Source organism: Vitis vinifera, chromosome 14 (genome assembly GCF_030704535.1).
Source record: "Vitis vinifera cultivar Pinot Noir 40024 chromosome 14, ASM3070453v1".
Classification (NCBI taxonomy): domain Eukaryota; kingdom Viridiplantae; phylum Streptophyta; class Magnoliopsida; order Vitales; family Vitaceae; genus Vitis; species Vitis vinifera.
This window is the reverse complement of record NC_081818.1, coordinates 310,190-373,070: the sequence shown is the minus strand read 5'-3', so window position 1 is coordinate 373,070 and position 62,881 is coordinate 310,190. Positions and strand designations below refer to the sequence as shown.

Sequence of the window (62,881 nt, the reverse complement as noted above, 5' to 3'; positions counted from 1 at the left end):
ATTGAAAGCTTTGTGGCAAGAACTTGATCATTATAAGGTGATAAAAACCAAATGTCCTGACGATGCCGTTGTTCTAAAGGATTTCATTCAACAAGATAGAGTCTGATTTTCTTGTTGGGCTTAACCCAAAATTTGATCAAGTGAGAATCCAAATTCTTGGCAAGTAGGAGGTTCCGTGCTTTAACGAGGTGGTAGAACTAATTCGAGGCGAGGAAAGCCGAATGAGTGTTATGCTTGAACCACAAACCTTGGATGAATCAACCCTAGTTGCAAAAACAGAATATTCAAAGCAAGGAAAGAATGATCTGCCTAAACACTTAGGTAGAGACAATCAGTGGAAGGAGAACAAGATTTCACCTATTATAAGAAACCAAGGCACACAAAAGAGAAGTGTTGGAAGCGGAATGGTAAGCCACCAAGTCGTGAATGGGGAAACCATGGAGGACAGTAAAGGACTCAAGCACATATGGCAGAGCAGACCAAAACTGAGGAAAATTCAGCAACAGGCGGGTTCAATAGTGAAGAAATGGAGAAGCTGAGAAACTTGTTGGGATCACTTAACAAACCTACTGGAACTTGTTCTTTGGCTCTTTCAGGTACACCTTCATTCTCTTTTTGCATAAATGCCTCACACAGGGTTTATGATGACTCTTGGATAATAGACTCCAGTGCCACAGACCATATGACCTCTAAATCTCAACTTTTCCATACCTATACCCCAAGCCCAAGTAACAAGAAAATTACAGTGGCCAATGGCTCTTTAGCTACCGTCGCAGGTTTCGGAGACATATACATCACACCTACCCTTATTATTAAAAATGTCTTCCATGTACCAAAATTGTCGGCCAACCTTGTTTCCATTAAAAAACTTACCCATGATCTTAAATGTTATGCTATTTTTTCCCTTCTTATTGTGTTTTTCAGGAACAAGGCTCGGGGAAGAGGATTGGACTTACTAAGGAAATGAGTGGTCTTTACCACCTTGAATCATCTCAGAAAACTAGTAATAATTTGTTGTTGTCTTCTCTCAATTAGTCAAATAAAGAGACCATTTGGTTGTATCACCTACATCTAGGTGATCCATCTTTTAGGGTTTTAAAGGTCATGTTTCCTTATTTGTTCCAAGGATTAGATATTTCTGAGTTTCATTACGAAACTTGTGAATTGGAAAAACATACTTGTGTATCTTTTCTTATCAACAATAAAAGTTCTTATTCTTTTTCATTTGATTCATAGTGACATATGGGGTCCTTCGACTATACCTAATGTTTATAGGGCTCGTTGGTTTGTATCCTTAATTGATGATTGCACTCGGGTTACATGGATCTTTCTTCTTAAACAAAAATTTGATGTTAGCATTGTTATACTTAATTTCCACTCAATGGTTCAAAACCAATTTGGGGTTAAAATAAAAAACTTTAGGGCAAACAAAGTTAGAGATTACTTTAACCAGATTTTGTCACCCTATTTTCAATCATAGGGCATTCTCCATGACTCATCATGTGTTAACACACCCCAACAAAATGGGGTAGTCGAGATGAAAAATAGACATTTACTCAACACAACTCAAGTCTTACTCTTTCAAGGGAATGTTCCTAAGTCCTATTGGGGGGAAGCTGTTCTTATTGCCACATACATGATAAATAGAATTCCCTCATGAGTGTTAGACAACAAAAGCCCCGTAGAGATACTTAAGAGTTTCTATCCACACTTCAGAACCTCAAATGGGCTCACTCCTGGGGTATTTGGGTGCACTGCATTTGTTCATGTCTACAGCAAACATAGAGACAAGCTAGACCCCCGAGCCATAAAATGTGTCTTTCTTGGTTACTCATTCACTCAAAAAGGATACAAGTGTTACAATCCCTTAGGTAGAAAATTTTACATCTCTGTAGATGTCACCTTCATAGAAAATAAACCTTTTTTTCCCCAAGTCCTCTTTTAAGGGGGAGATTTCAATGATGGAAGATAGTCTTTGTGAGTCTTGTGAACCTCTTGACCTTCCTCATGTCTCAGCCCATGGTGATGAAAAACTTGAGTCATCCGAGCCAATCACACCTGAGTCACCCAATTTTACCACTGAACCCGTGTCATCCCTTGTTCCATCTAGTGTCACTCGCAATTTTCCACAGTTTCCTAAGGTGTATTCAAGGGAAAAGGCCATTCCAAAACAAAAGCAGGTCCAAGAATCCAACTCAGACACTGAAAATGAAATCACGGTAAGATCAGACCCACCTTTACATACACAACCTGGTGAAACTTCCACTGACTCAACAGACAACCTAAACCTAGACCTTCCCATTGTTGTCAAAAAAGGCACCAAAGAATGCACTAACTGACCACTCTATCCACTATCACTCTATGTGTCTCTTAAGCACCTATCACCAGCCCACAAGAATTTCATTGTGAGTTTAAACACCACTATCATCCTTAACGCTATTTATGAGACAGTGACAAAAAGGGAATGAAGGGATGTTATGAGAGAGGAGATGAGTGCATTAGAAAAGAATAAAACATAGGAGATTGTTGAAAGACCAAAAGAGAAAAAATATTGTTGATTGTAAGTGGATTTTCACACTGAAATATAAGGCTAATGGATCTCTTGAGAGGCATAAAGCAAGATTGGTAGCCAAAGGATACGCTCAAACTTATGGAGTTGATTATCAGGAGACTTTTGCTCCAGTTGCAAAAATGAATACTGTAAGAATCCTGCGGTCACTAACTGCCCACTACAATTGGCAACTCCTACAGTATGATGTTAAGAATGTATTTCTTCATGGTGATTTAGATGAAAAAATTTACATGAACATCCCACCAGGATTTGAGGGAAACACAGGTAACAAGATGTGTAAGCTAAAAAAGGCCCTTTATAGACTAAAACAATCTCTTAGGGCTTGGTTTGGGAGATTTGCAAAAGTCATGAAAGAGTCTGGGTACAAACAAAGCCAAGGTGACCACACTCTCTTCATTAAGCACTCGAATAGAAGGGAAGTAACTGCTCTTTTGGTCTATGTTGACGACATCATAATGACTAGAAATGATGAGAGAGAAAAACATGAAGTGAAACGGAGATTAACAACAGAGTTTGAGATAAAGGAACTAGGGAAACTGAATTCCTCGGTATTAAGGTGGCATATTCCACACAAGGGATCTTCATCTATAAAAAGAAGTATGTGACTGATTTATTGGCAAAAACAAGGAATATTGGGTGTAAACTAGTCTCCACCCCAATAGATCCATACCACAAGTTGAGAAAAGCTAAAGAAGAACCATTGATGGATAAAAGAATGTACTAGAGGCTAGTTGGTAGGCTCATATACCTTGCTCACACTCAGCCAGACATCGCTTACTCAGTGAGCGTGATCAATCAATTCATGCATGATCTAAGAGAACCTCATCTTCAAGTTGCTGCATTACTTGAAAGGCAACCCCGAGAAAGGAATTTTGTTCAAGAAGAACAATACTCTTACTCTAGATGCATACACCAACGCTGACTATGCAGGTTTCCTAGTGGATCGAAGATTAACTACAAGATATTGTACTTTTCTTGGAGGTAATATGGTAACATGGAGAAGTAAAAAGTAGAATGTGGTAGCAAGGTCATTTGCAGAATTAGAGTTTAGGGTCATTGCTCAAGAGTTGTGTGAACTATTTTGACTGAAGATTATTCTAGATGATTTGAGAATCAAGTGGGTTGGTCCTATGAAGCTCTATTGTGACAACAAGTCAACTATCAATATTGCTCATAACCCTATACAACACGATAGGACAAAACATATTGAGATTGATAGACATTTCATCAAAGAAAAATTGGAGGAAGGAGTAGTGTGTATGTCCTATGTTCCATCAAAACATCAATTAGCTGATATCCTAACAAAAGGGTTGAACAGTTCAATGTTTTACAATCTTGTATTCAAGTTGGGAATGGAAAACATCTATTCCTCAGCTTGAGGGGGAGTGTTGAGTTGTAAATAGGTTGTAATTGAGTTGTAAATAGAATAGGAGAATTATTTTAAAATCCCTTAAATTGAGGGATTCAGTTAGATAATTTTTTTATTTAGGAATAAATTAGTTTCCTATTATGTCTCTTGTTTCCTATTTATTCTCTTGTAATTTCCTATATAAACTGTGTGTATAGTCAATCTAAAATATAGGACTTATTATTTTTCATCCCATATTTCGTGTTAATTTGTGTAACTTGCTTTTTAATTAATACTTAGATTCTCATTCATATTTCACAAATGATTATAAATTTGGAACCATTATAACCTATTGCCTTCTATTTCAATAATGAAAAACTAAACAATAAACATGAGAAAATTCAAACTTCGCAACTTATTTTTTTCATCTCACTAAATTTTGCATTTGCAACTCTTCATTCCATGACTGAGTAGGGGGAGAGGATGTCTCATCTTTATCGGAAGCTTAATATTTTGCAACTCATGAGCAAGACTAAGATCAAGATCTACTAACCAAGTTGTACTTCATACAAGTAATGCAACCAATGATAATAGAGGTTGGCTTTTATAAAAAGACGGGAGCAAGCAAGCCAGAGGAGCCTCTTCACTCATAAATACCTATATATTTCAAGTTTCAACAACAACAATCAAGTCTTTAAACAGTTCAAAAAGCTTTGATGGCTTGTGGATTTTAGTTATGGTAGCATTTGTTAGTCCATTGTCCTAGGCTTTCCAAGTCATTTTTATCTTTTGAGTTTGTTCTACTTCTAGGTTCAAAATTCTTAACTTTTAGTTTAATGCTTAGTTTCAATTCATGTTGCATCATTTTTATTTAAATTTCAATCAATTACTTAGCTGAAGATGAGAATTTATAGTTCCATGGCCATGGTTGATGTGAGTTTAGGACTCTATTTTTTTATTTTCCTTATCTAGTTGACTCTAGTCTTCCTAAGCTAAAGACTAACTTTGTTTTGCTTGAATTGACACCATGATGGAGTGAGCCATGAAGAGTAATTCTTTCTTATTGGGACCATGATTTCCCATTGCTTGAAATATTTAGAATAAAAATGTGGTGGTGGAGTAAGTTAAGGGGGAGTGAAGCCTTGTAGTAGCATGATGTAGGTCTACATGAGAATTGAGTGGTTGTTAAGAAGTGTGGTGCCTATCCATATCATGATTACATGCATGAAGACTTACCTTGTGAATATATCCTCTTTCATTCAAGCTTTGACCCAAAAGACTACGTTTTAAAAAAAATCCATAAAGTACCCCCATTTCTAAAATAATGCCCAATCTAATGTGTCTGCGCCACGTAGATTGTCACGTCATAAAACCGTAGTTGGTAACTACGGCTTTGACTATTTTTAAAAACAGTCAAAGTCGTAGTCACCAACTACGGCTATAACTTTCCTTTACCTTTTCCCCCTTTCCCGATTAGGTTTATTCATTTTTGCAGTTACCTTTATTTCCTTTAGGGTTTCGTCTCTTTAGGGTTTCATCCTTCCCATTGCATCCTTGGCTCAAATTCAAAGTTTGGAAGTCATTGGTCAGGTACGATTTATGAGTTTTTCAGTTTATCGTAAATTTTAATTTTTTTTGTAATCCATTTGGTTTTCACATTGTTGTTGTTGTTGTTATATATGTGTTTAGGTTCTATTTGGTAAAGATGTGTTTGATATTTTTTTTTTTTTTTTTATTGTGAGCTTATCAGAAAGAAAAAAAAGTTTTTTTGGTAAGAAAACAGATATGGAATGGGGGCCAGCATGAATTTTTTTTTGTTAAAGATACCAAAAATAGAGGGAACCACTGTAAAAAAAAAACTCAAAAAATGAACGAGAGGAGCGGTGATTTTTGTTATAAGAGTAGAAAAAATAGGAGTACTCCACTTTTCAAGGGTTAGATTTATCTTAAGCTAGGAGATTTTTTATTCCTCACAATTGGGCATCTTCGTGAACCTAGTGCTGAAAAAGATTTTTGTGAGGGCTTGAATTTTGGAAGACTCTTCTTCTTGCATCTGGTCCTTAGAACCTGACACCCCAATCCAACAACATGAGCTTCAAAGTAAAGTAACCATGTAAAGAATCGAACATAAATTAAGTAGTTATAGGACTTCCCACAGATGAGTTAATCATATTGCAAGGCTTCCTACAAAAGATATTTAATCTTACTATAAATTTTAGACCACTTGAAAATAAAACAGGAGAATATTTATCCTAAATAACCAAAAATAAAATTAAGAATGGATTTGTATTTTCTCTAAGTTGGGATCTACTAATGAATATTTGCGTTGAATTCAAGCTTCCTTAATAGAGAGCTAGACCTTTCCAGGTGGTTCAACACCCTAAAAAATTCACTTCCGTGTGCCATGGATGCATTAAATACTCAAATTATATATATATATATATATATATATATATATATATATATATATATATATATATATATAGATATATATATATATATATTTATTCAAACTTCAGCTACCCCTTTGGATGTGTTCTTGAAGGGTTTGGAACTCCATGCCTTGTTAAATTTGCCCTTTCTTAGTCTTATGTGGCCAAAACACCCAACCCAAGTAAAGGACATGCAAAGTTCAGATGTCTTAATCAAGCTAAGCAAGTTGCATATGATGCTCCTTTGGTACCTACATCTTCTAGTTTCATCCATTGTATTTGTATGGACATGACATGATATGAGTGTTGGTATGAGATCCTTATATGATACTCATATTTTGCTTTAAAGCAAGTCATTTGATTTTAATTTATTTATTTATATTTTCAACTTTCTTAAAAGATAAGGGTTAATTTCATTCGTTTTCTTAGAAGTTTTAGTTAAGTACACTTAATCCTTATTGGTTTAAAATTTGATCAAATATCTCCCTTATTTTTCTTATTTATTATTTTCAGTCACCTCATCTCTTATTAGAAAATAAGTATTATTTTCAGTCACCTCTCCTCTTATTTAATGAAATTTCAAATCAATGGAGATAAAGTGTATTTAGCCAAATTCTGGGGGGATGTGAGTGAAATTAACCTTAGAAGATAATTATATTAAAATTTTGATTTTGTTGGTAGTGTATTTTTATGAAAATATTTGGGAATAAGAAACAAATGATAAAGATAAAAGCAAAAAAATAAAAATAAAAACAGAGTTCTCATTAAAAATATTTTTGTTTTTTTTAATGATGTTTAATTAAATATTCTATAGTTTTTCCTTCTATTTTGTTGTATCCAAATGTTCATTATCTACTTATGAATATTTTGGTTGAATTCAAGCTTTCTTAATAGAGAGCTAGACCTTTCCAAGTGGTTCAATACCCTAAAAAATTCACTTTTGTGTGTCATGGCTGCATTAAATACTCAAATTATATATATATATATATATATATATATATATATATATATATATATATATATATATATATATATATATATATATATATATATATATATATATATATATATTCAAACTTTAGCTACCCCTTTGGATGTGTTCTTGAAGGGTTTGGAACTCCATGCCTTGTTAATTTTTCCCTCTCTTAGTCTTATGTGGCCAAAACACCCAACCCAAGTAAAAGACATGCAAAGTTCAGATGTCTTAATCAAGCTAAGCAAGTTGCATATGGTGCTCCTTTGGTACTTGCATCTTCTAGTTTCATCCATTGTATTGGTATGGACATGACATGATATGAGTGTTGGTATGAGATCCTTATATGATACTCCTATTTTGCTTTAAAGCAAGTCATTTGATTTTAATTAATTTATTTATATTTTCAACTTTCTTAAAAGATAAGGGTTAATTTCATTAGTTTTCTTAGAAGTTTTGGTTAAGTACACTTAATCCTTATTGGTTTAAAATTTGATCAAATATCTCCCTTATTTTTCTCATTTGTTATTTTCAGTCACCTCATCTCTTATTAAAAAATAAGTATTATTTTCAGTCACCTCTCCTCCTATTTAATGAAATTTCAAATCAATGGGGATAAAGTGTATTTAGCCAAATCCTAGGGGGATGTGAGTGAAATTAACCTTAAAATATAATTATATTAAAATTTTGATTTTGTTGGTAGTGTATTTTTATAAAAATATTTGGGAATAAGAAACAAAGGATAAAGATAACAGCAAAAAAATAAAAATAAAAACAGAGTTCTCATTAAAAATATTTTTATTTTTTTTTAATGATGTTTAATTAAATATTCTATAGTTTTTCCTTCTATTTTGTTGTATCCAAATGTTCATACCCATTGTTGAGATTTTTTAGTCAAAGCCCCATATCTTAAAATTTGTCAGTATAAAAGATCAAACAAAAATTTGTGTATGCTTGTTAATAGTATTTAATTAATCAATGAATTCCTCAAACTTGAGGCTTCATGACTTTAGGGGTATGGTATGGATGTTAGGTTCCCATTGTTTCTTATTCCTCACAATTGAGCATTTTCGTGAACCTAGTGATGAAAAGGATTTATGTGAAGGCGTCAATTTTGGAAGACTCTTCTTCTTGACCAGGTCCCCTCACCAAATTTTCACTTGACAAGGCGTCAACAACTCAGGTCCGTAGAAGCCTTCCCCTGACCTGGTCCCAAACCTAGAACATATAGGAGCTACCTGATATTGATTCAATATGTAAGTAATTGGATAAATTTTACATATTTCATATTATTCTTAAAAATTAATAGATTTATTTTTTAAAAAAACTAAAACATGAAATCTCACTTCATTTTGAATTTATTTGCTTAACGAAAAAATTCATAAAAATATAATTACATGCACTACCAAAGTTGTGACTCATTCTAAAATAGTTTTGGTCTAATCACTTTTTGGTATTTACTAAGCATATTTTTTAGTTCCAAATTATTTTTAAAAATTTACTCATTAATTGATCTAATGCATTATTTGAAGTTCATTTGTTTAGTATAAAAATTGATAAAAAATAAAATGAAGTCTAGAGAAGAAATAATATTCATTTTGAACTAGTTTTAGTTTGTAATTTTTAGTGGTAATTGGATTATTTCTTGAATTCTAAATTATATGTTAAAAAATAATAAACGTGTTTACAAACGTGATGGTCCACTGTTGTACAGATTGCATTGCTTCTTTGTTTCTGAAATTTAAAATGTAGCTTGGTTCACTTTCCTACTTGCCAACTATGTTAAGTGTAAAATTAATTGGTCCATTTTCAAGGACAAGCTACTTTTAGGAGTTACATATTCATTGTTTATTTTTCTCTGCTTTGTAGGGTAATTGGTTTTTCTTTATTTGTCTAGTGAAACTGTGTTTACCAAAAAAAGAGAAGAATGACATAAATGAAGAATATTATATAGGACATAAGTTTAATTTCCAATCAAATGATGAAGTTCATCAATAGAATGGTTTAATTCCATGCATATTTTTTAAGACTGAAAGTTCTGAGTAGATTTAATGTCATTACTTTTAGTGTTCAACTCTGAATATAGAACATGAGATCATGTCCACTTAACATTGGGTTTATAAGAAATTCGCCAAATATTTAATATTGATAAGATGAGATAGTTTCATTATAAGATCTATTAGAAGGTAGTTAAAGATAAATTAAGTTTAATTGTGAATAATTGATCAAAGGAATTAAGATTCATAATTTGAGATTTTAATGGATTTAAATTTAAAGTAAAATTAAATATCAGTTTAGATGAAATTTTAAGGTCTTCAACCTAACTTGATAAATTATAGATCTTATTGATTTTTTAATGTCGAAATTGATTTCTAGTGAATTCGAAATCCGAGTATTTTTTTCATTAATATATTTTGTTCTATTTTTTATTAATTTCATTTTTTCATTAATCAAATATCGACTTTTATGTGCCATCAATTTTATTAAAATTAAAATTAATATTCAATAGATTTATAAATTAAAATTAAATTTAATATTAATTTATAAATGATTTTTTCCCTATATTTAAAATTAATATTAAATAGATTTATAAAATGTTTATTTGTTTGCATTTTTAATATTCAAATAATGTTTATATATATACATATAAATGATTTTTTTTTATAATTGTGTATTTGATATTTTATTAATATATTTTTCTATTGTGGGTTACTTTTATTTGATTTTGAGTTTTTATTTTATTTTTTTACTTTTATTTTTAATCAAATATCAAGTGATTCATGAATAATAACATAATTATTTAAATTATATATTATTTAATACTTGATAATATTCAATTTTATTTTAATATATGATATTTTATTAAAAAAAATTGGTGGATTATTTTTTATTTAATTTTAAGATTATTGTAATTGTTTAACTCAAAATTTATTGATTTATAACCCACTATCTAAGTTTTAAATTAAACTTCTATAAAACATTTATCTATGATTATATTTGTATCATAGATAACTATTTAAATAAAAAATTTATTATTATTAAGTGATTTATATTTTTCCCCCTAATGTGTAAGAATGTGTTTTATTATATACTTGTGTATTCACATGTTAAAAGATTATATGCAATTTCTCTTGCTATTATTTTCATTAATTATTAAACCATTTGATATTGTATTTTTTGTAGGTAAATCATGTCTGAATCTATTGTTCTTGTGATTTGCTTTTATAAAGGAAAAATGTTGAGGACAGAAACAGATGTAAAGTATATTGGGGATGAAGCTGTAATTGTGCCTTTGGATGTACCTGTTAGTTCAACCTACGAACACTTGTTATCTATGATATACTCGAGAACTGGCATTGACAAAAAACAATTTCAATTAGTCCTCAGTTGTCGGTATCCTTTAAAAAGGGAAAATAGGTTCCAACCTTGTCCAATATGGGATGATAATAGTTTATCTCAAATGTTGAAATTAGTTAACACATTTGGAATGGACGAAATTGAATTGTATATTGAACAAGTGCCAGTACAACCACGGGTGAGAGGGCAATTATTGGGTAACTTCACACAATTATTACTCGGACAAAATGATAATGTTAAGGAATTTGAGTATAGTTGTGAACCTAGTAGTGCCCCTGTTGCAATGACTTATGATTGTAGAGCAGATGAAGATGAAGATGAAGAAGAATGTGAATCCCAAGAAGACGACGATCAAAGTGAGAGAGCAGCAGATATTCAACATGATGGCGATGTGGTGTTCGAATTTATTGATGAGGAAAACAATAATGTTAATGTTGTTTCATATTTCTTAACTCTTCACGAAGCAATGGAAGGTGAACAAGGGAGATATGTCTCTGTGGATGGGGAAGGTTGTGATATGTCAAATAACCCAGATCCTGAGGACCCAATAGAGTTTTCCCCTGTTCAATATCACTTGGCACCCTCATTGCAATTTGAAAATGTAGAAAACATTGGTAATGTCGTTTCAATGATTGGACGCCATGGGGGAACACTAATATTGGAAACTCGGGTGGAGAGTTCATGGTTGGCCAAGTTTTTAATTTAAAAGCAGATTTACAACATGCTGCGAAGTTGTACTCTATTAGTGCACATTAAGAGTACGTTGTTGTTGAGTCAACTACAAAGTTGTTAGTCTTAAGATGCAAGAAGGCTAAGCAATCTCAATATCCATGGAAACTCCATGCTATGGTTGTAAAAGGTACAACTTCATTTGCAATCAATAAATACAATGGTCCGCACAAATGTGTAAATCCTTGCTTGAATCGAGACCATCAACAATTAGATTCCAACTTGATTGTTGCTCATATCCAAGGAATGATTAAGACACAATTCACATTGTTAGTGGCTGCTATTCAAGCAAGTATTGTGGAGAAATTCGGATGCCAAATATCATACAAAAAGGCATCTAAAGCGAAGCTTAAAGCTCTTACAAACTTATTTGGTGATTTTTATAAGTCATATGCAGAGCTGCCACATTTTTTCATTGCCTTAGAGTAGGAAAATCCAAGATGTGTTGTTATTTCAAAAACATTTCCTGGTATTATGGAGAATACATGGATATTTCAACGAGTTTTTTTGGACATTTCATCCATCTATTTAAGGATTCAAGCATTGTCGGCCTGTACTCAGTATTGATGGTACATATTTGTATGAAAAGTATAAAGACACTTTAATGATTGTTATGGGTTGTGATGGAAATAATTAGTTATTCCCATTGGCTTTTGCCCTAATAGAGGGTGAGAATATTGATAGTTGGGGTTGGTTTTTGACATGTATTAGAACCAAAGTAACTCATAGGAGAGGACTTTGTGTTATATCAGATCGACATCCAGACATTATGGCTGCAATGAGCGATGTTCATCTTGGTTGGTCTGAGCCATACGCATATCATAGGGTTTGTATGCGTCATCTTGCCAGTTATTTTATGACTCGATTCAAGGATAAAATATTGAAAAATATGATGTGCAGAACAACCTTAGCAACCAAGATTGAAAAATTCAATAAACATATGAACACAATTGGGAGGATTAATGCAGCCATACAATAATGGTTGGAAGCAATCCCTTTTGAGAAATGGGCGCTCTCTCATGACGGAGGTCAAATGTATGACATCATGACTACAAACATGTCGGAGGTGTTCAATAGTGTGCTTAAAGGGGCTCGTAGTTTACCCATAACTGCTTTGGTTCAATTGACATTTTTTCGGCTAAATAGTTACTTTGTTGTGAGAAGGGAACAAAGTGCTAATCAACTTGCTTCAAATGAGGAATACACTCCATATGTCGATGCTAAGATTAAGGAAAATGTGGTTAAGGCGGGATCTCATGAGATTGTTTTATATGATCACATCTGAGGACAATTCCATGTGAAGGCTAATAAGGATACTAAGAGTAGCTCAACTCGTGGTTGAACATATCGCATCAACTTATAGGAGTATGCATGCACATGTGGAAAAACACTCATTTATGGATTCCCATGTAGCCATATTCTAGCAGCATGTTATTTTCGTTTAGTTGATTTTAGACCACTTGTTCAACACTACTACAGTACACAATCGTACTATAATTCTTGGGCATCCTTGTTCCATCCTATTTTCAATGTATATGAGTGGCCTCCTTATGATGGTCTGATTATCGTGCCTTCTGAGTCGATGAAACGTGTATAAGTGGACGACCTAAATCGAGTCATTTGCATAATGAAATGAATGTTAGAGAGGGTAAGACTTCTATTACATGTGGTTTATGCAAACAAAGTGGCCACAATCGTCATTCTTGTCAAAACAGTAATAGAATTGATTAGACTATGTGATGTATGCATGTAATTTTCTTGGATATTGTGATGTAAGCTACTTTGATACTACCTTTATGCAATTATTGGCTTTGGTTTGATTATAAATATTGATGTTATTTGCATAATCAGGTTATTTGTATTTGGAATAATGTCCATATTATAGGGGATACTTTGTCAAAATTTTGAAATTTTCTATTAAAAATGTTAACAAAATGCTCAATTGTATTTGTATCTCTATTTTTAATTTAGACTAGTATGACTTGTTTATTGGTCATAAATAAATTGATGTACTTAAATTTATAAAATTGATGTACTTAAATTTATAAAATTGATATATACTTAATATAGGGAAAACTCCATAAACTTTTAAAATTTTTCCATTAGAAATAATTTTTTTTTTAAAACAGTAAGTATTGTTTATTTATCTTCACAATTTTGTTACAGATATGGAGTATAGAGGACATAGTTCTGATCCAGATCCATTAGATACGCCTGTTTTGGTTCTACAGGATAGACACAGGTCTCATTTAGTTGACTTTGGCCAAGTATGTATATGAAAACACATAATATCTCATTAAATAATGGAAAATTTTGCAGTTTATTATATAACTGATATTTTTGTATTTTTACAGCTTACTTCAGTCTTGAATTGTCGACAACATATATCTAGGTTTATGCGGGAGTGGGAGATGGATTATTGTCTTCGACCTCATATTATTCGATCTGGATTTTATGGTGTATACCGTATTGAACACATTACACTAGATTAGGGATTGATCACTAGTCTAGTTGAGATATGGCATCCGAGACACACACATTTTACTTACCTGTTGGGGAGATGACCATTACTTTACAGGATGTTGTTGTCATATTAGGACTTCGTATTCATGAGCTTCCCATCACTGGCACATGTGACATAGATTGGTCACTGCTATGTTATGAACTTTTAGGAATGACTCCCTCTACATCTGAGATTAGAGGATCAACGATATTGACACGATGGCTATGTCACCAGTTCTCTCATCTACCGGTTGATTTAGATGATGCCACATGAGAGCGGTATGCACGAGCTTTCATATTAGGACTCATAGGTTCAACGTTATTTACAAACAAGAAGGGTACCCACATCCATATGTGTTATCTCCCATTACTTAGAGACTTGACTCAGACATCTATGTATAGTTGGGGTAGTACAGTATTAGCACACCTATATAGGGAGTTGTGTCGAGCGAGTTTGGATGGTGCCACCGATATTGCTGGATGTGTCACACTATTACAAGTATAATTAATTATTCACATTAGATTAAAATTTCTAGTTGCTTCAAGTTTATAATTTAAGTAAAATTTTAATGTTACATTTTTTTCCAGTTGTGGTTTCGGGAGAGACTCCACGTGGGTTGCCCCGATTTTGGTCGACCACCAGTCCCTCCAACAGCCTAGCATTTAGAGCATGATGTAGCCGATGATTTACCAGCTGAGCAGTTAGACCACAGATTACAAGATGAGGCATTGTTACACGAGGGTTTACCAGCTGATCCGTTAAGATGTAGGTAGAGAGTACCTTTATCATGGGCTCAAAACCCATCACGTGTGTTGACATTTTATTGAGACCAGTTAGATGCACAGACCCATGACCAGGTACATATAAGATGTAATGTGCTATTGTTAACCATATAAACCTGTACTCAGTATTAATGTCAAATGTTGATTTTAACAGGTTTTATAGGAGCCTTACATTGGAGACTTGGTTGCCCATCTTTCGGCGATATCTCTAGCAGACCAGAAGATTTGACGGACGATGTCACCTCTTATTTGCTTTGACATTGTCGAGTGGCATCAACCGGAGCGAGTGTTGCGACAGTTTGACCTTCAACAAGGGATACCTCCATCTTGTTCCATAAAGCTAGACCTCCATTTTGTGGATAGGCGATGACGACATAAGTATGATTGGGGAGCATTTCATGCACAGTATATTACCTTATGGGGTAATCGTGAGGAGCGTATTGGGACGACACCACCTATGGTGGGTGTTATGCAATTTCATGATCCATATTACACGACGTTTGATCACACCCCCTCTCCATAGAGATCAGATGAGGTATCATAGTATAGCAGCAACTAGTCAGTTATTGGTAAGATTTTTTAATTTATAAATGGTTTATTAAATTATAATTAATTAAAAATCATTTTTGTTTGTTTAAATTTTTTTATTTTTTTTATTTTAGATCATTGGTATGGTTAAGATTGCTAGTCGATCTGCTGGGCCTACTTCAGGTGCATTAGGCGACATTCATCAGATTGCTATTGATATTTTGCATGTTATTGGAGAGGAGCATCACATGCATTCACTCCGTCAATCACCTATATCATCATACCCATCCATGAGTCCACCTGTGTCAGCCACTACAGTTAGGATGCAGCCTATTCGAGGTCGAGGGAGAGGTAGTAGACGAGATGATGGGCGAGCTGGTCAACAACCTCGACGATCTATGCATCCACCTAAGACCATGTTAGCACCATCCACATCATCTACCCCATTTGTACCTAAGGCTTCCACACTTCCCCCTTCACCCCTACCATCACCTTCACCTAGACCTTCTCCCTTAAGGCATGTCGTATCAGATACCACTCTACCATCACCTGTATTTCCTACCATAGAGGCCACTATACCTGATGTCACTATACCAGAGACTACCCCACTATCTACTAGTCTACCATCACCTTTACCTTCTCTCGAGGAGACCACTACACCACATGTCACCTCACCATCATCACTTATATCTCCTTTGCTCGAGCCCACTATACCAGATGTTATTGCACCAGCTACCATTATAGCAGATGTCATTCTTCTATCTCCTATATCACCTCTTCTAAATGCTACCATATCATATATCACTGTACCTGAGATCGCCCCACCATCTACCACTTTACCATCACCTACACGTCTTCCTATAGAGACTACCATGCATCATACCCTTACACATGTTACACAGTTAGAGAGGAAAGCCCCATCATGTGGCACTCATTGAGGATTGTTTTTTAGCTTTTGTGTTTATTTTCATTTGCATTATATTGTTAACTTTTTTTTATTATGAACAAATTATTATATATTTAAATGAAAATATGATAAATTTTAAACTTAAATTGAACTTATATATATATATACCACTTACATATGACAATCTGACAATCTAAAAAATTGGTTTTAGGTTTAAATTTAAACTAATTATATTTATAACTAATTAGTTACAACAACACTATATTGATATAGAAAAAAATAATGTATTAAAAAAAATTTACAATCTAAACCTCCAATCAAAATCATTTTTAAAAAATTGAACATTCACATGATTTAAAATTTGAACTTAAAAAGTTGGTTTTAGGTTTAAATTTAAAGTTATGATCACCAACTACTATTTTGACTATTTTTATAAAAAAAAAATCAAAAATCATTATTACCAATTACAGTTTTGTGATGTGAATACCCACATGAATAAGACACACATCACATTGAAAATTATTTTGAGAATAAAATTATTTTATGAATTTTCTGTTTTAAAGAAATCATTTTTGCCCAAAACTCCCATTAGTACCCAATAAGAAACATTTTTCTTATTATCAATGAATTTACAAAAATATTCCAAAAGCATTTTCATCTATTTACCAAAACAATTAAACTAAATAGTGAATCGATTGGAAAAATAAATGTATTTTCTTTCTACAATTCTATATTTTAAGAAGTGGAAAAACAAATTCTTTTAGGTTGGCATTTTAAGTTTAACATTTTAAGCCTTTCCATTCCATTTTAATCTCATTTTGAAAGGAGAAAAATGGCAAAAAAAAATTATTTTTGTTGTATTTAAGTAATTTTCCAATTATTTACCCATTTGAAGTCATATTATATTTTGTACAAGTGCATAATTGCCTTTAATTTTTGCACAAAGTTACAAAATAATATAATATTCTTCATTATGAGGGTATAAAATAGTATATTTATAACTAATTATATTTATATTGAGTGTAGTGCCAAATATTTTAATAAAATTATCAAAATATATTTTTATATCAAATTAAAGACATCAATTATTTAATTTCATATATTACTATTCTTTAAATAATGAGATCAATTAAAGTTAAATATTTTTATTATACCACTTACATATTTTTAATCAATATAAAATCAAAATAATATAATATTTTATTTAAAAAAATTAAAGTTAAATATATATATATATATATATATATATATATAAAATTAAAGTTAAAGCCATAGTTGGTGATTACGACTTTGACTGTTTAAAAATAGTCAAAGTCGTAGTCACCAACTACGGTTTTAAACTTAAAGTTAAAATCATAGTTGGTGACTATGACTTTGACTATTTTTAAAAATAGTCAAAGTCATAGTCACCAACTACGGTTTTAAACTTAAAGTTAAAACCGTGGTTGGTGACTACGGTTTTGACTGTTTTTAAAAAGTAAAACCGTAGTTACCAACTACGGTTTTATGATATGACAATTTACGTGGCGCAAACACATTAGATTGGACATTATTTTGAAAATGGAGGTACTTTATGGATTTTTTTTTTAAATATAGTATTTTGGGTCAAAGCTCATTTCATTCTTTCTTTCGATGCTCTCATTCAATTTCTGTTGTTGTTGCTTTATTTATTTCTAATCATTGAATGTTTGCCTATGATATTATTGCAATTAAATATTGATAATTACAGATATTTCAATTTTACGAATATATCGAATAAATATCGGTGGAGCGAAAATTATTTAAAATTCATAAAAATGCTTGGAAAATTCCAAAAAACAATAAAATAAACAAGAATACACATTTTAAAGTTATTTTGCAAGTGTAATTGATATAGATGTGATCAAGAAAAAAAACATCGATAGAGATATATTGGTAGATTCAATATTTGAATTTTGGAAGTATATAAAGTTATAATTGAATTAAGAAATATTTGATTTATTGAATAAAAACAATTTATACATAAATATAGTACACATGACATTACAATAATCTTTGATATCAAAATGAAGATCGATGTGATTCCATCATATTTTTAGATGAAGGAAGCTCATCTTGTTGAAGACAATATTTATTTAAAAATTTTTAAAATACTTTTATTAAAACATGTTTTATTATATTATAAATGAAAAATTAAATTAATTTATATAAAATATTTTATTTGAGATTTAATTTTTAAAATTTTATTAAAAATATGTGGTAATAACTTTTTCTATTAACATTAATTTATTTAAATAATTAAAATTATTAATAATTTATCTTATCACATTAATTTTAATTCATAAAATATCGTTCATAAATATGGATAATTAATAATTATTTATATATATAGAGAGAAAATTGTTGTCATGATTTGTTTCCTATTTTCCTTTTTATTTTTTACTTATTTTATCTCTACCGAATCTAAAAAAAATCAAAAGGGCCGCCACCACTTCTCTCACTCGGGGCCTCGGGCATCAAGAAGCCCTAAAAAGGCCCCATTTTCCTCTGCCACTTTCAATCCTCGCAGGTACTAATCTAATCATGTTATTTTTTTTTTCAACCCCCGTTTGATTCCTAAGAAAATCCATCCCCCATTTGATTTCCGGGAAAATTCATCCTCGTTTGATTTCAAAACCCCCAAGGAAAACCAAAAAAATTGCTCTTTTTTTTTTCTCCCTGTGTTTTCTGGATCTGTTCTAGGGGTCGCTTTGCTTTTGTGCCATTGGATTTAAATTTCACGAACCCTAAATCCACGATTTTTGCGCCAGGCTGAAAAACACAACCTTGGCCTGCAAATCATGATCAGATTACCAAATAACATCTTCTTGTTTTTTTAAAAAAAAATTGGACAGATTTTGTATCCTGTGTGCGGGCTGGACTGGTAAGAAATATCGGGAAATTTCCCAAAAAAATCGGTAAAAATACCGATAAATACCGAAATATTGGAGATATTTTTGAAATATTACCGAAATTTCCGTCGACCGGTGACGAATATCGTATCGGAGTCGGCATTTCAATCCTTGACTACCACCACTGCTCACATTGATTTTAACAAAATAAAACAAAAAAAATTCACACAACTTTTGTGCGTTTATTTTCAAAACATTTTCTCCTCCAACTCAGTGAGCTCCATCCCTTATAAATCAAATTTCAAAATGAATATAAAAGGATATGATACAAATCATTACTAATTATAAAAATTAAATCAAATTTTAAAATATTAAATTATTAATATTCAACATATTTGATTTATAAGAGCTTCCATAATGAATTTCCAAACTAGAAAAAACCTGAAATTCTAACTTTTTAGATTTGTGAAAAACTAAAAGTTTAGATGCTTAAAATATATATATATATATATATATATATATATATATATATATATATATATATATATATATGACCTATAATATAATATGCTTGTAAACGATATTAACTATAAAAAAATTAATTAAAAGGTGAAAACATTTTGTTGATGTTTGTTTTTTGGTTGAATAAAAAAAACTAAAATATTTATTTATTTTTATTTAACAAAGTAATTTGTTGATATCATACATAATTAAATTGAATTTATTGATAACAAGTTCATTTTAATTATATTGAATGATATCAAAATATTACTTTTAACTGATAACAAACACAACCTTAATAAAACATTTTATATCTAAAACATCCTTATAGCAAATTTTATTTTCCATTGACTAGTATTAATATCATATAATGAATATAAATTTATTCATTATCAAACATATATATTTATAAATATAAACTTATTATTAATTTATTAATCCCTCTTATATCAAACAAGCATTGATATTATGTAAGTAAAAGATTAGAAAATTTATTATCAAATTGTGCATGAATATGGATTTGTCAATTTCTTTTATATGAAACTCATCAATTTTAAAAATAATTATATTTTACTAATAACGGACAATTTTTAAAATTCTCTAGATCCTGAATATATATATATATATTAAATATTTTATTAAAATTTCAAATTAAATAAATATTGTAACATTACTAACGTTACCCTCCACTAAGATTTGAATTTGCTTGAATCTTTGAAGAACGAAGCCCAGATTCAGAGCGCTCTCTCTCGTATGAGCAAATCCACTCCCACTCTCAACACCTGCTGCTGCGAGTTCTTTCTTTCTCTGATCCCCTTATGTAAGCTTCTGATTCGCCTCCCGTAATGCTAATTTTAGATTATTTTTTAGGCAAATTTTAGGGCTTATTTTGTTAATTTTTCACCCAGAAAATGATGAAAATTTTGGGTTTTCATTTTCTATTGAATTCTTTGTTACATTTCATCTCCATTATTTGGTTAAGTTTTTATCTTTTTTATTTTTTTGGGTTTTCTAAACTTTTAGCTTTTGGCCACTCTGATGTGGATTTGTGGGTTCTTCAAGCAGTTTTTGCTTGAAAAGGGTAGGAAATCTGGACGGAAGTTGGATGGTTTTCTCTATGGGATTTGGGGTATTGTTCAAGAAAAAAAAAAAGGAAAATAAAGGAGGATTCTGCTGGTTTCAAATAAAATGAAAGAACAGCAAACCTGAGTGAACCCAGACAGTTTTCATGTCTGCTAACTTGTTTTCCCCAGAGTGTTAATGTAACAGAAATTTCTAATGGTCATTGAGGGGTTTGAATACAGTCAATAAGTTTTTTCACACAATGGTCTTTTCAATCTCACACAAAATGCAAAATTCATCTTTGGAAGAGAAAAAAAAATTGTGGTATTAACATGGGAATATGTTATTTGTATTGACTCTCTTTAGGAATTACGGGAAATTCTATTGGCAGGATTGACATTGATCAAGGAGGGATATATATATATATATATGGTACAGGATTAATTTGGGTCTTCTTAACTAAATAGTGTTTTATAATCTCTTTAAGTTTTTGTTATTTTTTCTGATTGCAATGTTGTTGGTTGTTATCGCCTTGTTGTAAAATGAGAAACGATACATGTTCTATTTTCATCTTTTTCTTTTCTACTGATGGCATTCATGTAGCCAACCATCCATGTTCTGCTTTGATTTTTTCAACTCCATTCGTAGCATTCATGCAGCAGGATTTCCATCTTTGTTAATGTGGAAGATAATCTATATAAGATGTCAGATTTGGTTATTTGAGTTGGATTTTTTTTCTGGTTTCTTCATGTGTATTATTAGCCTCACCAGTTTCATGTGTTGGTGATGTAACTTGAAGCTTGGGACCCGGAGTCATGGTTTTGGTGGGTATGACCATGTTGTATTTGGATCTTCTTGCAGTATACCTTCTCTTAGTCATGTGTGAGACAGTGTGTGCCTTTTCTATCATTCTGAGGAACATGAGGCTTTCTGTCATATTGAGGAATGTGTACATTGGTTTTGTTTGTTCTTTGTTATTCATAATTTTCATGTTTTGTGGGATTTGGATTCAGTTGCTTATAATCACATAAAAAAGGTTTACCATTGAGAAACTTTCATGAGAAGCAGGCCTTTTTTTAACCCACAGTGGCAACTTTTAGCATAATGAACCAATTTATTTGATGTAAAGAAAGTTTGCTTTGGTACCTTAACGTCATAATAGGTTCAAACAACTTCAATACAAGTTTGATTTGTAACAATCGACAATGATTTTTATTTTTTATTTTTTCTAAACATGTTACCCAAATGATCATTGAATGAAAAATGTTACCCTTTTCTATAAGTTATTGAATCAGAAGATTCTAATTGATTAATTATCCAAAAGTTGATTTTACTATCAAATAGATTAATTTTGGTAAGGTCAATATCAATGTTACTATTGTCAATTGTTACCCATAAAAATTGCATAGCAAAAACTCCTGGGCGGTTGGATGCATTGATATTACTCAGTAGTCAACCCCAACCAAAGAAGAAAAATTTCAGAAACAAAATTTGAAGAGAATTCAAAACTCTCAGCATATGGATCATCTGACTAACTATGTTGGTTTTTGTGTTGTTTTTTTTTTTTCGTAGCAGCTCAAAGAGGATGAAAGTCAAGATCTTGCGTATCCTTTTTAATTATGTTTTTGTTTTTTGCTTGGATATGCTCCTTCTTCTTCTTTCAATATTTTAAACCATCAAACTCTCAAAACTTCATAAGTCATGTCATTACACTCTTATATGTGTCATCTCATGTCTCAAAAGATAAAAGAATTTACTGAACCAAGGTTCTCTATTTTAGAGAGATGTTTATGCATAAATTTGGGTCACATAAGCATTCATACTCCTTTTATACCTCTGTACTGGGGATATACACCCCTTTTTTTTTCTAGGCTATCTATTTATAAGATTTATAATTAGCCTATTAGAAAAGTCATTTTGTAGTGTGCAAACTAGTTACAAATTTTAGTTATTTATTCAGAATTTGAAATCATAATGTTTTGAATTGCTCAACTTAAGGTAATTTTGGACAAAAGATGCACCACTTGAATTCTTTTACCATCTTTATATCATGAGACTGTTAAATAAAGTTTTTATAATGAACTTTGATCCATATTCTGATACTTTTTATTACTCCTCTCATGGGACCATAGTTTTTTAAAGGGCGCCTAGGCCTATGACACAATGACTCCCTAGCTTTAGCTCTTCATCTATTTTATTTCTTTTTCATTTTTTTACTTTTATTTTTTATTTTTTTACTTTATTTTAAAATTTTATATAATTGGTTTAGTTTTTGTTGGATACTTTTTTAAAATGCTTGAAATCTTGATCTCTTTGTTATTTGGACTGAATTTTGGACTGTTTTTTTTATAGGTAAATGCAATGAATTTTGGACCATAACTAGTGGTATATGAGTTATGCTAAAATTTTGAATCTCCTAATTTATAATAGGTTGTAGGAGAGCCTATGCCCTTTAGAATTATTAGTTGACTTGCATGAGATTCACCCTTCAATAATTTATTCCAAGGTTCAAATAATCTCAGTTTCATTCTCTGGTTTCTGCATGTATCATTTTAATCTGAACATGAATTGCACTTCAATGAATGCATTGAGCAGTAATCGTAGAATTGCATGTTGATTGTAAGGATGGTACAACATGACTTATTTTGTGCTTTTTGTAGAAACTGTTTCCCTTAACCTATTCACTTGTGAATGCTGCCTGGCTTTCTAACAGAGTATGTTCTCTTAATCCCTTATATATTAGATCTTATTTGAACTCCAAATACTGAATATGTGGTACAGGTTTTTATATCTGGTACTCAATAATTATATCTTTGACTAGATTTCCTTTTTTCTATGAAGAAAAATACTCACAACCTTCTTGGTTGTTGACCTGCATATTTAGATGTTTCATTTTTTATATAGTAAGAAGCCATAATTGTTGTACTCTGTAAAAATTGTAGGTGGCATGCTGTCGCATCATGGACATGGGATGCCCAAGATGAAACCTGTGGGATTTGTAGGATGGCATTTGATGGTTGTTGTCCTGATTGTAAACTCCCTGGAGATGATTGCCCACTAAGTAAGTGGCTGACTTTGGTTACTTTATTGTCTTGCTGTTGTGTATTCAAGTTTGCCCAGATTCTGAATAATTTCTTATTTTTGTAGTTGAATATGCTTATTGTAGGAGCTCCTGCATAAGTTTCCATATATTAGCCACTGAAAATTGGTGGATTTAAAATAACTTCTCCTATCAACTTTGCCACCTTCTCTGAACTACTTTCCCATATTTTTAGTTCAATGTACAGATTTTAGCAGCTTCTCCATTAAGTTCCTCTGTGTTAGTCTTTGACCAATGGTGGATTTAAAATAGTTCTTGCTGTAGGCTACAATTACATCATGCCCTCCCCTAAACTCCCTCCCTGCATTTCTATGTGTTGACTGTTAAGAGTGCATCATGAATGGCATTTTTTGGATGGTTTATGAGGCATAGAAAAGAAAGCATTCAGGTTCAATTTTAGAAATTGAAAGTGTTGTTTCTTGAAAAGCTTACATCTTTCATTTTCACTTTTAATTTTTTGGCCTCGTATTTCATTCTCCTGGATATATCTTGAAATTATATTTTTAAATCTAGAATTTTCCTAGTGGCTTGTAAATCTCCTGTGTCATTTATCTTCTCTATTGCTTTTTCTCCATTATGGATGGATCATTAAGTTTCTTGTGGCCTCTTCACCATTGTGCATGCATCATTTATCATCTCATTTATTTTTTTCTCTATGATGGTTTCTGGACATGGATTGGGAACCTTCCTGCCCCAAGCGTCCCAGCCTAACGTTTTGTTCTTGCTTGGGCATATGTGGAAATTAATCATTAAAATAAGTATGCATGTGGCATGCTTGTTGTTTGGCCAGCATGATTATGATCCTAAGATCTGCATGAGTTAATCTTCCCTAAAGAGAAGTTCATGGGGATCTGGGAAGTGGGTTGTTTGGATGGAATATTTCATTTTATGGGGTTCTTTTGATTGACAAATATTTATATATATAAAAAAAAGATTAAAGAAACTTTTAAGTTTTTTTTTGGAATTGGTATCAATCCAACTAATGATTCTATTAACCATTGTTTTGTCCTGCAGTTTGGGGTGCTTGCAACCATGCATTCCATCTCCATTGCATCTTGAAATGGGTGAATTCGCAGACTCCTCAAGCGCATTGCCCCATGTGCCGTAGGGAATGGCAGTTCAAAGGATGAAATATGCAAGTTGTATGAATTCTTGGTCTATATCTCTATGTCTCAGAAGTGTATTAGTTGATATTAGATGGGCAACACTTTACCTGGAAAGTTAGAGGTTTCAGTCATATATTTAGCTTTGTATATGGCACAAAAACCCCCTTTACTAATTTGATTAACTATTATAATCCTTTACCAGATAATAATGATGATTAGTGATCATACATTGGCATTTTATGTACTTGCTTTTTTGAACCATCTTTTGAAAAAGGAAACACTAGTGTGGAGAAAAGAATAGGCCCTTAAAGAGGTTAAAAGGAAATGTGGGGTTCCTGTACAAAAAGAAACTTAATATGAGATGATAACAGCTGTTTCCTTTATAACACTCAAAACAGCTATTTCATTTAGAGCACCCACCACTGTCAGTGGGATAGGCAAATGCATAAGCACAGTTCTAAAGAAAGTGAAACGACATAAAGAATATTCTAACTTCACTGTTGCATGTCTTATGAAGTGGATATGCTAATGCGTGGCATGTGTGTTAGGCTCAACTTTATTTTCATATCTAGGTAAATAAATAAAAAAAAAGAAGAAAAGTCCAATGCTCCTGCTTGCAAATATGCTAGTGTGCTGGAACATATGCTTGCTATGGAATTTTGCTCCAAGTTGACGAGTTCTGGGTTCCATGGCTCACCTTTGGCTGCCCTCTTTTCTTTAGGTAAATGAATGGTTCTACAATCTGGCCTGATGGTGTTCATTTCAATCGTAGTGTAAAAAAATGCGCTTCCATGTATCATATTTTAGTTTTTATCCATATTCTGTAGTCTGATACTGTAATTACATATCAGATACAGAAGTTCTTCATGCTTGATGGGTACATGGTCATCTTGTTTCTTGTATAAAGCCAAACTCTTTATGTGATGCACAAGTGTTTTGTTTCACACAAGAATGCTTCCTTTGTATGGTGGTTAACTGATCTACTATTTGATTGCTTAAATTACAAGGAAAAAGGAATATTAATTGTAGCTATTACGTGGTTAGGTAAGTCCAAAACTTGGGGGGCCTTTTTGTTGGATGAGAATCGAATCCCATTAACATTTTGGGTGGGAAAAAAGGTGGATAAAATGCTGTTTTCAAAGAACAGCATCCTAAGAATTATAAGGAAGAAAAAAAGTGGCCTAGAAAATAATCTGAATTTCTTTTTTTATATTCTGTCTGCTTTTTATACTCCATCAAATACCCCACCACCATCCTCCTATCTCTGGATGGGAAGGAAAAATAGGTACAAGAAAACATCACTTCATACTTTTAATAGATAATAATAATTGTGAAAATAGTACAAAGACATGGAAACATGGAAACAAATTTGATATTCTAGCAAAACACTAAAATGACCACCACCATTGTAATCACCCACCAACAAGTTTTTCTCCTAATTGAAACAAAATGAAGGAAAAGAACAAAAACCGCTGGCACACGATGAATGTGGAATCATCCATTAGGTAATACTCCAAATCAGTACTGTCCATCCAGAAGTAACAATCAAGCTAACTCCATGGGCCCTCCACATTCCCCCACCACCTGCCACAAAGTTAATACCGGTAATCATCGCCATATCTTAATAAAATGTGACAGACAAAGAAAAGAGCCATAACCCATTTTAAAATAAAATTATTCAATCTTCTATCTTTATATATGGCCATCAGATGCCACTGTTTGTAATGGTCCGAACCCCTCAATTATTAGATCTGATTCAAAAATTTGAATATAAGCATTGGATGGTGAAGGTCAAATCAAGTAGGACTCAAATTTTCTATATCATTTTCTGTATTAAAAAAAAAAGTTCAAAGTAAAACAATTGTACACGTTTCTGTAAATAATTCAACGAGTTAGTCGGCAGGATGTACGTGGCACATGTACAAAAATTGAATTGTGGGTGTAATATGCAAAAATATGCAAGAGAGATGATATTTACCAGAGAGTGGATTATCACTTGGTGATGACATAGACAGCATAGACAATTCCAGGAAGGTAGCCGAAAAAAGTCAGCACCAAACAGATCCAGAACTCCGCCTGCATCATCATGTCACCATTCAGCAATTGGACAAGGGGTATTACAAAGATGAAAACTGTATATGAAGTCAATTTGAATCCAGAAAGTGATTCCGAATTCAATCATTCAGTTAACACAAACCATGATTAGTTTAGAGAGCTGGAAATCGAGTACCTGGCATCCAAACTTGAGGAAGACACCAAGGGGGGGCAAGATGATGGCCAAGAGAATGTCTATGCAGGTGGCTGCCATTTTCTTCACGGGTTTTGGTCACAGAAAGACACAGACTATTAAAGGGTTGAGAGGGAGAGATGATGGAGAAGTTGGGAGAGGAGTAGTTTCTAAAGGTGAGTAACTGCATCAGTAGGTGGTTGCCCATTTATAGACCTAACTAATACGTGGGGTTGTCCCATTGGGTTTAGATATTGTGTGCCCGTTTTCTAAAGGCATTTGGGATATGGCTTTACAGACACATAAAATAAAGATACAGCTCACACAGCATCGGCCAATGAATTGAGGAACGTGGCACGTGGTAGCTTCACATGTGAAAGGCCCACCCCCAAAGTCTTAACTCTTAAGTTTGCGAGTAACTCTCATTGTGGGAGACTTGCAGTTGCAAGAGACGGGTTGGTATGATAATCTAGAGGCTGGTGGGTTGCAAGGACGGTGGCGATCATGGAAGTTGTGATATGGGTTCCACCGTGCATGTGGTGTAAGCTTGGTCCAAAAGTCCAAACCCCACATCACCATCGTCCATGTGTAAAGCATCTGTGCATTTTTCAGTGTCCTACACTTTAGAGATAAGCATGAAAAGGGGGGAAAAAAAAGAGCTGGTTCTTTGAACTTCCTTGCAGACACATATATGTCGATGGGTAATTAAGAGATTCGTTTGTGTGTTTCTAAATTAAAGGTTTGACAATGTAGTTTGGAGCAGCGTGGCACCTCCGGCCAATCATTCCAATTCTGTGGGTGATGGGTATTGGCTTCTGATATGTATCTGTGAGGATTTGAGGAAGCTTCCCGTTTGTGAGTTTGAGAAAACTTTAGCACAAAGACAGAGGATAAGGACAAGGTGTTTTGAGATTGTATTCGCGTGAACAGTATCCATTACCGACACCCCTGCCGCCACCCTCTGCCACCGTATCACAAACTGCCATGTGCCCTTTTCTTAGTTCTCTCTCCACCATTTGTGGGCTTCCCTTCATTTTCGGGTCTTTTGTTTCTCCTGCAAACATTGAAGTTATGATCCAACCCTAAATTCATGCGCTGAAAGTGGATTTGTACAGCTTCTTCCTTGGTTTGTTTTTATGATATCCCACATGGTTGGAATCAAGGAGAAGTTGTATATAAATGGTGACAAATGGTATATATAGAGTCGATGGGAGAGCTTGACCCCACTTGCGATACTCCCGTATGTATTGTTTTGGGATACTTTTGACGCTTTCTGCTTCTAGTCTCAATAAAATACTGGGAAAGATACTGAAGATTTTGCTTATAACTGGGAATTTTTTTATTTGATAGAGATGCGATGCGATGAGAGGTCCATCCCCATTAAAATTCTTCCACAAAGGGTTATCTCCAACTCCTCCCAGTCCCAGTCCTACTCATCTCAACCATCTACTGAACACAGCCATTCAAACCAGAAGCCTCAAGCATGCTACCCAAATTCATACTCAAATCATCATAAAAAACTATACATCCCTGCCTTTTCTTTTCAACAACCTCATCAACTTATATGCGAAATGTGGGTGTCTCAATCAAGCCCTCCTTCTCTTCTCAATCACCCATCACCATTTCAAGACTATTGTCACTTGGACATCTCTTATCACCCACTTATCTCATTTCAACATGCACCTCCAAGCCTTATCCCTTTTCAACCAAATGAGGTGCTCTGGTCCCTACCCCAATCAATTCACCTTCTCTTCAATTCTATCCGCTTCTGCCGCCACCATGATGGTTCTGCATGGTCAACAGCTGCATTCTTTGATCCATAAACATGGGTTTGACGCGAATATCTTTGTTGGCACCGCTTTGGTTGACATGTATGCCAAGTGTGCTGACATGCACTCCGCAGTGAGAGTGTTTGATCAAATGCCTGAGAGAAACCTGGTTTCCTGGAATTCTATGATTGTCGGGTTCTTTCATAACAACTTGTATGATAGGGCAGTTGGGGTTTTCAAGGACGTTCTTAGGGAGAAAACGGTCATTCCCAATGAAGTAAGTGTTTCTAGTGTGTTGAGTGCTTGTGCCAACATGGGGGGCTTGAATTTTGGGAGACAGGTTCACGGGGTTGTCGTTAAGTTTGGTTTGGTTCCTTTAACTTATGTGATGAATTCGCTGATGGATATGTACTTTAAATGTAGGTTCTTTGATGAAGGTGTCAAGCTGTTTCAGTGTGTGGGGGATAGAGATGTTGTAACATGGAATGTACTGGTTATGGGGTTTGTCCAAAATGACAAATTTGAAGAAGCGTGCAATTATTTTTGGGTCATGAGGAGGGAAGGGATTTTACCTGATGAGGCCTCATTCTCTACTGTTCTTCATTCTTCCGCTAGTCTGGCTGCATTACATCAAGGCACTGCAATCCATGATCAGATAATAAAATTAGGGTATGTGAAGAATATGTGCATTTTGGGATCTTTAATTACAATGTATGCAAAATGTGGGAGCCTGGTTGATGCTTATCAAGTCTTTGAAGGGATTGAGGATCACAATGTGATCAGTTGGACAGCCATGATCTCAGCTTACCAGCTGCATGGCTGTGCAAACCAAGTGATTGAATTGTTTGAGCATATGCTAAGTGAGGGGATTGAACCGAGTCATGTTACTTTTGTCTGTGTTCTATCAGCTTGTAGCCATACTGGGCGTGTTGAAGAGGGACTTGCTCACTTCAATTCCATGAAGAAAATTCATGATATGAACCCTGGGCCCGAACACTACGCCTGCATGGTTGACTTGCTTGGTCGTGCTGGTTGGTTGGATGAAGCTAAGAGGTTTATAGAATCAATGCCAATGAAGCCCACCCCATCTGTCTGGGGAGCTCTGCTTGGGGCTTGCAGGAAATACGGCAATCTGAAAATGGGAAGAGAAGCTGCAGAGAGACTTTTTGAGATGGAGCCATATAATCCGGGAAACTACGTGCTGCTTGCTAACATGTGCACACGCAGTGGAAGGCTGGAAGAAGCTAATGAGGTGAGGAGATTGATGGGTGTCAATGGGGTAAGAAAGGAACCTGGCTGTAGCTGGATTGATGTTAAGAACATGACATTTGTGTTCACTGCACATGATAGATCACATTCAAGTTCGGATGAGATCTATAAGATGCTAGAGAAGTTGGAGAAATTGGTGAAGAAGAAAGGGTATGTGGCTGAAACTGAATTTGTCACTAACCATCTGGAAGAGAACGAGGAGGAGCAGGGCTTGTGGTATCACAGTGAGAAACTAGCCCTTGCATTTGGACTACTAACCCTTCCTATCGATTCTCCAATTAGAATAAAGAAGAACCTGAGGACTTGTGGTCATTGTCATACAGTTATGAAACTTGCTTCAAAGATTTTTGACAGAGAGATTATTGTCAGGGATATCAATCGGTTCCACCGGTTTGCAGATGGTTTTTGTTCCTGTGGAGATTACTGGTGACTAGACTCAGCATAATTTGATGAGTCCCAAACACCATCTTGGAAGCCTCTCTTTTTTCATTTTCCTTTTTAATCGAAGTTAACATTATTTTAAAAAAAATGTCAAAATAATGTCACCCTTAGCAGTGTTGTATTTTTTGAGCTGCCTAACCGAATTTCTTCTGTAACATTATTATCAAATCTTGAGAAATCTTCTTTAAAGGAAGCTAGAGTTCTGGCTTAGACTAGCACACTTAGACTAGCACATCCAATTTTCCTGTTTGCAAACCTTTGAATTTACTTGTCTTTTACATTGTCATTGTTGCCAATAGGCATCTTATTTGTATATTTATTATACCTCTTGCAATGTTTCCCACTCTTCATAACCCCACACTTTCTTCTTAAGGTAAGTAAGATAAAGGGCCAGGCATGGTGGGGTAGGAGCATCCTGTTGACAGTCTTTTTGGCTTGACCAAGAAGTTTTATGTCCTCTGATCACTGTTCTTTGTTTTTGAATTTTTAAAAAGGGGATCCAAAATGCATCATATGCTAATTGGTCTATGAGATATTCTATCATTGACCATTAGTATCTGGGCTGTGAAATTGTGATAAAATTGTTATGAACTGTTTGATGAACTCTATACTAAAGCCAGGAGGATATGAGGAATTCTCATCAAAGATTTGAGTGCATATTCATGATAATTACTTTGCTAATCCAGTGGAGTTCCAAAGGCATGCACAAGAGATTACTTGATAAATGTTGAAGCCTATGAAAGCATTCTGCAATAAATTAAGAATGCATCCCCTCAAATTGCTTCCATCAGGTACTTTTGATGGTTTTGGTCTCTCCTTGTTGATTTTTGTTTGGAGCTAAAACTTTATGTATTATCATCATAATTATGAAATTTTATGATCAAATATTACGTTGATTTGAGATTTTTATAGTTGATTTTTAATTCTGCAGATCCTAACTTATTGGCAACTAGTTGCTAAGAAACCCCAGAACCAGGAAAGCTGTGGATGCTGTGCAACAGTACTTCAAATAGAATTAGGACAGAAGGTTAGAAGTAACAAAAATTGACTATGAGCAAAGAGATTTCAGAAGTTTAATGTTCTTACCGCAGGCCACTGAGGAGATTTTTCTCCAAGCAGCATCTTTCTATCACAAAATGGGTCCCAAGTTCCTGTATGTAGAATGAAGTGATCATTAGGTCATCCCCGAGCTCATCATAACCAAAAGGAGGAAACAGTTTTAAAAAACCCAATAGAACAGTATGCTTCCTTTCCTGACCTGTTAAAACTTAAAAAGATAAGGTTTAGTTTAGGTCTATAACATAGCTGTGTTATTTTAAACCCAGGTTCTTGTGGATGGGACGTGCAAGCAGAATTCTCTATATCCTTAATTAAGTTGCAGTGCCCAGTAATGATTGTTTTGGAATCTCTGCAAAGCTGTCTTTTGGAATTTCCTTTTTGCCTTTTGTCTGTCCCTTTTGATTCTCCTGGGTGTAGCTAGGGGCTGTGGAGTCATCCATCTGATAACCATGGCCTATTATTGAAGACAAAGGTGCATGAACTTGGATATTGCTACTACTATCTGATGAGAGTATGCTGCCTTGGAAGGACGGTTGCTATTATTATCTGATGAGGGTGAACTGGTGAAGCTGTCTCTGCAGAAACTTTCTATCCCTGTATATCCTTTCAGAAACATAGATTGCATGCATGCATGTAGTGCTCAATGCGTAAGAGGATTCTGTTCTGAAAGTAAGTTGCATTAGAAAATTGAGACTACTTCCTAATTTGATGCTCTTTGATCTGTTTCTTGCATGATATATAACATGATGTGGTCATATCTTGCAGTTGCACCACAAGACTAGTTTCTTTCTTCCTCTTTTTATTTTTATTTTATTTTATTTTATTTTTTATTTTTTAACTCTTCAAACAATAATCTCTTAGGAGTCCTATTATAGTGAACCAAAGTGGCTTTTTTGTACAGTAATTGGTGAATTTTATCAAGGGGAATCACTGTTACAATATGGCAGGTGTTCCTTCTTAAGTTGCTTTCATAAAGGAAACAACCTATTTATTGCCTGTCCACAGAAGTGCAACTCATAAACCTCTCTGGTGAGAAAAGTAATTACTCTTTTTTTTATTCGATGACATTGCAATAATGATGCCGACATGGTCTCATTAAAGCCAGATTTCTCTAAGGTTGATGCAACACAGTTGAGCTATCTCATCACAAGCTTGGGCAGGTCTCAGGCTTTACTTTAATGTGTCGTGTAGACTTTGTATGGGCAAACCTCCCCAGAACCACCACCACTAACACCCCTTGAGTTCCCATATCACAAATTTATGAAAATATCCATTTGAAGAACATGAGTCCTCTCTACTGTTGAAATAACGCCCATGTGACTCTATTACCTGCCACACGCATGTTTATTTCAAAAGTTATGCTGCCCTGATCTCTGTCATTCTGAATTTAGTAAAATCTTTAAACCTGAATTTCATAAAATCATGGGCAGAAGTAATATTATAATCAATTGAATCATTTGAGGCCCATTAATGAACTTGCAAAATGGAAATTATTTTTTTCCTATCAGTGCTCCATGTTTTGATGTTTGCACTCCTGTTCAAGTCCTGTGGGATGTAAACATAAAAGGAGTGGAGGTAGCTGAACATATGTACATGGTTTGGAGCAAGGGCGTACCAATCATTATGTTATTAAAAAACAGTGCTATTATTTGAATTATTACAGATTGAACATGATTTTCAGGGACACAAGAAATTGTATTGAATACTAGATATTGTTGGTAGCACCTAAAGACAAGAGAAAAGATGAAGACAGGTTGGTGGTAGATAACAGCACCCTGGCCCCTGTGCTTCTGCTCCACTTACAGAGCAATTTAAGTTTTCTAGCCTAAAATATGTCTGTCCATGTTAGATGGGTCTATCAGTCATGTGCAGATTGCAGGGAAGCAGAGACAATGGTCTGCAGAAATTGTTAGTACTGAGAAAGCATGATTCATGCTTGGTCCAATAAAAAGGCTCCGCGGCCAAGACGAGCACTAATTTAAGTGAGGTCAGTCCTACCTCCATTATCCCATAGGGGCTCACTCCATTAATTTACAATATCCTCTCTTCTTCCCACATCTCTGTATGAGACACTGTATATTTCCCTTTTTTAATCTAGTATCCCTTCTGTGTCTGATATATTTTACATGGGATCATCAGGTCAATGCCAACTTTCTCAGGAAAATTATTTCTTTTGTTTCTTTTAGGCACAGTACATTATTTATCTATATTTGCCTTACATGCTGTTTTGGATTAATAATAGGCTCCATTCTGTATTGTTTTAAGGTTGTTGTTCTGTTTAGGCTTTGTGGACAATTTAGAACTAAAAAAATGAAGTCATCAGAGGCAAACAAGAAGATTTTGGTTGCTGTTGCAGGACCTCGGGTTACAAGATCAGACAAAATATGCTCATCTATTGAATCATAGTCGGTTCAAGAATTTAGTGCGGTGGATAACCTAGAAGATTGCAGTTTAAAAATAAGACACATGATACTTAGTCCTAAAATGGAAGAAGTTAGTCCTATCATTAGTATTGGAATGTTTGACATGGTTAGGCTGCAAATATGCTGTGTGGGGTAGCCCCAAATGCAACTAACACGTCTGCTGAGTTGGTGTTTGTCTAATGCTGCCTTTTCTGGCTTCTGGGTCACCTTATCTGTCAGTCTATTCATATGGACTTTGAAGAATTGCTGTAATTTCTAGGAAGATGATTCATATGTGATCTGATGTGCCTATACCATTGTTATTTTTGCGAAGTAAGATACTTTTGTTTGAAAAACCGATGTGGGTTAAGTCTTTTCACTTTTGCAACTGGTATTTGTATTTTGCTTTAAGAAAAGAAAGTAAACGTTATTGTTAGGTGAGTCCATGCTTTTCTCCTGTGATCACGTCAGGGTTGGGTTTCCTTTTAAAAGTGGTTGTATATTTTAATGCAGGGGTGCTGGAAAGAAGCTGCCTCAGAACAAGGTGGAACAAAACTTTTTATAAGAGTAAAATTAGAATTTGGGGGGGAAATTGCTGCAGTTTACCAATAGGGAAGACCCCTAGTGTGCCTGCTGTAACGAAGTTGATTGATTGAATTCCCCTAGACTTGAAGATGATTCAGTCATGTCCTTTTCATCAAAGACAAACCAAACTCAAAAAACTTTACAGAATAGTGGGCACTGAGCAGTGGCAAAGCCATTGTCTTGCATAGGGGACACGTGGTTGGGGTTGGGTCAATTGCAGGAGGGGGGGAAACACTGTGTCTCGGTCAGGAGCTGCCAATATCAAGTCCATGTCCATGGCCACAAAAGGATGAGCACAGTGTCACGTGAATTGCACACCATCCCATTCGACACTCAGCTTCCACAAGCTCAAAAAAATTTTCTGGGTCACAATCAAAATCACTGAAGAAGGAACATGCATGCACCAAAGGGGAAGGTAAAAGAAAGGGGAAAGATGCTAGAAATGAGGAGAGGGGGTCCACATTGGATAGTGCCAAATCCCTTACTGGATCACATAAGGGTCCACCTGGAAAATCTATTTTCCTTTTTCCCCCACTGTTTGGTTCCGTCTATGGGCATTGCCCACCTCTCTCTCAATCAAAACTAACCGAATTTAATAGACGTTTACTGAGTAGAAAGCAAATAAACAACTATTGATCTTGTGCATAGAAGACAGAGACATCCCCTAATCTCATCAACCCAAATCTAATCAAATTCATATTTTAATCCAGTGGGTCCTTCCTCTCTATCTTACTGGATAAAGGCAGTGATTTGGGTGTCCCCTAATGAACCCTATCATGCTCTTTTCAACAAAGGGCACTTGTGAGGGCGACAAACAATTCCTTCTATTATAAACTATTGGGGAGGTGGTAATCTGATCTCACATTTTCAGCTTTTTAACTGAGAATCAAAATACTTTAAATTCTTCAAGTAAAATAAAAGAATTTGATTTTACATTTACAAATAATAACAAATGTAGAGTCTAAGTCTAGGTGACAATGAAAGCAGAGTAGAATAAATGAGAAACCCATGATGGACAAAGCAATTACTTTATGAATCCTTGAGAACCCAAAACTTTCAAACCCAAGGATAATGCTAGAAGTAGGAAAAAGGGCAAGGCACCCAATCTTGAGTTGTTTTTTTATATTAGGGAAAGGGGAATGAATACATATAAACCCCACAAGTATAACTATATTTTGGGATAACATTTAAAAACATATAGAATGGAATAGAATAATATTGTTGAATTCGAATACATGGAACAGAGACACTGCACCTCCCTTATCTGATTAGAACCACCCTATCATTTACTCTTCACAACAAAGAGGCCATGAGGCCAAAGGGTGAGTGTGGTGGTGTGTGGTGTGTGGTGTGGGGCACAGGGTGTATATAAAATAATTAAATATAGTGCAATTTCAATAATGAGAGAGTGACACAATTCACAAGAACCGTTGGATGAGAATAGAGACAATGGGCCCACACTTACACATACAAATGGAAGAAAAAAATTTTAAAAACTCAAAAAACTAGAAAAGCAGTGCAAACTTGAAAATGAAGTATGATTGGTTAAAAAGGAACTTGACTGTGGTTAAAGGTGAGAGGGCAGTTGTTGGGTTAGCCCCCTGCCACTGCAACAAATCAAAGACTTCCCATTGTTCCCAAGCCTTTCGCCGTCTTCTACTACCACCCATCTCACCTCTCTCGATAACTTCAGCTTCTGAGTCTCAAGTTTCAGTTTTTTCCACATCTTCATGCATCTGGATTGGCGTCTTTTTTTGTTTGGTTCGAGGAGGCTTCAATTTTCCAAAAGTTTTTTGTTTCCTTTTCATTGAGTTCAATGGCAATTTGCTCACTGGGTTGTGACTTGGAGTGATATAATTGGAGGTGAAGCTTACTTACTTGGTTCTGAGATTTGGGTTTCTTTATGTACTTGGTTTTTAGTGGAGATTATTGAGATTTTATTGAATAATTTAGCAAATCTGTTGTGGGTTTATCTGGGGTTTTTTTAATTTATTATTTGATGATTGAAAAAGCGGAAAGGATGGAGTTTTTTAACTCAAAGCAGCTTAATTTAGAGGGTTTTCGGATCTTTCTGAGTCATTAAAGAATTGGTTTGACTGATAAAATCATTTTTAATTTATATGTAATTTAGTGATTAGGACATTGGTATTAAAAGCAAGATTTTGTTCTGGAAATTATGTAACTGTAAAAGGAGTAGAAGGCTTTTCCTTTTTGCTCCTGTTACTTCAACCGGGATTGTCTTTAACTAGGCTTCCGCTGATGGCCATGCTAGTTTTTGGGTTGTTGAGAGGGAGAGTTGATTTATAGAATCATAAGAGTGCACCAATGGCAAAGTGATTGTGATAGCAATTAGAAAATAGTAATTCAAATCCTCATCATGCCTTTCTCTGAGCTTTATCGAATGGCTAAGGGGAAACCCGAATCAGTGCAACAGAAAACAAATGATCTCTCTTTTGGGTAAGTGTTCAATTTCTTTCATTTGACTTATTTTACCATATTTACAAGCTTAGTCCTTGATTGCATTACTGAGTACTCCCGATATTTCCTGGCTTTCCCTTTTGATTTATTTGCTTCATTTTCTGGGCTTTAAATGCAGACCTGAAAACGATTTTGTTGAGCTAGTATGGGAAGGTGGTCAGATTATGATGCAAGGTCAGTCCAGTAGAGCTAGGAAGAGTCCCTTATCTAACAGTTTTCCATCTCACACCCCTAAGCCTCGTGATAAAGATACTGGACATGGCACCAATTCAAAGATGGGAAAGTTCGGGTCAATGGATTTTATCTTGAATGATTTTCCATTGTCCGTGCCATCTGCTGAAATGGGGTTGAGTCAAGACGATGATATGGTACCTTGGTTGAATTATCCCATCGATGAATCTTTACAACATGATTATTGTTCAGATTTCTTGCAAGAATTATCCGGTGTCACTGTAAACGAGTTATCCACTCATTGCAATTTTGCATCCGGGGAGAAGAGGAATAGTAATAATCAGACAATTAAAGATTCCAATACCATTTCTGCACATAATGGTGTGAGTCTAGAACAAGGGAATGCATCTAAAGCTTCTGCAGCAGGTGTTGAGCCTAGTAGGCCGAGAAGTAGCCAGTTATATCCCCCATCATCCCAGCAGTGTCAAACGCTATTTCCATCTATGAGATCAAAAGTTTCAGATCCCATCAGTAATAACACAAGCAATGCTATGCACCATACAGTTTCTGGCAACTCCATTCGGCTTCCAGCTTCCACAAGTGGTTTTTCGAGCACAAAGACCCAGAAGCAAGATCCAGGACAGACTAGAAATAACTCTGGGTTGATGAACTTCTCCCATTTCTCACGACCTGCGGCTCTTGTTAAAGCTAATCTTCAGAACATTGGTGCTATTGCTGGTCCTAGTTCATCAAGCAAAGATAGAATTGGAAGTAAGGATAAGCAGCCTGCTGCCAGCAGTAGAAATCCTGCTGAATCCAGACATGTTGATTCCAGTTGTGGTTTACAGAAGGATGTGGATTCTCATAGTGAACCTGTTATGGTGCCTGCAAGTGTTGATTTAAAACCGGTGGTGGCTAAAACTATGGAGGAACCACTTCCTGCTGAGCAATCCCCAGTCATTTGCCAAGAAGGTGCCTGCAAGAATGAAAAATCCTCCAACCAAGTTCTTGGTGCAAGAACTGCTAAAGGGATTCCAGATGGTGAAAAGACTATAGAGCCAGCAGTTGCTTGTTCTTCTGTTTGCTCAGGCAATAGCGTGGAGAGAGCTTCAAATGACCCAAAACATAATTTAAAGAGAAAATGCCGTGACACAGAGGAGTCTGAATGCCCGAGTGAAGTGAGTGAAGATGTTCAATTTACATCGTTTTCCTTGTTTCTAGATCTTTCCTTTCTTTGCCTCATTCTTCCCTGTTACCAACAAATCAATTATTTGCAGGATGTTGAAGAAGAATCAGTGGGTGTGAGAAAATCAGCTCCTGCTAAGGGAGGTACAGGTTCTAAGAGAAGTCGAGCAGCAGAAGTGCATAATTTATCCGAAAGGGTTAGCAATAAAAAGACATTGTCTGCCTTGTTTTATTTATTTTAACTTTGATTTTATTTCATCTGTGTTGGTTCTGGAATTTAAGATCCTTTCTGGTGCTTATTTTGGACCTTTTGGAACAGAGGAGAAGGGACAGGATCAACGAGAAGATGCGTGCATTACAAGAACTCATACCCAACTGCAATAAGGTTGATATGTTATCTACAATTCAAACTAATGGCTTGACGACATCTATAAGTTTTGTAATGACTGTTATCTCACTGTGCGTTTAGATTCTAACATTCAGTTTTACTTTGGTCTTGAGGATGTAGAATTAATTTGTGGTAGTTTTTCAAGAATCATGGAAATTTGAAAGTAAAAGCTGACCCCAGACAAGATTTTAAACTTTTGGTCTGGTATGCTTGTTCTTTCTTGATTTCGTTGATACATTGGGGGATGGTCTAAGGTCTTTGGTTTTTGGCCTTTAGCTTTAGGCCCTAATGTTTTTTTTTTCTTCGCTTTTCTCTCCTGGAGCTCCTTGTATGGTTCACATGCCTAGGGTTCAACTTCCCTCAGCGCTTTATTTGTGATACTGCATAAAGAAAATGTTTTGACCACTTTGAGCTGATTTTTGTTGCTTCAGAAAGTACTAATTTCTGAAATTCTATGGAAACATGCAGATGTGGTTAAAACAATGAATTAAACAACCAATTAATACTTGATAGTTTGATTCTCCTAACCATGCATTTTGTATGATAAGGTGGACAAAGCATCAATGCTTGATGAAGCCATTGAGTACTTGAAAACCCTTCAACTTCAAGTACAGGTGAACTTTCTTTTCTTACCTTTTCTCCTTTTTTTTTTCTTTTTCTTTTTCACTTATTTTTCTATTTTCTTTTCTGCATTTTGATGATCAAAGTAACTGCATTGGTGTCATGGCATATTGCTGCGCAGATTATGTCAATGGGAACCGGATTGTGCATGCCTCCCATGATGTTGCCGACTGGAATGCAGCACATACATGCAGCTCATATGGGTCACTTTCCACCCATGGGTGTTGGAATGGGCATGGGAATGGGGATGGGTTATGGGATGGGCATGCTTGATATGAATGGTGGTTCTCCCAGTTGCCCCTTTATTCAGGCACCTCCAATGCAAGGAACACATTTCCCTGGTCGACCTATTTCGGTCCCTCCTAATTTGCATGGGATGGTGGGATCCAATCTTCAAGTATTTGGGCTTCCTGGTCAAGGAATTCCCTTGTCGATGCCTCATGCACCATTAATTCCTATGTCTGGGAGTCCCCTTATGAAGTCTTCCATGGCACTGAATGACTCTGGGGCAGCAGGCTCTATGGAAGTTCCTGATTCTGCTCCAGCCTCAAGTTCAAAAGATCTGATACAAAATGTGAACTCACAAGTGATGCAAAACAATGATGCCAATAGCTCAATGGCATCAAGTCAGGTTTGTCCATTCTCTATGGAGTTGCATTTCTGAAAGAAAAAATTGAAATCACTGCTGTCAGCTAAGTGGGGTACATTTTACATAAAATGTAGATGCAACATATATTTTTATGGATGAACTTGGTATTTAGGAAAATTTTGACAACTGCTATAAAAGAAGACACCAGGAGAAACATGATCAATTTAATTAGTTTAATACAAAAACTTTCCTCACATAAAATGAAAATGTGTTTTAACCTTCATTTTTTTATTCAGGTTGGGGTGTGGGTTGGGGAACATAAATGTGCTAGATATAGGATTTTTACTCTCTGTCTCATCCACACACATGCATATAGGATTCTTTCTTTCTGCTCTCTCTCTCTCTCTTTCATTATTGCCTCGATTAAACTCTCATAGCTGGAGGAATGCTGACAAAAACACTAGTTTCTTTGTGGGAGGAAGGTTCTTTCTCCGTGTTTGCCATTGCATAGATTGCCTTAACTGAAGTGTCATAACCATAGGAGTGCCAACTAAGATGCTAATTCATTTATAAGAGGAAAATGAATTTGGACAAAAAATACTTTGGTACCGTATGCTCAGTTTCTTATAGTATGACCATCACTACTACTCCTATAACTACTTGTTATGTTTTGTACCTAGTAAAAGTTTCAGGAATGCCTTTGCAGAGAGCTTCTTTTCCTAGTTTATGGATGCAGAATCTCCCCCATCAGGAATGAAATGGAATGAAGTAAAGATAATAACAAATTTGTACTTGTTCCTTGTATATAAAGGCAGATTACTAGATTCTACCAACCATCCAGAACTTTTCCCCTACATTGTCTGTAACTTTCTATTGTTCCTTTAAAATGAGTTGCAGTCTAGCCTTAGGTAATCTCAATCCAATAAACTTGTGTTGTTTGTAATGTCAGTGTCAGGAGCAGTCTGCTTTGGTGCAAAAAAATGATCAAGCCCCAGATGTTAGTCACGGTGAAGGTGTTTGACTCTGCCAGCACAAATGACATTGTACCTAGTGGAGCAGCCTGTGAGTGGATTTTAGCGAGTCCATATTCTTGATTTTCCATTCATGTGATTAGCATTAAATGCTGATTCAATGAAGAAAATATTAACACCCACTTGTATATGCAGGTTGTCATTGACAGACATGATAGACGACCTGAATGGAGAAGAGAGGAATCAGTTTTGCAGCCTATGGAGATTGAATCTTATAATTGTTTGTCAGAGATCTGGGCAAATCTCATTCAATTATTGAGAAAAACGTTCCTTGGAGTTGCAGAGTGAGGTGGAACCCTGACAATGACGATCAGAATATTAGTTTCAGGACACTAAAGACTAAAAACTGCACAGATTTTGGTACGATGAAGAGTTTCAGAGTTGAACCTTTCTCTTGCATTTGTACATTCACTTCCGTGCCCACCCAGTTATTCCAATGTCAAAAGAGTTGAACTTCTTAGAACATGTATTCAAATGTGTTTAAGACCTGTGTTAATAATTCTTTAAATTAATGAAATCATAGTTTTGGCAAGCAAATCATCTCTCTCTCTCTCTCTCTCTCTCCATGTTGTGGGTATTAGAACAGCTTCATCTATTCCTATAACTTATGCATTTGATGGTGTTTAGTGGTTCTTAATATTTGTGGATGTGTTTATGATATGGACAAACTAGGTAAGAATAGTTTGCTCTGAAGTTAGATATTGGATTTGGTGAAGTACCGTTCACATCAAATGCTTGATTTAGGTTGTATTCTCTGTTTAGCTCCTGGTGACAGCATTACAGCCATGAAATTTCATCTTAATTCCTTCTGGGTATCCAATCAATCCATCATGACTCCTCTACCATGAGTCCACGTGTGGGCAATAATGGTTTTAAACGTCCTAATCCTCCCTACCCATGAATCACTGGCCTCCCTTCCATCATTGAGGTACCCTGTACCCACACCTTTTCAAAAGAAAAATGCAACTTTAAGGCTGCTTTCTACTTGCTTAATCATGGATTTCTTGACCCATTGTGTCGTTTTAGTGGGGTATGAAGCTTGTTAGTATTGTATAGGATTTCTTTTTCCTGCAAAACCCGGATTGATGTTAACAGTAATCATATTCTACAAACCATCGAGTTCTATAACATAAAATTTTCATATTTGGAATAATTAGGAAATGAACTCTGCTTCAGTCACTGACTTCTTTTTTTTTTTTTTTCCTAACAATCAATATGTTGCCCAAATTTAATGATTGTACTGGTATGAAAGTAATTGGTTCAAGTTGAAGGGACTACAAAGAGAAATGAAAGGTTAAAACCAATGAAGTTTGATCTGTGAGAAGAGACATGATGATCTAGCTGATTTAAGAAAATGGATTCATCTAGCTGATTCTATGTAGTTGAAATAAGGCTTGTTGAGTTGAGCACTAGCAAATTTAGTACAGTACACTTGATTTGCCCTGAAGCAAAATCTAATTGGAAGAATCAAAATTATCTTATCAAGTGAAATGCAGAAGAATAGTAATGACAGTGCTGATAAACATTAATCACAACCACAACACAAATCTATACATCATCTTAAAAATTGAAACGTTTGATCCAACGACCATTATTGACAACAATCAATCACCAACAAGCAAACAATGCATACAACTAAAAAGAATAAAGTGAAAGAGAAGAAGTACGTAGTTTTTACAAGATGGAGCGGAGCGTGTTGTTCAACTATGTACACACCTTTGCTATCATCACACCGACAAGCCAAAGACTAACAGAAAACAGCAACGCTGATGCAAACCACTATTATGCTATATTTTCATGAAAATGATGGAAGGAACAATGCGTCCATATAAATCTCTGCAAAGTTTATGACTTCAAACGCTACTGATTTTGATATCACGCTGGGTTGATCTTGAAGATTTTCCAGTTATAGCTTTCTTCGCCTTCACAAGAGACTGTTTCACCTTTGATATTATGTTATTTGATTGCTTTTGAGCTGGCTTGGCTGAAACTTCTTGCTTTGGCAGGTCCTGGGTAGTTTTTTCATCGACCCCATCCTTGGCAGACTCCAGTGGAACATCGGATTTTGCAGCCTCATTAACTTCTTTACTGGCTTTTGCAGTTTCCTCTTCTTTCAGTTCTAATTCAGTCTCCTGGGACTCTCCTTTCACTTCCAATTCAGTCTCTGGAGGCTCTGTAGTTGGCTTAACAATATCAGCAGTAGTGACTTCATCCAGTTTTCCTTCCAACTCCCCATCTTTGTCAGTTTCCACTGATGTCAGCTCTTCTTTCTTGTTTTCAGAAAACAGCTCAACATCTCTGCTAGTATTCTCTCCCTCAAACAATTTTTCAGTAACCTCAGTAGCAGCAAGGGAACTACTAGCATCCTCGATTGTCTTTGTTTCTGGCTGGGTTGATATAATCACATTATCTTTGTCATCTTCTTCAGTGTTCACGTTCTCCCCTTCCAACAATTTTTCAGTAACCTCAGCGTTAGAAATGGAATTGCTCACTTCCTCAACTTTCAGTATTTCTGGCTGGGTCAACTCCTTGGTACTCACATGCTCTTCATTCTCATTTTCAGTTTTCACATAGTTTGCTTCATCCTCTTTAATCTTTTCCAACTCCTTGACTTCCTTTTCTGAAACACGAGGAAGAGAGGTTTCCCATCCATCTCCTTTTGGATCAGCTTGAACTTCCTGATTAATTAGAACAAGTTGGTCTGCAGTTGCAGATGGAAAAGGCTCCTGATCTTTCTTGGTTTCCTCCTCCTTCAAGACTATGGTATCCTCAACCTTATCAGCCAAAGTCTCTTTATCTTTGACTATTTCAATTTCAGCGCTTTCTTTATGCTCAATCTCAGATTCTGTGTTGACTTTTTCAGTAGCTTCAGGTTCTTCTTGTGGCTTTTCCTCCACTTCAGGAACTGCCGGTTCTTGTTTTTCTACTTTTATGGACCCACTCTCCGAATCCTCTCTTTCTTTTACTACTGCTTCTGATTCTTTGACAGGAAAAACTTCCACTGGCTCCTCTGTTTCCTTAATGGCTTCAACTGATGATTCAGCACTGCCAACAATCTTTGTTTTCTCATCTGGCTGTTTCTCAATAGACTCCACTGCTGGTTTCTCTGGTGGTTGTTCTTCAACTGACTCAACTGCTGGTTGGACTACTGGCTCTGGAGCACTGGGTATGTCAGCATCAGGAAAGGATTCTTTTGCTTCTGTGGAATTATCTTCAACTGGAACATCCAAAACAGGAGTGTCATCAGTCTTCTCAACCTCTTTGATTATGGAAGAAGTCTCAGTCTGCACATCCACCATCTTTTCTTCTGGTTTAGATGAAGGAGCTTCTGGACTTTGCGATTCTGCATCCTTTGGTTTGTCTTCTTCAGTTTCCTGGGATGGTGAAATTTTCTCCTGTTCAACTTTTTTTACTTCCTCAGCCTTCAATTTTTCTTCTTCAGTTTCCTTGGATGGAGAAAGTGTCTCTTGTTCTACAGTTTTTATGTCTTCACCTGAAAGAGCATCACCGATCTTCTCAACTTCTTTGATTTCTAGAGAAGGCTCAATCTGCTCATCCACCATTTTTTCTTCCGATTTAGAAGAAGGAGCTTCAGGACTTCTCAATTCCCCAGCCTTTGGTTCTTTGGATGGATAAATTGTCTCTTGTTCAACTGTTTTTACTTCTTCATCTGAAACCTGAGCATCACTAGACTTCTCAACCTCTTTGATTACTGGAGAAGGCTCAATCTGCTTATCCTCCATCTTTTCTTCTGCTTCAGGCAAAGTAGCTTCTAGACTTTGTGATTCTGCAGCCTTTGGTTTTTCTTCTTCAGTTTCCTTGGATGGAGAAATTGTCTCTTGTTCAAGTGCTTTTTCTTCCTCAACCATAGATTTTTCTTCTTCAATTTCCTTCACTGAAGAAAGTGTCTCTTGTTCAACCGGTTTTACTTCTTCATCCACAACAGGACTTTCACCAGTCTTCTCAATCTCTCTGATTATAGAAGAAGGCTCAATCTTCTCATCCTCCTCCTTTTCTTCTGATTTAGATGGAGCTTCTGGACTCAGAGATGCCTCAGCTTTGGGTTTTTCTTCTTCAGTTTCATTGGATGGAGAAACTAGCTCTGGTGGAACTGTTTTTACTTCCTCATTCACCTTCTTCTCTACCTGATGCGGTAAATGAAAAATGATCAGCTTCAACTAAAAGGATTCAAGAACAAGAATGACACTTCAAAAAATACAATAAGAACAACAGAAAGAAACAGTGGGTGGAAGATGAAAATTGTTCGGTCTTCCCATTGAAGTTAAATATGGAAAGTCAGAGAGAAAAGACTAGATGAACAAATATAAGAACTATGATGATCCAAAAATGAAAATTGAGAATATTGAACATAGCGATAAAGGGGTGCCACTGACTGCAACAAAGTGTAACCATAATTAATTTTAACTCTTAAGCCTCTTAACTTCATCAATCATCAATTCTCTGATTGAAATCTCAGAAAGGAGTGGTAGGTTCCGATACTTCATGGGACAGCTTAAAAGAATAAGAAAACAAGATGAATTGACTAGATACTTAAGGGAAACTTTCATGTGAAGAATGCATGTTTCCTTGAGAGTTCAATTCATAAACACCTGATGGATTTACAGGAAAATCCATATTATAACCACTATTTGCTTCTCCCAAAGAATGAGATTAGATAGATGTCATTTTACTGACTATCTGATATACTTTGAAACTCCCTTCAGTTCACAACATAGAAATCACCATCTAATAGTAGACATACTACTTACTATTTCACACTGCAAATCCTGAATTTTCCCCTAAAAAGTATATTTGTATAACATTTGGTACCAGGACTTCAAAGATCAAACTTCAACTTGATATAGGACTAAACCCAGAACTATGAAAAACTGTGAAGGGAAACTATCGACTTCTCATAAAAGCTCAAAGGTTTGCCAATTCCACACAGCCAGATGGCTTTTAAGATGCCTTCAAACCAGATACTCAAGTAGATTTCACAATATAAACAACTTTAAATATGGGCATAATTATGACTTCGATCATCTAATTCCAACAATACAAACCTATGTCACAACTGGGTCTTTGCTCAAAAAGGATTTAAAAAAAAAAAGGAAGAAGAAACCCACAAAGTTCTAATCATTTTGAATTCCATAACCCAAGAACTACTTCACATCTGAATTTATGGTTACAACAAGGATTGAATATGAAAAAAGAGGATAAAAAACCAAGAGCTTACCTCATTAGTAGCAGTATGATCTGATATAACAGTCTCAGTAGCCATGGGGACTCAAGAACAGTGTGATCCTTCTCAGTTGCTAAAGATTGGATTAAAAGAAAGAAAGAAAGAGGGAAAGAAAGGAATGATATAGTTGATAACAATCTAAAAGCCCAAACGATTAAAGGAAGAAGAAGAACCCCAAGAAAAAGCAAAAAAGGTAACACACTATCACATGACCTGGTTTGAATGAATTGGATTCTTTAGAATTAAAATGAAAAAAAGAAAGAAAGAAAAAAAGATATACATCAGAGACACCAAATTGGCATGGCAAAAAGACAACTTCCAAATGGGGACCATCGTTTTCACCTTACAGCAACGGTCGAGTTTTATTTTGGACCCACTTATTTTTGAGTTGGTATCCGGTATTGGACATTACCTATTTCTCATTTTTTTAGGCACTACTCATCTGGCCCATCACATTAGTTGGTGTGGACTGGGTTCCCATTGCCACTGTTACACTCACATTCACCTTGCTAGGCTCCTTAATGGAACAATTGATGACTTCTATATTTGATTTTATTTGAATATCAAATTATGGATGATGATGACGTTCTGGAATGTTGTGACTAACTAATTCTAGTTGATTCATTCAAATCTTAAGATATTCCACAACCAGTGAATATAATACTTCTGGCTCCTTTCCTGAATGTGCTATTGCTGACTACGTCTGGTCTCTTTTGTAGTGCCCTGTTATGTTTTTCTGCATTTCTTGAACCAGATTGATTGGTTTTTCCATGGATGTATCAATCCTGCTTTTTGAATGGATTCCTCTTGACATCCTAGAAAGAAGACTACCTGAATTTCCATTGATGCATTCCTACTTCTCCTTCTTCTTAGACCCCTATTTGCTAACTACGTTAGTGTGATATACTAATATTTCTACAGAAAAGTCTTGAAGAAGCCAGATGAGGTGGATGTATTCTTTTTGACATGGTGATATTTTATATTTTGTTTCTTTTTGACATGGTGATATTTTAGATTTTGTGGACAAACTATGCACATAAAAGCAGGCTACAATATAGGTAAATCAGTGTGCACACAGGCCAGTTTGGTACTGTAACATCTGTAGCAAATGGGATGACTATTTTCGAGAAAATGAATTTTGGGATAGTGAAGGAATTTGATATCCAGTTCTATATTTTGGGTCATGGATGGGATTACACCGACTGGATGCCAAGTCCTACACCTTGTTTGGGTCAGAAATTGAATGATGCCTCAAATTGGGGTAGGTATGTGAGCCAGGACAGGGATAAGGGTTGTTCATCCTTGGCAACCCATCTAGCATATTGAGGAGTCTCATTGACAATATGCTTAGAATCTTTGTATATCATTAACAAAAAGGGGAAGATTTGCATTCTCTCCTCTCTATTGTCTTCAATGAGTAGTTTCTACAACATGACTGTGCTAAGATGGACAAACAGGAAAAGAATGGAAAAATGCAAGTGTCTCAGATGTCAATGCTGAATAAGCCTGGTAGTTTTGGAAAAAACAGCAATGTGGGAGTGTCTCGCTACTTGATATCTGTATTCCACAAACCTGATCTGAAGAAGCTGGCAAACAAGCTCCACAAACTAGAGGAGAAATTGCATTCCTGAGATAGATTTCAATAATCTGCACAGATTGGTCTAGTCAAGAGCATGGGGATTTGATTTGAACCAGATGCCTCAACAAGAGAGAATTCTGGTAGGATGTTGTGAATATGAAGTACATAGTCAAGAGCCATGGTGGTGGCCTTGTTGAAGTTTCTTTTTCAAGAACATGTTAATACTTTAGTGACTCTTTCATTCAACTTATATTTCAGCTATGTGGTGAAGGTAAGTGTTGATTTTTGGTTCAAGAGGGTGGATCAGATTTCTCTTATGCCATAACTTTTTGTTGGATAGGCTTGGTTCACATGTAATGCACTGGAGCTAGTCAGATTTATTGAACTAACAGTAAGTTGTGTAGTTCTGTTGTAGTCATAATGATCCTCCCTTGCTTCTAAACAGCTAACAGGCCCATTAATCCAAATAGGCCATGCATACTTATTTCGGATGATCATTGTAATTGACATCCTTGGCAGACTGCCAGCAGGATGCAGCTTCGTCTGCTGAAGTAGTGCAGGCAATGGAAGGCCTAAAACTCAATCCTGTATTTTTCTGAATGGTGCCCCTTGAGCTAGCAATGCCTTTATCTTCCAGCAGGATTTGCTCAACCAACATAGGGAACTATTCCTTTTTGGCTGACTGAGGGATATGTGTAAGAAGACAAAAATGAGATTAAGAAATTTTGTGCAAAGTTCTGTCCTCCCAAGCAAATGGATTTTCCAATTCCTCCAATGGGTTGCTTTTTTCAGGGAGATTTTTCTATTAGGATTAAGATCTCTGGTTTTCTGCAATCATATGACATGAAAAATTAATAATAAATATTTATGGGTCTTGTTAGTTAAGTTTGGGGGCAAAGATAACTTGGAGACAGCTCTTCACTCTTTCTCGCCTTGGCTTTCTTCATGAGCTCTATATTGGGTTGTAGAAATCCACATTAAAAGAATGTATCTCATATTTCTCCTCGTATAGAATCCATGATTGTATTGAACATGATCAAGCAAAGGAGATTAATGCAGGCAAGGCATGTGTGAACGGATCTCCTAAGGCACTGTCAGACAAAAGGAGGTTTTTCATTGTTACTTCCATGGCCAAACAGAAATGTCAACTTAGAAAGATTATGTTACTGTTGATATATGGCACAAGAACAGGGCAGAAATTTATGACAGCAAAGAAAAACAAATTTTTTTCAGTAAAGAAAAACTTGGTATCTGGAAGTATATTTTTATTCATTGCATTGCTCTTTATATAGAGCTGAAACATAACAGAAAGTCAAGAGAATTTGCTAATTTCTAGCCATGTCTAACCAATTCCTAATATCAAGCCAAAACAAAATATATATATATATATATCCAGAAAATATTCCTAAAGACTTGGTCTATTGACCAATTATTCAGCAACTTTTTGTTTGCCCATAACTGTAGCAACTAAAGGCACGTTTCCAACACTCCTCCTTGCCTTAGTAGCTGCAAAGGCCTATTTTACCTCTTAAGGTTTCAAATCTAGCTTTTGGTAGAGCCTTGGTTAACACATCTGCAATTTGATCCTCAGTCTTGCAATAAAGCAGTTTAACTTCACCATCCTTTTGTTCTTCTCTTAAGTGATACAACTTGATCTTGAAATGCTTAGTCTTGCCATGAAAAACAGAATCATTTGAAATTGCAATTGCAGCTTGGTTATCTACATGAATCTGTGTTGGCTCATTTTGCTTCATGTGTAGATCTGCAAGTATTTTTCTGATCCAAATTGCTTGATTTACAGTAGCATTGGCTGCTACATATTCTGCCTCTGCTGTACTTTGAGCTATCACATCTTGCTTCTTTGAGGACCATGAAAAAATTCCGGATCCAAAGTTGAAACAAAATCCTGTTGTACTTCTCATGTCATCAATAGAACCTGCCCAATCACTATCAGAATAACCATGAAGTTTAAAATTCTGACAGTAAGAATATTTAATGCCATAATTTGTTGTGCCCTTGATATATCTTACAATCCTTTTGGCAGCTTGAAAATGCACTTCACTGGCACAATGCATGAATCTTGAAAGCAAGCTTACTGAAAACATTATGTCTGGTCTGGTGGCTGTAAGATACATCAAGCAACCAATTAGACTCCTATATTGGCTTTCATCCACTTTTTCTGTTCCATCATCTTTGCTAAATTTCTCCTTCTGATTCATTGGTGTGCTGGTCCTTTTGCAATCATCCATGTGAAATTTGTTAAGAATTTCCTTTGCATACTTCTTTTGGCTTATGAAGACTCCACCATGATCTTGCTTCACCTCCATACCCAGAAAATAGGACATCAAGCCAAGGTCTGTCATCTCAAATACTTTGAGCATTTCAGCTTTAAACTCTTTTACCAGTTTCTCATTGCTACCTGTTACAAGCAGATCATCAACATAAACAGAAACTACAATTAAGTTAGCATCTGTTCCTTTTACATATAATGTAGCTTCACTTGGACTTTTAACAAATCCAAGACTTTGAAGATGTTCATCAATCCTACTGTACCAGGCCCTGGGAGCCTGTTTAAGACCATATAAGGCCTTCTTCAACAAGTAGACCTTCTCCTCCTGTCCCTTGACTTGGAATCCCTCGGGCTGCTCTACATAAATTTCCTCTTGAAGATAACCATTTAAAAAAGCAGATTTTACATCCAACTGGTAAGTTTTCCATCCCTTTTGTGCTGTCAAAGCAAGCAACATTCTGATTGTATCCAAGCGTGCTACTGGAGCAAAAGTTTCTGAGAAATCCACTCCAAACACTTGACTATACCCCTTCACAACTAATCTGGCTTTGTATTTATTTACAAAACCATCTGCATTAAGTTTGGTTCTATAAACCCATTTGACTCCAATGACCTTTCTGTGTTGAGGTCTGTCCACCAACTCCCAGGTGTCATTCTTTTCAATCATTCTAAGCTCCTCTTTCATTGCTTCAATCCACTTGTCATCCTTCTCTGCCTCTTCAAATTCTGCAGGCTCAAAAACAGCAACATTGTTTCTTTCATAAACATCAGATAAGGACCTTATACCTCTAACTGGGACATCATCTATGTCTTCATCAAAATATTGTGGAACCTTTGGCAGTTGCATCTTTATTGACTCCTCCCAGTTCCATTGTCTATCCTCCATGAACTTGACATCTCTACTTACAAGAATTTTTCCATTTTGTGGTTGGAAAATTCTGTAAGCCTTGGAAGAGTTGCTATATCCAATGAAAACTCCTGGTTCTGCCTTCTTATCAAGTTTGTCTCTTTTCACCTGTGGCACATAAGAAAAACAGAGACAACCAAAAGTTCTTAAATTCTTCAAATCTGGTTTATAACCAAACCAGGCTTCAAATGGAGTTTTTTTCTGCAAAACTCTAGTTGGCAGCCTATTCAGCAAAAAAACTGCAGTGTTTGTAGCCTCTGCCCACAATTTTTTTGGCAACTCCTTCTCATGTAGCATACACCTTGTCATCTCCATAATACTTCGATTTTTTCTCTCACTTACTCCATTTTGTTGTGGAGTGTAAGGTGTTGTGAGTTGGTGCTCTATACCGGCTTCTTCACAGAATTTATCAAAAATTTCATTTGTGTATTCTTTCCCATTATCTGACCTTATCTTCTGCATCCTGCAACTGCTTTGATTCTCCACCCATGCTTTATATTTCCAAAATACATTAGCAACCTCAGATTTGGATTTGAGGAAATAAATCCAACAAAATCTGGTATAATCATCAATAAATGCAATGTAGTACTTACTACCATTTAAAGATGGTGTTTTCTGAGGTCCTCCAACATCTGTGTGTACCAGTTGCAGCTTGTGCATTGCTCTCCATGCTGTTTGAGGGAAGGGTCTTCTAGTTTGCTTGCCATATTGACAAGCCACACAATCAGCTAGCTTGTCTTCCAACAATGGCACACCTTTCACCAAATTCTGTTTCTGCATATATAGAAGTCCAACATGGTGGAAATGCCCAAGCCTTCTGTGCCATAATTCTGCATTGCTTACAGTGCTTGAAAATGCTATTTGCTCATCCTCCATTAGATTTAGAGCAAAGCTTTTTGCTCTCATTTTCACTTTGAATACATCTCTACCTTTCGCGTCTTTGATCATGCACCATTTGTCTTCAAATATGACTTTGAAACCTTTTTCAATCAGCTGCCCAACACTAAGCAAGTTTTGATCAATGTCAGGCACATATAGAACATCAGTAATATACTTCAAACCTGTTAAGCTTTCTATAGCCATAGTTCCTTTACCCTTAACTGAAATAAATTCACCATTTCCAATTTTTACTTTGGAGATGATAGTTTTATCAAGCTCCTTAAAGAGCTCTTGGTCATTGGTCATGTGGTTTGTGCAGCCACTATCAATCAACCAGGAATCGCTAGAACTGTTACTTGTTGTGAAGCATGTTGCAACAAAAAGTTGCTCTTCTTGATGTTGCTCAGTAGAAGCTTTTGCCTCTTCATGTTGTTGTGACTTGCAAATCCGCTCCATGTGTCCAATCTGACCACATTTCCTGCACTTGACATCAGGCCTCCACCAACACTTTCTTTGTGGGTGATTTGTCTTTTTGCAGTGTGGGCAAGGTGGATAAGTTCCATCCTTGTTTTTGTTGTTGTTGTCAGTCTTGTTGTTCTTCTTCTTATTGTTGTTTTTCTTGTCTTTGCCTCCTCCTGAATTTTCTGCCTTTGCTTGAAGCGCACCCTCCATCGATTCTTCTTTTCTTATCATTCTCCTTTGCTCTTGTGCCTGCAATGCATTCACCAATTCTGCCAAGGATATGCTTGACAAATCCTTAGATTCTTCTAATGAAGAAATTTTAGACTCATACTTTTCAGGCAGAGTTACAAGAATTTTTTGCACAATTCGTTCATCAGAGAAGTCCTTACCAAGCAACCTCACCTTGTTTACTATGCCCAGCAACTTGTCAGAGTAGTCTTTGATGTTTTCTGTCTCCTTCATTTTCAGCATTTCAAACTCCCTGATCAAGTTGAGTACTTTCATATTTTTGGTTCTTTCATTGCCTTGGTATTCCTTTTTGAGGTAGTCCCAAATATCTTTTGCTGACTCCAGGTTCATGATTCTTGTAAATATAGTGCTTGAAACAGTAGAGAATAAGTAGGCTTTAGCTTTGGACTTCCTGGTCTTCCTCTCTTTGTGGCTCTTAAGCTGAGCCATCGTAGGGTTCGCCGGCAATGGGGGAACATCATAGTCTTCCTCTATAGCTTCCCAAAGATCTAATGCTTCAAGATGGACTGTCATTCTAACAGCCCAGGCTTGATAGTTATCACCATCAAAAATTGGTGGTGCAACATGGGAGAAAGTTGTTTCAGTTTCCATTTCTGGATTCACTCAACTCACAGATCCCTCAAGAAGAAGAGCTCTGATACCAGATTGTTGATATATGGCACAAGAACAGGGCAGAAATTTATGACAGCAAAGAAAAACAAATTTTTTTCAGTAAAGAAAAACTTGGTATCTGGAAGTATATTTTTATTCATTGCATTGCTCTTTATATAGAGCTGAAACATAACAGAAAGTCAAGAGAATTTGCTAATTTCTAGCCATGTCTAACCAATTCCTAATATCAAGCCAAAACAAAATATATATATATATATATCCAGAAAATATTCCTAAAGACTTGGTCTATTGACCAATTATTCAGCAACTTTTTGTTTGCCCATAACTGTAGCAACTAAAGGCACGTTTCCAACAGTTACTTCATTGGAAAAGAAGACAAATGTTTGGCTCCTGTCTGAGGCAGGTACTAACCTGAAATTGAAAGGAATACTATCTATGGAAGATTGGCTTGCTTTCAAGGCTCCGAGTACTATGTGCTATGGTATTTGCTAAACAATCCAGTTCTAGAACCTCCTTTATTCACCCGGAGCATGTCTCCTATTGAAACTCCAAATCTTCTATTTGCACTATAAGAATACACGAAAATTTGTGTTCAGAGACACCAATGTCAAATTTTAGCCATCGCTTGAGATCATTGCCTGTATTAACAAGTCCCATGCCTGGACATATTCACAATCAAAGAATTAGATTGTGTTTCCCACTGCGAAAGCAAACCTACTTAACCTAGGTAGATTGCTACTAGTTGGTGAGCTCCGTAGAGGCTTTTCCATCTCTTATATTAGGTGGGATGAGAAGTGGAATTTGGAGCCATATTAGAATTAAGTATGCATTAAATTTCCTGTTGAAATACAGCATGGTATTTCTAGACCAGTCGAGACCAATACAAATGTTTGTGCATGCTTGATTCAACCATGTTGGTGAAGTTACTGGGAAGTATAATCTACAAAACAATGATACAACTTTACATCAATTATGAAACTGGACCAGTCAGCTGGTTCATGTAAAAGCCACAAAAGCAGAACTTAAAAGTAGTCTGATACAATTTATGAAGAATATTCCCTATCAATTTGCTGGATGTGCCTGTGATCAAATAACACCCAGTCAACTAGGGGGCATGTGCTCAATGATAACCCAAGGACAATCTCATGATGCAACACGAGAAACTGAGGGGCATAGTTTGAATCCACAAAGGAAACTCTGAGAAACTCGAGAAAACACAATGGATGATGTATGAACAAATTAGCACCATCAGTTGACTATATGGAGCCACTCTGCTCTACCAACCAATCATATATGCTTAGCTGAAAAGCTGATTTTTTTTTTTACCCAAGAATAAGGCATTTAAGATATGTCAACAGTGTGTTAATAGTTCCACTTTTATCCATGAACAAGGATTCAGCAAGGAGTCAGGACCTTGAGCATGCCAAGTTGATTGAGTAGTTGGGCAGAAAATAGTGTTGAGAATAAAATCTGGCTCTTGTTTTCTTTACTACAACAGATGTTTGCTTTACTCATTCTCAGATGCATTCAATGTGGAGAATCTCTCTGTTCTAACTAAGAATGCACAGAGCTCAGATGAGAGCCTCTGTCATTTCATGGTCTTGGCCCCCCCCCCCCCACCTAGGGGGTTTGGTACTCATGTGAGACTGTGAGAGTCCCTGGGAAGTGCTAGGGTGCATGTCAGGTGTAAGATGAGTCTGGTGTGTGCATAAGGTGAGCATTCTGATTATATCTCTGTACCCATAAATTTTGAATTTCACCATGGTGATTGAGAGGTGGGGTTTGGATTGAAGTCCCAATTTTCGGTTTAATTTTTGGTCTACAACTCAGCTGAACTGTACTCTCCCTTTGGGATTATTCAGTGAGATTGAAATGGGTTTGGTTCACTGGGGCAATGATCAGCTCCAGTTTGACATCATAATTACTAATTGAGTTTATCCTCTTATAGTCAGGCACAAGGGTCAATACCATGTCATAATTTCTATCTTCTCTTTTCTAATTTCATTGATAACTCTGGAAGTTGCTAGCTCCAAATTGGCTAAATGCCTTGTAAATCCAGTGACCTTGTAGGCCTTCTAATTGAAGTCAAGTCAACAAGCCAGTCTCCAGTTCAAATTAGGAGATGATGCCATGAAGGAACAATAGCACATGTGGGGCACTCCAGCAATCAAAACATTTTAGGGTGTTTTGGTTAGAATTGTAGAAGTGACTCAAATTGAGGTTTGTGTGCAAGTTTCCATGAATTTTCGGTTACGAACTTGATCAGACACCTTTAATAAACAAACTGTTAAGTCTGCTCCAATGAGAGCTTGGAATTCTAGAAGCACAGTGACTGAAAAGACTCAACTCAAGAACCCTATTAGAATCTCAAGTAGTTCACTTAGGGGCATAAGCTCTCTCCCAAAAACTGAAGGTAATGATGTAAATGTGAGAAGAAAGTCTATCCTCATTTCCCACTATAATGCAAAAGCATGAACGTAATTATTCAAGGTCGGGGGACAAAGAGAACATTTCAACCTGACAGCTTTTGCTAAACTGATGGGTTAAAGGCCTCAAAAGCTTGTCGATAATTGATGGGGTTAAAAGGCATTAAAACTTTCTTATAATGTTGCCTTCTTGCTAAAGTCAATTCCCAGTATAATTTGGGGCCTTGGTTTCTTTTCAGCTTCAATGAATCAGAGGCTAATGCTAATGCATGTTGACAAACCCACTATTACACTAACTAATCAAGGAGATTAATGGTGAATGAACTGTAGCATTTAAATGCTAATGATTGTTATTTAGATATTTAAGTTTCTATATATGGTAAGCGATGTAATTAAGTGGTGAGGCTCATGTTTCCATCATCATAGCTTATTACTTGACAAGACAAAAGATGAATGAATTTAGTTGTGATTTAACTAACAATTATGATATATCCATGTGATAATGTCTCCTACTAGTGCTAATGGGCCTATTAAGTAGGATACATTAAGGGTCATCTATAATGGACCCTTCTTGAACTTGAGCTATCAATTTCAGTAATCCAAGCAAGGTAACGTGGCATGTTTCCAACAAAGTTTATGAATCACAGTTCCTCCTCACTGATAAAAGTTTGAATAATTTCTAAAAGAACTGATGATGCAAAGACTTTTAGGCAAAAAGTGGACACTGCAATCCTCTAAGCCAAAAATAAGACAGTAACTTAGGTATCAGATTGAGGGAAAGGTCTATTTTGCTAAATGTTTGGTTTGATTTCCATGGTGGCTGCAACTGTTTCTCTACATCCCGATTTACATTAATGTGGTAGCACAAGTGTTTTAAGCCCACCTCTAAAATATAATTGAGATGGAAAATGATTAAGCATAAAGTATAGTGCCAATAGCTGGAGTGATAGTTGCTCTTTCTTGTCACTTAGTTTTCCTTGTTGGGAATTTAAAAGAGAATTTAGGAAAAGATGGCTTTGAGGATAATGAAAAGAGGCACTTCCACTCGTTCAAGGACATATGGATTATGTCTCCCTCCATTTCAAATAACAATTTCATTATAGTGCCCCAAAACTCAATCTTCATGAATTCTACTAGTCCTCAATCTCCCACCACTGCAATACTCAGGCAAGGCCTTTAAGGGGGTACTGGAGTAAAAGAATTTTTGAAAAAGTTAATTCAACATGGTTTGATTACACAGGGAATGAAATGAAAGCTTGCATCTATGGAACAGAGAGGCTAAGGCTGCACTGCTATGAGCTCTCCTCGTGGCATGCTTCTCAGTTTACATGCTGAATTAGACGGTGGAAAGAGGCCACCAGATCTTTCAGCTGCAAGTAAACAATTAGAAGGGCCTTCTACATTCATTCCACCTTTCATAATGATATGGGGTTTATAGTCTCTCATGGTGAGTTGCAGTACTAAAAGGAGCCTTTTTACTGACCACCCTTTTGGACATTCGTAATTGAGAGCTGGATCAGCACTAGTGTAGGGCTATCCAGTTGCTAATTGAGTAGACTGCAGGTGAAAATGTACTGTCTTGGAGCCACCATGTCCATCTGGGAGCCAAAGAACAGCCTGTGTGTTTTACCTATGATCATTCATAAGGTATTTAATCATGTCATGTCTTCATTAAAACTGTTCCAATATGTAGGACTTTGGCTTGCGTCAGTGTCCCTTGTTGAATCTATTCCTCGAAGCTACAGCTTTTGCCACAGGAATTGGAAGACCAGGGCCTAATCAATTAGATAAAGCTACTGCAGGCAGACGGTTGTTATCCCTAAAAGATTTGTAATTTATTAATTGCCTACTAGCTTTCTAATTTGAATGGCATCACTACTACTTGCCAAAGAATATCCGGCCAGTCTGAGCAGCAATGCTTCAAAGAGTAAGACAACTTTGTGGCATCAGAGCAATCACTAATACTAATTCAGCACATTCTGAAAAGGGTGCTTTTCTACTCAAATGGTTCTTCTTTCTGTCATTGCTCTTTGGATCTAAATAGTAGCTAATGTGATTGAAGGGCAAGGACTTATGTAGAGTGATGACATTTTCTTATCAGTAAAGCCCCACAAACCTTTTCTCACGCACTTCCTATTTAATGTTTTTTCCTTTCCTGCTACAGATGAACTCAGGGACCCGCCAATTCTAATGCTGTTAGGTCTTGGGGTAATAATATTCAAGCCATGTAAAAGAATCCCAGCTCAGCAGCTTCCTCGACAAATACAAACCAAAACCTACTATTGATTCTGGCTTAGATCGCCCCAGCCATGGTCTGCCTGTAACCATAATGTGTCTTAGACCCCTCACTGTACCTGTTGGCCTTGGTGACCGTCACCGACATAGTGTCAGGTGAACTTACCACTGTAACAATACTAAGCACCCCCTTCTATATGTTCTAGAAGCCCAGATTGACACAAGTCAGAGTTGGACACTGCTGTGAGTCTGTGACTCTCGCCTTGCCTAGGAGTCCAGGACTCCATATCAACAACTAAACATTTAGCAGGGGCTGTGTCTGAGAACAGAACAAATTGCAAAAGCTAAGGGTTATACAGCAGAGTAATTTCAGTTTGATGAGATGCTCAATAACAGAAAAGTCTGAATATTATTAACATGGGTAGGAAAAGAACAAGGGGAATAAACATGTAACGATGGTTGACTTGAAGAACAGCTCATATGCCCTATAAGATAAGCTCACGAGTGCATGATGAGGTATGGTGATTACAAGTATCTTTTCATGGGGTCTAATTTAATGTTCTTTATACAATGAGATGTCTGAAAATAAGACATTGCTAAGGTCAAGGAAGCTTCATATGTTAGAACAAGTGGACATGCTAAAACACAAAGAAAATATATTATTAATCGTTACTATTATTTATTGTGGTGGAGGAGGAGGAGGTGGTGAAGGCGGTGAAGGTTCTCTGATTCAAAAGCTCCAAAACAAGTTTAAGGAAAGTAATAAAAATAAAAAATTTGGAGAAACTCATCAGTTTGGATGTTTGTATGCCCATGCACAGCTTTTGGAATATTTTGTCATCCAGTGACAGAAACAATACTACTTTGATGAAAATTAATATTCCTTTTAACTGCTACTCTGTTTTAATAACAGAAGTCAGCAGACTCAGCACACTGTTCCTTCAGTCATAATTTTCATCAAATATTTCTTCTATCATACACTCATTTCCTAGTTGTGACCTTTGGCTTCCCATGTTTGTATTACAATGTCTAACATGATTATATTCCAAAAACATCAATTATCCCATATAACCAATATGCTACCCCACACAGTTCTATCACTAGCTTGGCCTATGATGTGTAATTGAAGGCAACCCGGGTCATCAAGGATTATCAAGAAGTCCTCAGCACTGGTTTTATGGAAGCTTCACCCAGCTAACATCTTTATAATGTAGAGTGTACATGTTTGTAAAGAAATAAAACATATGCTTGAATCATCAAATACTAATGTCACATAATTGTAACAATGCATGCCTCATCAACAGAGTTTTACATACTTGTTGCACACGTTATTTTCCATCTAAACAAATAGAAAATGATGAGGAGAAATTAAAGGCATTCTGCAATTAATATATTAGTCATATTGAGTATGTCAGTAATCTGTAATAATGTATCAGAATTTGTCTGCATTCAAGTTTCAGGAATACATAGGGCTGCAATCCATTAGAGGACAACCGCATTATTGTGGTTCTCCTATTTAATTATAGGATTATACCAGTTTACTTCTTTTGATATATTGGTTCAAGTCTTGCAGACAAGCATACACTTGCATGATCAAATCAGAAAAATAAAATGATGAAGAGATAAACAAAAGAAATGATGGGTAATTTTTAAATTGGAAAACATGAATGATTTGAGGAGTTGGTGGAGTTTTGAGTAGTTTTCTAAGGGGAAAAGGAAGATACCATTTATTTTTTAAAAAGAGGTTCAAAACATTTTGTTCTTTCCACCCAATTATGAAACTTTTCAAAGTGATCATGATTTTGGAAAATAAGTTGGAAAGCCAAAAGGAGAGAGAGGGTCAGTTTTATTGGAAAGGCATCTGGCACAAAAGTTAGTCAAGAAAAAGAGAGGAGTACTCAGAATTTCACACAAATTCTTGATAGAAAAAGAAAAATGGAAAACAAAGGAAAACCAAGATAAGAAACAAAGCTTCTGTTATCATCCATTTATTGCAGTATTCTATGTTTGCCAACCTTAACTAATCATGGGTATTTCTTGTCTGCAAGAAAATTTTTCCTTTTTCAAATCTTTTGGCTGATTTTGTAATAGGAATCTTGTGATAGACTTGGTTGAAATGGGGGATTACTTGAAACCAGATACAAACTACAAATCTCCCATATCTCAATTCAAAAGTCCACCAAATTTTGCTTGTTTTATTTGTGAGGACCTGGTTGATTCCCACACCATCTAAATCTACATTTTTACTGACATGGACTTGTCTGAGCATGGATTCTACCAAAATCCAGTTCTACACTGGTTAATTATCTGTCAAAATGACCCACCACTGCTGTCCAAGTCATTAAATCTCATACCTTGATGAGACATATGCTAGTTAGATTATTGGAAGCCCCATCCCTCTCACAGCCTCCTCCTCCATATGCTGTACACACTGGGTTTGAATCTGGACCATCCACTTCAGCATCTGGCTCCACCCTCCAGTGGGTCCTATAGGATGTAGACGGTCCAGATCAAACTGGGATGGAAAGGACTGAGGAACCCAATTTTAAAATCAAACAAAATATACATACATTTTTTTTAAAAAAAAAAAGGAAAAAAAAAAAAAAAAAACCACCATCTCCAATCACCCTCTTGGATGTGACTTCTGTCTTCAAGGCTCTTCCTATTAATTCCATTCCCTACCAGGCTGCCACTTCATTTTCTCAACCTCCAAGTCCACCCCCACCTCCTATATCCATTTCAAAGCTTCTCCTGTTGCTGACAACTAAAAGTTTTCTATACAAACTTTGAGCTTTTCCCCAGTATTGTAAGTGGCCTGCGCTCCACATGGGGAGGCACTCTTGCTGCTACAAGCAGAAGCTGAGGAAAGGCCTGTGGTCTCCCGAGGAAGATGAGAAACTTCTGATGCATATTACCAAGTATGGACATGGGTGTTGGAGCTCCGTCCCTAAACTAGCAGGTACCCATGTATGTTCATCTTTTGGTGTGTCACTGTAAATGCAGAACAGCAACCGTTATTGAGACCAAGTCTCCTGTGTTTTTTTTTTCTTTTTTCTCTTTCTATCATAATTGGCAGGTTTGCAGAGGTGTGGGAAGAGCTGCAGGCTAAGATGGATTAACTACTTGAGGCCTGATTTGAAGAGGGGAGCATTCTCACAACAGGAAGAGAGCCTGATAATTGAACTCCATGCAGTTCTAGGCAACAGGTACTTTAAATCCTGTCAGCAACCTCCTACAAGAACCCACTTTTAATATAGTAGTTTTCCTGTTGGATTCTGAAGTTTTCTGCTGTTTCATCAGATGGTCGCAGATTGCAGCTCAATTACCGGGAAGAACGGATAATGAAATAAAAAATTTGTGGAACTCCTGCATTAAGAAGAAGCTTAGACAAAAAGGCATCGACCCCAACACTCACAAACCGCTTGTGGAGGCTGAGAACGGACAAGATAAGCTGCCTAATTCCGATAAAAGCAATGAAAAAGCCAATGAACTGAACCTTGTTGAGGCCGAGAATTTAAAGCCACTTTCAACTGCTGCGGAGCAGTATCCAGTTGAAGTTTCTCCCAGTTCCAAGATCAACAGCAGCAGCAATGGAAACAATTTGACACCACCCCAACCCACCCAGGAATTTTTCCTAGATAGATTCGTTACCTCCCATGAAAGCTCCACCACCAGCTGCAGGCCTTCTGGCTTGGTGGGGCATTTCTCTTTTCAGCAGTTGAATTATGGGCCCAATATTGGGCTCTCAGTGAACCCTAATGCCACTCTCTCCTTCAATCCAAACTCCAGGTCTCCTGAGATCATTTCTGAATTCAGTTCTAGTATGACACCCACCATTCTCCCATCCATGTTGAGCACAATTCTCCCCACCCCAACAAGCATTAAGCCTTCCATTAGTCTTCCCTCCAGTAATCCTTCAATAGGCTCTTTTGATGTGAACGGAGTCCAGAACTGGGAAGTCGGCACCTTCAGTAATAATGCCAGCAGCAGCAATGGGAGCAGGAACAGTATTGAACTGCAAAGTAATAGTGCTTTCTTTGAGAACAACTTCTTCTCATTGGGACTGGCAGATTGCGGAAAATCTGATAAAGAAAACCAAATCCATATGTTGGAAGGTGATCCTGAAGACATCAAATGGTCTGAGTATCTCCATACCCCATTTCTATTGGGCACCACACTACAGAACCAAAGCCCTCAACCTATCTATAGTGAGACTAAGCCAGGAATACATTTCACAACAGATGGGTCAAGTACTGGCTGGCATCAGAACCAGCAGGAACAACCCATACAAGCTTCAGCTGACATATATACCAAGGATCTCCAGAGACTTGGTGTGGCTTTTGGACAGATTTGTTAACTTGTATTTAACATGTGGAGCCTCTAATTCAAGGGACGAGAGAATCACGGGGGGTTTTCAGTCCAAGAAGGATTTGGAAAAAACATCTTCTGGTCAGGTGTGTGCTATAGAATTTTCTTATGATTTTGTAAATAGGTCTGATACAAAAGGGCTGAGCTATTTCTTAATGAATATTTGTAATGGAAACAAGCTTCTGTTCATCTTTTTTCATGGGAGTATGGTATGGAATAAGGTTTCTTTTGATGTCTATTCCTCTTCTATGCTTCATTTGTTTCGGATTCATAGGTTGTGATTCTGTCCCTGTAAGCAATCAAAAGGCTTTTGTCTAGAGCTTCTGAGTTTTTTTGCCAGTATCATGGCTTTTGCCTACACAGTAAGAAATTCAAAATCCATGGAGACTGTGACTCTCTGTTGACATATCCAAATCTCTTGGTTTTCTGGAATTCTATTATTTCTTTATCCCTATCTATCTCTTTCTGTATGGATCCTTTTCATAATGAAAAATACATGAAAAATTCCATAAATGCTTTTCTAATGAAAGATTCAAGGAACCATTTTTTCTTAAATGGGTGTCTATCACTGTCTCCTAGAGACGAGATGTTTTTCACTTTTGACAGTCTTTAAGTCACTTCCCCTCCATCCTTAAGACAATAAACTA

General features: G+C 35.9%; 5 protein-coding genes and 1 long non-coding RNA gene across 9 annotated transcripts; 4 read left to right on the top strand and 2 right to left on the bottom strand.

Annotated features, from left to right (window-relative positions):
- The first annotated feature begins 23,277 nt into the window (after positions 1 to 23,277).
- On the top strand, positions 23,278 to 24,995 carry LOC100264934 (anaphase-promoting complex subunit 11). Of its 2 annotated transcripts, none has more exons than XR_009467629.1 (3): positions 23,278 to 23,345; positions 23,507 to 23,625; positions 24,679 to 24,995. It is a non-coding gene; the product is annotated as an anaphase-promoting complex subunit 11 (long non-coding RNA). The 2 variants fall into 2 exon arrangements; XR_002031816.2 differs by having other exon boundaries at positions 23,285 to 23,339.
- A 2,254-nt stretch (positions 24,996 to 27,249) lies between these two features.
- LOC100242647 (pentatricopeptide repeat-containing protein At2g22070) lies at positions 27,250 to 30,694 on the top strand. The gene is made up of 2 exons (XM_019225211.2): positions 27,250 to 29,043; positions 29,190 to 30,694. Exons 1-2 carry the CDS (start codon positions 28,982 to 28,984, stop codon positions 30,463 to 30,465), a joined length of 1,338 nt encoding a protein of 445 aa, XP_019080756.1. The 5' UTR covers positions 27,250 to 28,981; the 3' UTR covers positions 30,466 to 30,694.
- A 5,361-nt stretch (positions 30,695 to 36,055) lies between these two features.
- LOC100247781 (transcription factor PIF3) lies at positions 36,056 to 41,522 on the top strand. 3 transcript variants are annotated; one of them, XM_010661464.3, is made up of 9 exons: positions 36,056 to 36,979; positions 37,119 to 37,174; positions 37,424 to 38,349; positions 38,449 to 38,553; positions 38,676 to 38,741; positions 39,293 to 39,358; positions 39,487 to 39,996; positions 40,904 to 41,016; positions 41,121 to 41,522. In XM_010661464.3, exons 1-8 carry the CDS (start codon positions 36,900 to 36,902, stop codon positions 40,973 to 40,975), a joined length of 1,881 nt encoding a protein of 626 aa, XP_010659766.1. In that variant the 5' UTR covers positions 36,056 to 36,899; the 3' UTR covers positions 40,976 to 41,016; positions 41,121 to 41,522. The 3 variants fall into 3 exon arrangements, with proteins under 3 accessions (XP_010659766.1, XP_010659764.1, XP_019080611.1); XM_019225066.2 differs by having other exon boundaries at positions 36,057 to 36,385; XM_010661462.3 differs by having other exon boundaries at positions 37,119 to 38,349.
- Positions 41,523 to 42,504: 982 nt separating this feature from the next.
- LOC104881374 (uncharacterized) lies at positions 42,505 to 46,532 on the bottom strand. Its single transcript, XM_010661465.3, has 2 exons — positions 46,222 to 46,532; positions 42,505 to 45,130 (listed from the first exon to the last, which is right to left on the bottom strand). The coding sequence occupies exons 1-2, from the start codon at positions 46,264 to 46,266 to the stop codon at positions 42,839 to 42,841; spliced, it is 2,337 nt and encodes a 778-aa protein (XP_010659767.1). The 5' UTR covers positions 46,267 to 46,532; the 3' UTR covers positions 42,505 to 42,838.
- A 6,039-nt stretch (positions 46,533 to 52,571) lies between these two features.
- Positions 52,572 to 53,184, bottom strand: LOC104878676 (uncharacterized). Its single transcript, XM_010649279.1, has 2 exons — positions 52,676 to 53,184; positions 52,572 to 52,593 (listed from the first exon to the last, which is right to left on the bottom strand). Exons 1-2 carry the CDS (start codon positions 53,182 to 53,184, stop codon positions 52,572 to 52,574), a joined length of 531 nt encoding a protein of 176 aa, XP_010647581.1.
- Positions 53,185 to 60,306: 7,122 nt separating this feature from the next.
- On the top strand, positions 60,307 to 62,472 carry LOC100240910 (transcription factor MYB61). The gene is made up of 3 exons (XM_002276055.4): positions 60,307 to 60,825; positions 60,943 to 61,072; positions 61,167 to 62,472. The coding sequence occupies exons 1-3, from the start codon at positions 60,693 to 60,695 to the stop codon at positions 62,221 to 62,223; spliced, it is 1,320 nt and encodes a 439-aa protein (XP_002276091.1). The 5' UTR covers positions 60,307 to 60,692; the 3' UTR covers positions 62,224 to 62,472.
- Positions 62,473 to 62,881: the final 409 nt, after the last annotated feature.

Bases quoted from the DNA above. Each gene is read 5' to 3' on its own strand.
- LOC100242647 (XM_019225211.2), top strand. From the start codon at position 28,982: ATGATAGGGCAGTTGGGGTTTTCAAGGACGTTCTTAGGGAGAAAACGG. The intron at 29,044-29,189 runs GTAAGTGTTTCT...CTTTAAATGTAG, and splicing joins AAACGGTCATTCCCAATGAA to GTTCTTTGATGAAGGTGTCA.
- LOC100247781 (XM_010661462.3), top strand. From the start codon at position 36,900: ATGCCTTTCTCTGAGCTTTATCGAATGGCTAAGGGGAAACCCGAATCA. The intron at 38,742-39,292 runs GTTGATATGTTA...TTGTATGATAAG, and splicing joins TCATACCCAACTGCAATAAG to GTGGACAAAGCATCAATGCT. The intron at 39,997-40,903 runs GTTTGTCCATTC...TTGTAATGTCAG, and splicing joins GCTCAATGGCATCAAGTCAG to TGTCAGGAGCAGTCTGCTTT.
- LOC104881374 (XM_010661465.3), bottom strand. From the start codon at position 46,266: ATGGCTACTGAGACTGTTATATCAGATCATACTGCTACTAATGAG. The intron at 45,131-46,221 runs GTAAGCTCTTGG...TTACCGCATCAG, and splicing joins ATCATACTGCTACTAATGAG to GTAGAGAAGAAGGTGAATGA.
- LOC104878676 (XM_010649279.1), bottom strand. From the start codon at position 53,184: ATGGAAACTGAAACAACTTTCTCCCATGTTGCACCACCAATTTTTGAT. The intron at 52,594-52,675 runs GTATGAGTCTAA...AATGCATTGCAG, and splicing joins CTTGTAACTCTGCCTGAAAA to GCACAAGAGCAAAGGAGAAT.
- LOC100240910 (XM_002276055.4), top strand. From the start codon at position 60,693: ATGGGGAGGCACTCTTGCTGCTACAAGCAGAAGCTGAGGAAAGGCCTG. The intron at 60,826-60,942 runs GTACCCATGTAT...CATAATTGGCAG, and splicing joins CTCCGTCCCTAAACTAGCAG to GTTTGCAGAGGTGTGGGAAG. The intron at 61,073-61,166 runs GTACTTTAAATC...CTGTTTCATCAG, and splicing joins CATGCAGTTCTAGGCAACAG to ATGGTCGCAGATTGCAGCTC.